Genomic DNA, 61,100 nt, shown 5'->3' on the forward strand with positions numbered 1-61,100 from the left:
TAATCGTTAAATCAATGTGATATTTCTTCTCACAATAACAAAAACACATCATATCCTTAAAGAAACAACTATAATATTGTATAGAATATGATGTGTTACGTATGATGAATGTAAAACAGCTTGATAGACAACAAATGGCCTTTTCTGTAGAATCAATTATAGTCGTGGCCGCTGGTCTTTGTTGCTGTTAATTGAACTGTTCAGGTCTAAATGGAAAAGCCCTGTTTATCTCGGCCGGCAATTATTTACTGGGAAACTGATAGTTGCATTTCCTCATTATTGCATTTTCAAGCTTCTCACTCGCCACAATTTTCTCTTCATTTATGTTTGTGTGGGTAAAAAAGGCCAGAACGAATGGCACGACACTCCGGGAGAATGATAAAAGACACTCTTAATCTGCGCCTCGCCACAGCAAATGACTTATGTTAATGTGCAATAAAGTATCTTTAAATGTGCAATAAAGTATCTTTAAGCTGAATCTTGAGATGAATACAAACTTAACTGTGACAAACATCTACCACAGATTAAGCGTTTATCACCGAGATGATCTGAGCCTGTAAGAGGAGACGCAAAATCAAATTCACTTAGCTGCTAAAAAACGGGAATAATCACTTGTTGTGAGTGTAAACCTGTTTTTAGCTTATTGTTATCATCATACGAGCGTTTGACATGTGATTTTGATAAGGAAAGGAAAAGGCTTGATACTCAATACTGATTAGAAGGAACATTGGTTCAAGGTCTACTTTGATATGCAAGGGAAAAAAATGATATCATCTTAACAATCAAACGTTTTATTTCAATGTATTTTGTGTGAGGTGAAAAGTCAGAAACGCCTCAGTCACAGGTAGACACATAGCACTGAAAACCAAGTAAACCAAACTCTTTAAACATTGAAAACCAGTTAAGGGACTTCTTGGATTGTGTGGTAACGGAACAGGAGGTATCGTCCTTCAAAGATTTTAATAATAGATCCAACGCACCAGAAACAAGCCTAACCTTTTTTCTATGTAGAGATTCTTCCATTAGTTTGAAGTCATATGTTTTAGTGATTGCTTATTGGGATGATGTAATTTAAATATTTAAACAAGTAACGAGTCAATTCATGTTTCAGAGACAGACAACAAGAATTCATTCATTTTCTCCTCACAATGCATGAGTTGGTTGGGTGAAAGGCACCATGAGTATTCAGGAGAATCTAATGTAGTGGCGCCCTCTGGTGGAAATGTAACGTAACTATTGCAGTGCCAATTTGGAGTTGATAAATAATAAGAACAATGTTTTGAATCAACGTGGAAAAAATTGTACATCGACTAAACCGGGGGTTCTCAAACCAGGGACCCCTTAACGGTGTGAGAATACCACAAGGGCCCCCAGTCATTCTCCACAATGTCATCACAATAAAATTCAGAAGTTCAAACATGTTTATAACCAAATTTGAATGAAATACACTGTTTTCATAGTCCTTATTCTATTCATGTTGTTGTTTCCATTAAAAATAGTGTATGTTAGGATTGTATATCATAAGAAATTATAGTATTCAAGAAATCATCATCAGAATTTTTGGGGGACCCCAACACATGGCCCAGACCCCACTTTTGAAAACCATTGGTCTAAACAACGGTTTGATCCAATTACCACAAGCTCATTCACAATATGAGATGAGTCTTAAATACACTGTACAGTTGTAGTTGCCACAGGGGGGCACTGGATGTTCTCCTGTGCTTTTGACACTGATAAATCAACATTTGAACAGGCTCCAGCTCTTTTAAATAGTACCAGTGTTATACACATAACCCCAAAGGCTCCAAAACACATTCTAAATTCGTGCACATATAAGACATACAAAACAACTGATCCATGTAGGAAACTGACTTAATAAAGGAAAATTAACCCATTGAGTTCATGGTGTGTCTGCAATTGACCTGGGAGAGAGACACCAGTCTCTGTCGGATGTGGTTGTTCTCTACCAGCATCCGAGAGATGTTCTTCAAAACAGCCATCTTGATCTGTAGACACAGGAACATGTCACCAATTAAACTTTGAGTTTCAGTTAATAAACATAAATCAGATACACTGAATAAGTTTGAAATTCAACTGCTTGTAGTATGTGCCCGTCTGAATAATAACACTTTTATTAATTAAAACATGTGTTTCTTTGTTTAAATGGGGCATACATTAAAGTGTATGAACTTTTGGATGCTATCCTTCTTCTGGTTCTGTTTCAAACACTGTAGATGCTGCTCCATTGATGATTGCACCTGGTAGGCATGCTTATAGGGCATGTTATAGACATGCTTATAGGGCATGTAATAGACATGCTTATAGGGCATGTAATAGACATGCTTATAGGGCATGTAATAGACATGCTTATAGGGCATGCTATGGACATACTTATAGGGCATGTTATAGACATGCTTATAGGGCATGTAATAGACATGCTTATAGGGCATGTTATAGACATGCTTATAGGGCATGTTATAGACATGCTTATAGGGCATGTAATAGACATGCATATAGGGCATGTAATAGACATGCTTATAGGGCGGCATGTAATAGACATGCTTATAGGGCATGCTATGGACATACTTATAGGGCATGTTATAGGCATGCTTATAGGGCATGTAATAGACATGCTTATAGGGCATGCTATGGACATACTTATAGGGCATGTTATAGGCATGCTTATAGGGCATGTTATAGGCATGCTTATAGGGCATGTTATAGACATGCTTATAGGGCATGTAATAGACATGCTTATAGGGCATGTTATAGACATGCTTATAGGGCATGTAATAGACATGCTTATAGGGCATGTTATAGACATGCTTATAGGGCATGTAATAGACATGCATATAGGGCATGTAATAGACATGCTTATAGGGCGGCATGTAATAGACATGCTTATAGGGCATGCTATGGACATACTTATAGGGCATGTTATAGGCATGCTTATAGGGCATGTAATAGACATGCTTATAGGGCATGCTATGGACATACTTATAGGGCATGTTATAGGCATGCTTATAGGGCATGCTATGGACATGCTTATAGGGCATGTTATAGGCATGCTTATAGGGCATGTAATAGGCATGCTTATAGGGCATGCAATGGACATGCTTATAGGGCATGTTATAGGCATGCTTATAGGGCATGTAATAGACATGCTTATAGGGCATGCTATGGACATGCTTATAGGGCATGTAATAGGCATGCTTATAGGGCATGTAATAGACATGCTTATAGGGCATGCTATGGACATGCTTATAGGGCATGTAATAGGCATGCTTATTGGGCATGTTATAGGCATACTTATAGGGCATGTAATAGGCATGCTTATAGGGCATGCTATGGACATGCTTATAGGGCATGTAATAGGCATGCTTATAGGGCATGTTATAGGTATGTTATGGGCATGCTTATAGGGCATGTAATAGACATGCTTATAGGGCATGTTATAGGCATGTTATAGACATGCTTATAGGGCATGTTATAGGCATGCTTATAGGGCATGCAATGGGCATGCTTATAGGGCATGTTATAGGGCATAAGGTGCATAAGGTGCCAGGGTCTCAGGGGTTTGGTAGTTTTTCCTCACAGAAGGATTTAAGCCAGGACAGGGGATGCTGGAACAGTTATCCTATTGCTAAATCCCTGTGAACATTGTTTAATCTGTTTCTCTATTTCATTGTCGCCCATGAGGCAACTGCTGCTGTGATTTTGGGTATTACAAAAAAAAGAGAATTGAAAATGCATTTCGTTTTTAAACTTCTTTCTTCAGCATTATAGCTGGCAAATCCTGACAAAATAAATTAACCACGGTATATTTCATATATTTAAAAATGCATGTTAATTTAAAAATCAAAATGAGCACAAAACCTACCTTTTCTTTGTCACTTTTGGGTTGTGTGTCTCCCTGGCTGAAGATAAAAGCATCTTTCTGTGCACATTGTGAACCAGGAGCTTCAATACCTGCCATACCAAGCATTGAAAAAGAAAGGTTTGAAACAGAAGGAACATGCGTAATTGGTAAAGGTTTGTCCAGAGTATCACTGACTTATTATGCTAATGCTTATGCTAATAATAGGATTAAGATGCGATAATACATTAGCGTGAATCACGTTACTTTGAGACTCTTCTCTCTGGCTGGCTGCAGGAGTTCTCTTCTTACAAACTTTGTGTTTTAAAACCCACTTCGGTCCCGTGACTTTGCCCTTTTGCGTCTCGTTCGCGGCTGTGGCTAGTTTGACCGTTAGCATTAGCCCGGGCCTCCGTTTGGGAGCCGGAGTTCGCTCCAAAGACACAAAAGAACAGCTCAGAGAGTCATCCTTTTGCCTTTTTCTGGAGCTGATCCGAGAGTCAAACCCTGGCACAAACATACTCCTCTTCAGCGGCATCTTCAGCTCAGTTTAGACACAGATTTACGGCTTGTTATTATTTGATCTCTGAACGTGAACTGCGCTTGACCCCGGACGTGACCCGATGATGAGCCACAGCCACGCGCCTCTCTTAAGTTGCCCTATTGGTGCAGATCATGTGACTAATAACTACATCGCTTTGAGCCAATTACCCTAATCATATTTATATTTGATGACACTGAACAGCTTTTCTCAAAGGCCACACACAGCCAGGCGTTTGTTCCCGTTGACAGAATTGTATATAACCTATAAGAAGAAATACAAAAATGTTCTGAACTACGCCTTAGTGTCTTTGTTGGAGGGTTTGAGTGCTTTCAGTTTCAGTAAGCCAAGAGCCCAGTGAGGCTTGAAGTCTGGTCCTATAAATAATCTACCTCTGACCTGATTCAGCATAACCCTCCAGATGTGCCTGAAATGGGATGTGAACAAATGGCAAAAAAATACTGCAGCCTCTTTGGACGGATACTAGAAAGAACATGTGTTTTTTTCTGCCATTACACCTGATATTACAGTTATTAAGTTAGGAGTCCTATAGTTAGGCATCAAGCAGGACTTATCTGGATGTTTGCCAGATATAATCTTACAAAAATGCTGTGGAATTATGCGTTTGCACCCTCTAGAGGCTTTCTCCTGCAACTTCCCCATTAAAGAGAAGCACTGGACAATAGTTATGCATTTGAAGATCTATTGTAATTTGTTTTTTTTACAGTTTAATGCAAACCTGAAACGTAAAAATATAGTCACATGATCCATATTTCTTCCTCACAGCTGTTTTATTCATTCAACATCTCACATTACAAATACTTCAAATGTATGCATACAGTTACAAACAGTTGGCAGCAAATGAATAAATGACATTAGATCTTTGTTTTACTTCAATACTACAAACCAACTATAAAACTGACGTCTTGTATCTTTCAGTAAATTAATCAGGAAGAAAATATAAAAAGTCCAACTTGCGTATAAATGTGAAATGACTGAATGAAAAAGTCTAAATTATGTCAGGTAAAAAAAGTTAATAAATATAACCTTCCCATATAATTAAAAACTATTGGAATTTTGCAATCAAGTAATACTAACAGACATAATTTTTTTCATCTGAAAACATTGAGCACAATACAGCAATTAGAAAAACTAGACACAAGTTAAACACACCACCCAAAAATATAACAAAATCTGATCAAAATAATAGTTATACATTTCAATTGAAAATATAGCAAACGCTAAATACATTATCGACCTAGTATATACAATGTTTTCAATCACAGTAGCATGGTAGTAGCAAAAGTAAATAAGCACAAAACTAATGTTTAAAAATAAATTCAGGTATAAATTACTTTTTTCTTGCAGACATCAGCATGAACAATAGGAAATTAATGTGTAATGAATGTAAATGACTGCATGGTTTATAGGGATTAAATGACATACACTGCAGAGACTTGTATCTGGAAAGAATAAGTATTGCACATAATGGCTCAAAGTTATAACTTGCAACATTAAATCACATTCAGGTTATGTCCCAAAGCATGCCACATCACAAAGGGGTCAAGTGATCAAGTCTCCTCACCTACGTCCTACTGAGTGTCCTCTATATTACAATACAAAACGCATCCAAAGTGTTGTCACGGTGTAGATTGCATAAACATCATGTCTGTGTGAGGAAGGCAGACTCCATCATTTAAAGAGAGGCTACAAGAGATCTCAAAGAGAGATAAGGAAACCAATGTCAGTAAGGAAAAGGAGATCTAGTGCATTACATTAGGTCCTGCATTAACACTAGCCATGTTATTTCTGTATTACGTTATGCATGCCAAGAATAAGTAGAACTTACAGGCAGTCCCAGAAAGAGGATCTAAATATTAAAGAGCCGATACTCACTCCGGTGGTTTAAGGGATTCACATTGACCAAAGCCAAAACATTTACCCTACATATAACCTCATCGACTACACTTACGCAAATATCAGAATATATTTTCAAGACTATCAAAACCAGTTTAGAAAGGTTTTGTCATGCCATAGGATTCTGTTCATTAGGACAGAGAAAATCCACATATAACTGGCTAAGAGCAGCCTTTTTTATTCTACAGAATCACACCAATGCACCAGACATGTTTCAGATTTACCAGCACTTAAATATATAAAAGCTAATTGAAAATTATATTAATATCATTCATTTTTCTTTTTCTTTTAAATTAAGTTTACCATAAATGCAGATCTCTTAGTAACAAAGGTACAAAATTATTTTTCACCAAGTGAAAAAAAATGAGGTATTGCAAAAGGAGTTCTCCCATCTGTGAAAAATGTGCCTAAAATGACTATTGAAAAAAATATTTAGAAAAGTAGTGCATAATAAATGTATATATGTTCATGACAAAATAATCAGCTATAAAACACTGTACAAAAATCAGCAGGCCATGTATAAAATAATATCTTTATCTCTGTGACAGCAAATTCTAGCTACTACCAAATCCAACCACAACACTTGTGATAGAAGCTCCAGTCTGGTAGAGCGTGCAGTGGTACACCATGAGGACAGCTCAGGGAAACTGGACTGTGCGTTCCCATTAGTTTGTACTACATTAGCATGTTAGCTTCCAGTGCTAATATCCCTGACAATATAAAGTGAACAAATACTACTGCCAATACCTGAACCCTGAGGGCGGTCTTGTTTTTAGCTGAAATTTAAAAACCAAAACTTCAAAAAACTTCAGCAGTCCTCCATAATGACAAGAGGCCTCACTATTGTCTCACAACCTCAGATCTGCTTTAGTCAAATCTTTGGTTTGCCCTTTTCTGGTTACAATGTGTCTTTTTGAACCAAGACCTAAAAGCGCTAAGCCAGCATATTAAATCTGTGCCAGACTGAGGGGAGAATTTAGTGACGTGGCCAGATGCTATACAAAAGGCTGCTTATAAACTCAACCCTTCTGCCATTTTAAATGATGCTCCATTTCTTCTCTAACAAATTACACTTCAACCTTTGGTAAATGGTACAGTCGTTTTCTTCTCTTGCAAGCAAAAACACAAAATGCCCCTTCTTCATCTGAAATAGTCAGTGTACTGATTCAGGTATGATAAACCCTAATTAAATTTTATGTTTCTCTTGACAACAAATGCAAGCAGCTTTGCCAGCCAACATGAAAAGAAAAGTCAAGTTAGAAAACATCTAAATCCAATGCATCAATATGCTCATGCTCATCAAAAGTCCAAACATAAATGGGATTTCTCTCTTATTTAACATTTCTTCTTTAAGAAGGTCCAATTAAAATGAAAATAAAAAAATAAATTAAGTATTTTAACTTAAAAAGAAAAGTGCATTTTTTTTTTTTCATATCATAGCCCGTACCCATTTCCTATCTTTTTACTCCCCTTCTGCATCATGTCCCACCCCATCCCTCTCGCCTCAGTTCCAGCGGAAGGAGATGTGTCTGGGGCGGTCTCCTCCCTCCTTCACAAGCGGCTTGTGAAACTCTCGTCCGGCCCGGGAGTGGATGGCGGCCCAGCAGTACTCGCAGTAGTACTGCAGACACGTCACATTGGCGCAGAAGAAAGGAGCGAACTTCCCCCCACAGCGAGTGCCCTGGCACTCATCACACAGCTGGTCGTCCAGGACATATGGCTTCACTTCCACCTGGAACAGAAATTCAAATGTGTCTCGGGGGATAATTTGAGTTCAAAAATATTCTGTACCTCCTGTGCTCTACAAAAGTAAGTAATGAGCATTTAGGCTCTGATGAATCATGTGACGGCTCAATGTAAATACTCACCCGTTTATCTATCTCCCCATGCTGCAGTTGAACAAATCGGGCACTAATGGCTGCTATGTAGCTCTGCTGATTGGAGAAGGCCACTCGCCCCGCCCCTTTGGGATACTTCAGTTCAGGGTCTGTGTCAATCCCAGCATAACACACTCCACCATACAAACGATCCATGATCATGGCCAGCTCCACTGGAAAAGACCATCAATGTCAGAGACCAAAACTAGTTCCGACTATCTCAAAGACAATGCATTTATGACCAACCTGCACGTAAAGGGCGAGGAACACCCCCAACAAAAATAGTTTTCCTTGGATCCAAAGGTTGGGAGCCATCCATGACAAAGTCACTGTCGTTGAGATTCCAGGGCCTTATTTGCACCTGTCATTCAGAAAAAGTTGTGTTTGGTGTAATTTCAAAAAGAACAATTTAACAAAAGAACACAGACTCACAGGCTTGTCTTTGATGGTCGGGCTGGAGACACAAAGGTAGAGTTTGCCATCCTCCTGAATACAGGCATCAATCAGAGCCTGAACAGAGCTCTCGTCTTGGAAAAGCAGGAATGCATATCCTTCAAAAAAGACACAAAATGTACAGTTTGGGAAGATATTAAAATTGCCTAATCTTAACAGCCTTATCTGCTTCACACAACACTATTGAGCTCACCTTTTGGTGGAAAATAGGATTTACTTTCTGCCTTGTGAGGCCAGTCCACAAATAAATGACCAAATCGACGGAAACTAGCAGTGATCTCATCTGGAAACCGAAAGGAAGCAAAGTTATACAGCGACTTAATTATAAAATACTTAAATTATCCAAATAATTCCAACCATGAAAGTTAGGGTCCTTAGTGGCTTTACCTTCATCTATGTCTGGAGGGAGTCCTCCAACAAACACCTTGCGGGAATATCGTTCTACGCGTTCCCCATTGAGATGTGGAAAACAGTGGGCTGATCCCAGTCCACCGAGTCCCTGGTCTCCGGACTCATCATCTCCAAAAGCGCGCTCATCCTCCATCGGGAACAGTGAAGAATGCCCTGCAGTGAAAAATGTAAATGACTGCACTGCTCTTTATCGGAAGTCAACAAGGATTCTGCATTTCATTACAATGAACTGATATGAATCATTCAAAATATACAAGAGGAAACAAAAAAAGCCACAATTTAAACTTTACACTCTTTGTTGTGAAGTAAATAAAAGGTCTAAACAAGCAACTTAGGTCAGTCCAATTTGAGACAATTACTGGACAACATACAACCACACATTTGAAAATAATAAGACACAAAAATTATTACCTCGTCGTCTGCCATAATTTCTTGCTGCATGTAAAACAACAAAACACTATTGAAATATGGAAAATGAGCAAGAACAACATGACACTAATTTGCTTCAGACATCATATCTGCTGTAATGCCCAAAGCTAGTATAAAGTATCTATAGGCATGTCACATACCATTCATAGGAAGAGGTCCATCTCCACCCTGGTGAGAGAAGTTATAGCGACCTACATGAGAAACACATAAGAATATTAGTGAAAAATAACAAAAAATTAGAAATAAATTAAAACATTGCATTAAGTGCTTGGAATAATGTTTAGACAACATTTAAAAAGGGCAGCTTAGTAGGGCAGCAATAATAAGGTCCAAATCATGCAGACCACCCAGAAAATATACAACCCTACAGCCCAAAAGCATATGGAGGTTTTCCAGAAATGTGATCAAGATTGAACAAAACTGATATAAAAAGGTGTTAACAGAATAAGCCAGTTGGGCAACCTCAACAGACATTTAGCTACATTTAAAAGCCTTAAAACTATGCAATGTGTACATGAGCTTATTATGTTGGAGATGACACAGTTCTAATGTTGATGCAAAGGAGTTTTTGGTCCGACAGCGGTAGGATTGTCCCAGTGTTAACATGGCAGTCACAGTCTGGAACATAGTAAACGGCCATTCCAACCGGTTTAAGCACACAGTGACTCCTGCATTCTATTACGCAGCAAATGTGGTGTGAAAGCGCAGTCCGTGTTGAGAGTAAAAGCCTTTCGAATTTCATCAGCGCTTGATGCTTGAATCTTGTACATTTGCATGAATTGGCGCTGCAGAGCAGTCCATAAGCAACATGCATCTGACAAGGCAAATTGGATCGACTTTATATCAGCGAAACACTTCTGGCTCTGCACAGCAGGTAAAGCCTCTGTCTGCTGCGTGCAGTGTTTTATCCGTCGCCAACAGTGTGCCTCGCCCTCACAGTGCATGTGGCCACAGGTGAAAAAAAAAAACACTGCACACAGCACCAGTGAAGTGAGTGTGAAAGTGAATATCAAATAAAAAAGCACACAATTAAACATTTGGTATTTCCCCTGCCATTTTAGAAGCATGCCAAATTCCATTTCTGGCATTAGATTAAAAAAAAATGGCCTGCCAGCATTATTAATGTGTAATGTTCGTAAAACAAATGCCTGCAAATCCTTTTATTTACATACAGTAAGCAATGAGTAAGCCAGTTTCCACCTCGCCATTGTTGGTATGGGAACTAACCTTTCAGGGAATCCTGTTCAGCCCTCATAATGTCAATCAGGGAGTTCTCCAGAGACTGCATACTGAAACCATCAAAGGAGCGTGTTCTCTCCTGCAAAAGAAAAGTAGAGAGCACATTAGCCTCCCCACGTACAACGTCAACATCTGAAGCAGCATGGGTACGGTTGTTTTGCCCTTGGGCCAGACACTTCTCCCACCTTACCTCCAGAGTCTATGTATGCTACTGTGTGAGAAATGTGAAACAAAAGCCCACAGAACCTATAAATACTAGGTCACTACTGATAACTTCAATAATGCATTTGTTTCTTTATTTATTTCAAGCACATGATAAAAGACATTCTACACCAGGAATGGGTATTGCCAAATTGCCATTTTTCATCATGAATAAGTCACCTTTTTATACATAGCGCACTAGTCAACAGATAATTAAGTGTTCATTCATAATTAATTTATATTGATAGGACATTTTGAGAACAGCTCTGTTCATCCCTTTACAACAGAGCACCTTGGAATATGTGGTCTTCGGGAATATTGAACACCCAGATTCTGCAACACATTTAAGCCAAAAAGACAGAGCCATTTTGTCACGTAAAGAAGCACCATTTTTTTCTCTAGTTGAGCACCTGTGTCAAAATGTACAGATTTTGGGTACCCGAGTACTGACGAAGGCCTCAGCGTTTTATTCTTGCTATAAAAAGAAATCTGGAAACCAATCCAGCCTTTTAGCCTACAGTAACCATTTGCATAACAAATCTGTTCAGTGTGTACAGTTCTTACACAGCAGCTCAAAGCACAAGACTAAATAAGGACAAGAGGAAAATCATGTGATCGGCTCAGATGATAAGGCTCGAGATAAGGCCACAGACATGAGCACTCTCAATGCAGTTCAATTCATTCATTTAGTCAACTCCTCTGTCACATATCCTGTTTTGCTCAGTGGCTCATTAGTGGGATTGGATACAGATAAGTGTGTTAAATAGGATTAGTATCGTTTTGCTCCATGAGAATGGGCAACTTATTTTCCAATTGCTTCATGTAAGTAAACAACAGTCCATTTTAATGAATACTAGCAACATTGTGCATTTAGACTAGCAGTTTTACCCACCTGAAAAGGATAGATGTTGTCACTGCGGTTCATGTTGTCCTCCACCCAGCCCTTGTGACTGAAGCTGGAGTTATTTCTGGGGAATTTCTGAGAAGGAACCTAAAAACAGTTAGGTTTTTTCATGACTATCCATCATTAAAAGGGTATAATGAAAGATATTTTAATGTCAGGCAGTAAAATCAGTCATAAACCCCACAGAGCAATAACTGTAGTTCTCAAAAGAACAATTAAAACACATATTTTTTAATTTATGGAGGACAATATGATTTTAGTGATGACACATTTTACTTTTTTAGTTCATAAAAGGGTACAATGGTCGACTATGCGTTCATTACAGATTTGAAAACCATTTAATATCATACCATCATACTATATCAAGACAGAAGATACATTTTACATTCAGTTTCAATAGAAATTGATCTAAGATTTTTGAGGTTTGCTGTTGACTAATGATTAATATGACTAAGTCCATATTCCTAAATGTATCCAAAGAAATCCCTTTTTGATCAGAGAACAATTGGTCAACCAATAGTAATTTTGCTTGCCATACCCCACCATTGAAAAATCATATGTTTTTCAATATATAAATATATTTAGTATTATCTTTCTCCATACCTGGTTGTTGGTGAAAGACTTCTTCAGTGGCGAGATTGAGTTAAGGCCAGCCATTCCTCCGCTGACACCTCTGCGGTACTCACGGACGCCCTGCGTGCCACCCCACCCTCCGTACCCACCAGGACTCCAGGAGGTGGACGTGGGGGTTGAGGGGCTCTGGTAGCTTCCCCAAGGTGATGGAGGTTTGCTCTGAGTGGGATTGAGGTGTGGCAGCTGCGTGAACGCCCCAGTGCGATGGGGGTGAGGGGGAAAGGATGGAGGGTGGGGACTGGCAGGAGAGCGGCGGTGCTGCTGCGGGATGCCCTGGCCATGAGGGTGGTAGTGCTGGGGGTGTGGGGTAGGAGGTGCGGGGTGATGTTGGGAGACGGGCCCCAACTGTGAGAAACTACCACCTGCGCCAAAGCTTGGGCCTGCATGGTGCGAGAAGTTTTGAAACAGGAGGGGAGGACCGTTTGCGTTGGAGCCTGGAGGACCAAAGAATCCTCCAACATCTTCCCCGACCACAGGAGACTGTGATGGGACGGCAGGGGACCAGTTATTAAAGCTGGTGAGGGAGGAGGATGAAGAGGTGGACTGTGCACAGGTTGTGACCATTCCCAAACTCTCCTGATAGTCAAATCCACCTAAGACTGGGGAGTCCATTCTGAGCTTCTCTTTGCCTGCACTGCTCTCCAGTGACCCCTTCTCTAATGAGCCCTCCTCAGGCAGTGCCCCCTCCAGCTCCCCTAGGGGTCCACTGGGCTCCTGTTGCCCAGACGGGCTGCTAGGCTGAGCTTGGGTCTGAGACTTCTCCTGAATGTCCTGCAGCTCCAAAGGCTTGGACTTGTCTGACTCCAGAATCTCATCTTGCATGTTACTGTGTTGGGCTACGGCGGGGAATAGCCAGGCACTGCCCCCATTGGTGGAGCAGGTGTTATTTACGAAGGAAGGGGGGCTTGGAGGGTTCGATGAGTGGTGAGGGTTCTGGGGTTGCAGGTGAGGCGGGATTCTTACAGGAAAACCAGATTTGTTACCGCTGCCGTTCTTCACCAGGACTCCAAACCCGTAGTCCCCCATTTAGGACGCCCAGTAAATTTTCAAGTGTCTTTTTGGCTTTCACCTTCTTTTGCCCTGGATGTGCAGAAAGAAAAAGTAAAATCAAGCAGGTAGACATGATGACATTGAACAATATGAATGTAGCTACATCTCAAGCTGCTGAGGCCATTTAAAAGCACAAACGCAGTAATGCGACTGGGCTGCACCCTCCCTAGTCTTGTGATGCAATCAGTGAGATTAAATCATTCACTCGCCAAGCCATGGGAGGCCTGGATGAAATACAACACGGACAGCAAGAAGGGCCATACAGCCATGGACCACAACCAGCACAACCGAGGCAGAGAGCGAACAGCTTGTCCTGGTAAAGCTGACGTCTCCAAAGGTCGTTAAAAGGCAGCTAGCAGCAGCAAGCTAACAGCTGCTTCGCCACCTTCCATGTGCCCTATTAGTCATGCACAGAGCAACACTCAATTATAATCTGCGCATTACATTTACGCGTACAGGGAACACGCTGTGCCCAAACTGCACCTACCAACGTATCTCCCTTGCCGAGCAAAATCCTCCTCGCACAAGACCTTTTACGTGCAGGAAAATGCGGATGACGTCTCCTGTTCATCTGAATCTAGGGTAGTTCCTTTTCCCCCAAGCCGCTAGCCGCTAACATAATAGCCGAAAGAGCCGCAGAGACGTAGCATATGTAGCGCACATCGAGGCGCAACAAACGCGTCCGCCGCCTTCGCACTCCGCTACGGTTTCTGTCTGCAAACACGGTTCAGCCCGAGGCGAAGGACAGCGGAATCTTCCGGGACATGACAAGTTCGGCGTGTGGCTCTTTAAACGACCTCCGTCCGTTTCGCGTCCTGCGTACTCAATGTCACACAGCCCCACGGACCTATGTCATCGCCTCGACGCGTCAAGCGGCAGCCGCGGCGCACGCACGTCGGCCCGAAAACATGCGTTAACGTGCACGGCTCAGTCGCGCGTGTGTGTGTGTGTGTGTGTCTACCTTCAATTCGGCGTCATGACCTTATCGTTTTGATGTTGCCATTATTTCAGCGTTTTTTTCTTTTCTGCATTTCCTAGGCAGCCGGTGTTAATGGTCTCCCCTCTCTTCTAGATGACAGCTGGGCCAGTCGGGACACACTTCCGTCTACAAACGACGCCCACGCAGTCGCTCGCAGCCAATGTGCGTCAGGATTTCCCTCCGTGACCCCACCCACGCACCGGGACGTCCGCGATCTGATTGGGCCATTGGAGTGTGCATTACGCCCACCCGGACTCCTTCTCAATGAACGCACTTGACTTGCACTTAAGACGCTCTCCTCCCAAATAAGGACGCCTTTTAATTCATAGGAGGAGTTGTGATGAATGTTAAATGAATGATTAAAAGAAGTGGCCTATATCTGGGAGAGACCCACAGTCCAGATGTGGGTCAAAAGGTGTGAAAACCTTACTCCACTGTCGTGATACCACGTCGCTATTTTAACAAGGAAGGCACAATTTGAGACGACAATTAGGTTGGATTTGGAACAATTGACTATTAGCTGAACTAAAAACTGAAAAAGCCTTAGGTCTAGAAAGCCACAAATCTCACAAAGTCATGTTTGAACTGGTGTGACATGGCATAATGCAAAATGGAAGTAAATTAAACCTCAAGGCAACCCCACAAACTAAACCAGTTCTACGTCAAGATTATATCTCTAAAACCTTACACTTCAAACCAAAAAATGGGATAAGTCTGCTTTAGGATTAAATCATGATAGGTTGAATAAATAGAAGCACCCACACAGGCTTAAACAGTTTCCGCATTGTGTGTGGTGTTTTGCAAAGAGTTGGGCCATGTTCTCTGTAATCCCAGAAGTGATTAAAATGATTTGACTAAACAAATGGATTTCTTCTTTCAGCTATGACGGTGCAGTAGCCCTGGGTTGTAGCGTGTTGACACGCCTCATTGTACATGATTTAATTAATCGGTTACTGCCACAGCATTACACAACAATCCCTTTCAAATAATCTATTTATAATCTATAGTCTATTTTCAGACCACAATCCTACTGAAAGCGTGATTTATTTCATTCTGAGTTAGAGGTGTGCTTAGCTCTGTTTGCTAACACAGCATGTTCTGAAGTAAATGAATATCCATAACCTAAACCTAATTTAATTTGGTGAGGTCATCTTTCTTCTAGTCACCATAATGGCATTAGGCAACAAGGTACACTGTTAATTCTAATAGCCTACAGTAGCACATTTAATTGTATTCAGAGCACGTTCCTCTGTTTGGAAGAATATTATGCTTTGAGTATCTAAAATATTTATTGTGATGCACAGTGGCAAGACTCCTGCCAAGGTAACGGGACCCAAGCACATGCCACAAACTGTGTCTTCTTACCAGCCAAAGACTCAGAGACTCTCACTTGCCCAGAGTGAATGAAGTTGTGTGAATGATTGTGTCAGTATCTATTACTTTGTGTTAGCTCCTTGGTTAAACATTCAAACGGCAAATAATATAAAGTCAGCGTGCTCTTTGTGCAGGTCAAAACAAATGCAGTATATGGTTGCCGTAAGGGACACAACTCATGCCAATTACCAACGTAAAGAGACGTAGAATCAGGACATTGAATAACACAATTGATGTACACAACCTCATACCGAAGGTCCCCCCCTAGACCCATGAAGGTAATCAGTAAAAAATAAACAATATATAAGAAATCACAATTACTGTTACTGTTACTTGTATAAACTGCATTATTGTTAGCCAAAGATAGTCATTTAATTAGAATAAAATCTGTTTGCAACTGGATACTTCTAAAGATAAACTATTACTACTTACTATGCTTCACGTTTATGATTTGTTTTCCCCCAAAATGCAGACCAACCGTTTGCTGAACTGTGTCATGTCGCAGCAGATACACCTCAACCTCTCATGCGCTGCAGGGCCTGTTGAAGTGGTTTAACAAGACACAACTGAGCCACTTGTTTCTCATTATAAAGGATTTTTTTTCTAACAACATACATGAGGCGACGTCAAAGGTGAAGAGTTAGAAGAGGTGTGTAAGAAGAGTATATAATAATTTTAGAAGGACAGTCTATGTAACTCTATGGGAAATTTACCCTTTATGAAACGAATATATGCAAAAGATCCACAAATCTTGAATGAACCTCATAATTATTTGCCCCTCAAACTTGCCGTTGTTAACGTGTGACTTGGAGTCCTTTTAGCTGACATCAATCGCTTCTTTGGTGTTGAATTATTGTTGAATGTATTTATTCTGACAGAGAGGATTCAGAATTTTGTGCATGTTTTCATTTCATGTGGCCCAGTGAATACATATTAACCATAAACCAGGTCAACAAATTATGACCCCCCTCCTGCTCAATGTTAAACCATTGGGATACAAATATTGTTTGGGCATTTTGAGACAGTATATAAAAACATGCAGCTCTTATTTGTCTTGAAGTGGCCCATTTTTATTTATATTTTACTTGAGAAGATCACGAAAGGGTTTAAATTTTGAGGACATTAGATTATTCAAAAGATGACTCAAACTTGACTTGATATGGCAATGATCCTAAAAAAACTAAGAAAATACGGTACACGGTAAACTAATATTATACTAATACGTATATTCAACCTAAACCTTTTCCTCTTTTCCAGAGCTGGACCTCCATATACACAAACTATATGTAGTGCCCCGCCCCCGCTGTGACTGGCCCCGCTGCCCGGGTCCTGATCTTATTTGTTGGGGCTATTGATGTTTTCAGCTTCACTGATGTGCTTTCTGATGTAAAAGATACAGATACATTTAGGGCAGATGATGACAGCTGTGTATCATGTTGTGGCAAGTGAATACTCAAGTTAAGCCCGGGTAGCAAAAGAGGGCCCCTGTGCCAACGTTTGCGTAGGACCGGCCAGCCTTCTTTGTACTCCAAATGGTTCAGGCATAACGTATTAGAAAATCAGCCGTAATAATAATTACAAAAAAACTTCAAATGTGGCAAAAACAGCTGATTAAAAATAAAATCAGGATAACCTTTGTTCAAACAAGGGTATGATGATGTGATATTTCTGCATATTTGTGGTTAAAACTCAACTATTAAAGGTTTGTTTTGGCACTTTTATGTTGGATTGTCAAAATATCTTCTGTATATTGATGAAGGGGATACCTCATGATAAAAATGTGGATGTGGTGTACGTACTGCATGTGTCCTCGTGACCTATTGGGAATCGCTCGTGTGCCACTTGACACATCTTGGGCTGCTCTTAAATCATTCATTCTGCAACTTCAGCGGCCGGTCATTAATTCATTAGTTCAGTGGAAGACAGAGCCTCCTCTGCGAGCAAGCTCAGGTTTCTCTGCTTCCCCTTTGCACTGCGGCCTCCTGCCTCCATATTATAAAGCTGCGTTGTCATGCCGACTGTGTGTCAGCTCGGAGATTTCAGGACTGACCAGATGTCCATTGTTTGGTCAAAAGGTCATGCCTTTTTTTCTGATTAATGGATTTTTGTGGCCACCCGAGTATGACAGGACATAATTTATAAGCCTGAACATTGTTTTACCAGTAGAATATGCTGTAAAAATGCAGGTTATTTATGAGTGGGTTTATGAATATATAGAGAACATACATTTAAAGACTTGAAGACTTTTTTTTGTCTTTGTATTTCTACTCTTACGGGATACTGTACTGTAAAAAACAAAAGTATTCTATTAGGGCCGTGATCAACTAAAGAAATACTTTGACTAAGGGCGTTCCCTGTGCATTTGATTAGTCGACTAAATGGGAAAACAAAATAAAAAACAAAAAAAGTACTCATGCATTTTATTGAATCTAGAAAGGCAGAATAAATTCCCATTTCAGTCCCAGCTAACCATGTATTCTCCTTTCTGCTGTGGTCCATAAAATAATTAGTGAACAAATAGAAATGTTGGTCGATTAAGAAGCCATTGATCGTTTAATCAACTAAACCACTAAATGCTTACAGCACTAGATTCTAAGTTTTATAATATTGGCCTTGAGTGAGCCGTGAGTGTGCTATTCATAGGCTATGATAACAATAATATTATATCACTAAAATATATTGTGTAAGTAAGTAAGTCAAGTTTTATTTATAAAGCACATTTAAAAATTCCACAATGGGCCAAAGTGCTGTACAAAGGCAATATAAAATACTGGTACAATAAAATAAGGTAAAATAACGCTATTTAAATGTAAAAATATTTCAAATAATCAGCGATTGAGCTACAGTGAAAAAACAGATTAAACAATGTTCATAGGGATTTGGTAATGTCCCAGCGTCCTGTGTCCTCAAAGGACGCAAGCTCCCCTGTCCTCAGACCCTCCTTCTCGGCCAGGAAAAACTACCAAACCTTTTTTGTAAAAAGTAGAAACCTGGAGGAGTTCCACAGTGAAGGAGAGATCGCAAGATAAACAGTGGAGCTGGACCCACTCAAGAGGAGAACCAGTTCTTCCAGGTTGCTTGGCAGCTCCTACTGTGCTTTTAGAGACTCTTGGGACCACCAGAAGGCCAGCATTTTGAGAGCGAAGAGCTCTGTTTGAATGATATGGAACTATAGCAGGATGGGCCATGTCATTTATGGCTTTATGTGTCAGTAAGCCAGTGAAGAGACTTGAGCACCGGTGTTATGTGCTCTCTTCTTTTAGTTCCTGTTTGTAATCTTGCTGGAGCATTTTGAACCAGTTGAAAGCTTTTTATAGAGCTTTAAAGGACACACTGCAAGCAGCAGTTGTTCAGAATTGCTTTTAGGCAAGATTTTTCGAATTTTAGCTATATTGCGCAGATGGAAATAGGTTGTTTTACAGGCTTGATTTACAAAAAAAAAAAAATGTTTCTTACAGTAGAACTGGAGGCTACACTAACATTGTCCAGCGTGACTATCTGCTCAGATAAAGCGTCTCTGAGACGTTTAGGGCAGAGTACAATGACCTCAGTTTTTTCAGGGTTAAGAGGCAGATGATTAAGTGCAATGGTAAAGGTGTAAACGTTTTTTTATATCCTTTACACTAGTACTAAGTCTGTCTACCTGATCTGTCTGATCTGGTTTCAGATAAATACACTTTATAACTTAAACTAAGTTATTGTCCTGTAGATGGCGACAAAGCTGTTTAACTCTTTCAAGGATTTTAGAGACAAAAGGAAGATTTGAAATAGGTCTGTAGTTTACCAATAGGACAGTATCAAGATAAGGCTTTTCCAAAAGCGGTTTAGTGACCACATGTTTGAAGGACGATTGAACATAACAACTTTCTAATGAAGTATTTATCATATTAATAATATAATCTATATATAGGGGGAGAATTTCTTTGAGGAGTCTGCTTGGAATCGGGTCTAGGACACAAGTTGACGATTTAGATCAACTTGATCAACAGCAGTGAATCTTTCTAGTGTTACTGATGGATTTATATGGGACACTAGTTTTACAGTTTGGGCTTGTTCAGGGCGAATAGAGGGAGTCGTTTCATCCAACTTATCTCTGATTGTTTTTATTTTATTGTTAAAAAATAGAAGGAAATCATCAGAGCTGAGAGTAGCTGGGATTGAGGTCTCTACTGCGCTGTGACATTTTGTTAGAAATCTAGTGTTGTTTTTGTTGACTTTGTACCATGGGGAGGTGCGTTTTGGCCTAATGGCCTTCTGTTTTTTAACAGAGCTGCAACATCAAGTTCAGACTTCAGATAATTCAAGTCGACAAATTGGTCACTTACACTGGGACTAAAGCTGTTCTCAGCAGGATCACATGACATGTCATTGAATATTGGCTCTATTATTTCTTTGAACTTTGAGACAGATTTTTCATTATAACTTTATATTTTGGGGCTGGATAACCTTTAAGAATAAACTAAAAGGTAATTAGGAAATGATCTGACAATATAGGGTTATAGAAATATAGGAAGACTATTCCAGAGTCTGGGACCTGCTACTGCAAAAGTGCAATCCCCTCTGGTTTTAAACCATGACTTCGGAACATCCCAGGTCATCAGATTTGCTGATCTCAATGCTCTACAGGGAACATGGATAGACAAACGCTCTGAAAGATAAGGAGGAGCCAGCCCATTCAAACATTTGAAACCATCAACAATATCTTAAAATCAATCCTGAAGCTGACAGGTAGCCAGTGCAAAGAGGCAAGAACATGTGCCTGTGATTGTGCATTGTTTTGAACATATAATGTCCATTGGAAATAACTTTTTTGTAATATGATAGTGAATAAATGCAAAATGCAAAATTAAGCTATCCTCTTGGTAGTTCTAATCCCTGACACCCAGCACAGCTAAAGTTAAAAGTATTTTTGGTGTGGAATGTCTTATTTAGGGCTCATCAATCATATGTAAACAAGGATGTTGAAACTATGGAATCACTGTAATAAATGGAGCTTCAGCCTCTCCATGTTGGCTGAACAAACAATAAGATTTTAATCCTCAGCAAACAGCACAGCACAAAAAAACCCGGCCACTTCTCTCCAGAGCTTCTTGTCTCTATCTAGTGGCCACTCCGAGTTACTACAGACTGTGCAGTAGAAGAATTTTCAGAAAAGAAAAAACTAGAGGACAGTTTCCAGTCTACTAGTCTAGTCCAAGTATATAATCCAAGCATATTTTCCATTACTGGGCAACTATTAGACTTGATTGTCATTTCATTTTAGCTTTTAAAAGTGCACCATGTATTTTTCTTTTGCAGGGCACGTGGTTGTCTCCACAGATGTTATGTCTGTAACTTGAAAGTTTCAATTTATACATGGAGACAAGCAGTTACGGGCCTAGTTACAGGTCAGATCTGTGGAGATGTAAACCCACTCAGAACAAAGATATTTTAAGCAATAAACTGATTTGTAATTGAGGTACCACATTATGCATCAAAGATACCGGAAAGTATGTTTGATTCATAATGTGGAACATTCCAGGCACAGTTATAACATCTCTATGGAGACTAGCAGATTGAGTAGTGGTATCAGTCTCTGTGGGCACAGTCAAATGTTTAGTGAGGCTGACTAGGACAGGACAGCTCATAAAATCTGACCCCAGCTTGGGCAGCACGTCTCATGCTGCGACAGTCCGTCCTTGAAACTTTACACATACAGCCCCATATTTTAGTGTCAAGAGGAGGCTGCAGTCGGACAGCTGAAACCAGGGTGTCTTTTAACCTGTGTGTTCACCTGAGACGCTTCACTGTCTCCACTGTCGAACCAGCTCCGGGACAGTTTCAACACACAGGCACTAGAGTTGATGAATCCACTTTGTATAGTAATTGTTTGGCTTATGACAAAGGGAAGACTTACTTGGAATTATTATATTTTGTTTTCAGACATATGCCCCTTTCCCTTGCTTATTTAAATGTGCAATCATGTGTAATCAATGTTTGTCCAATTCATGCGATTGTTTCAGTATAGATCCTTGTTTGAGTATCTAGGTTTGATAGTTATAGTATCAATTAGTATACGAGTATCAGTTTTCTTGACAATCCTATAGAGAAAACATTTGCACAAAATCGAGACAAAATATTTTAATGGTAACAAGATGACATGAGTTAAAAGTACCTAAAGGATGCCCATGATCTAATATATGTTGTGACAATGGAACTGTAACAATGAGGGAGGGTTGTTAGTTTATTGTCCTCTGAAAACACAGAGAAAAGCAATTCAAGCCACTACATTATTACAAAAAGCCATATCAATGACAAATAGACCCTACATACATACAGTACATTCTCATTAGGATTAGCTTATGTTTTATGCCGGGATGTCACAAGAATCCCAGCTTTCAAAAAAGAATTAAAAAAGACAAAACAAAAAGCCTCACTGATGATTGCACCCCTCTCAGCTTATAATACTTGACATTGAAGCCAAATGTCTTAAAACATTCCACTGTAAACCAGGAAATAAGCAATTACAAAAAAGAAAAAAAAAGAACTGAAATAATTTTGCCTTTTCAACTTTCCATACGGTGTGTTCAGACACTTCACAGCTAAAGTTTGTGACTGGCCTGACATTTCAGAGAATATTAAAGGGGTCTAACATGGTATAAATTGTCACTACAACTTGCTGCGCTCCCCTGAGTTTGGCGCTGCAGGCTTTTGGCGTGGGCCCAGAGGAATTCTCTAGTGGCCTCTGTAAATACAACATTTAGAATAACAGCAGCCAAGCGCCAAGAGTGGACTTAACCCAATTCCTGGGTACTTGCTGGTTGTGTTTCTATTGAGGTGAGTTACCAAAAAGTTAAAAAGCTGGTTAAAAACATATTTTGGAGCCCTCAAACAACCAGAAATAGCTGGGTTTTAGATCAGAACAATCCATGGGCCTATAATGCTTAAAAGAAATGGGGGGCAGGTAAAATGAATATTTATGGGAAGATTTTTGGAGTAGTTTAAGTGAGATCATACACCTAAACACTTTAATAATGATCAGTGTTTGTTTATTTAAATTGCAGCTATTTCACCAAAATACAAAATAATCAATATGGGAAAGTGCCTCCTGCCCCCCATTTGCAGGTGTGACATAAATCACATTCAAGAATTGAAAAAAACAAAAACAATGACTGGGTTTCAGGTTTTTCTCCTGAATCCCATGCCTAGGTAGCAAGAATGTCAGGAGCTGAACTAAAAGCACATAGGGATAGTGGACTGATCCAAATCCTAAAAGTATGATTGTGTACATTGTGCTTAAAAGGTGGTGATAATATCTAAACCTGCAGCAGTCCTACACAGCTGACAATCATCAAAGTGCAATATCTAAGACTTTTGTGGCTCAACATTAATGAAGAAAAAAATAAAAATAGCTTTACAATGGTTAAACAGCTTTAAAACCTTCTTGTAACACAGTATCGTCCATTCACAGAGAAGCGGTCACTGTGGACAATAACAGATTTTAGGCACATTGATTTAGAGCTGAGTATCAAGTCTTGTGCTATTATTAGAGACAGCTGATGCCTGAATCCACCAAAAGTAAGAGTATATTTAAAAAGACCAATTACTGTTTTGGGGTGACATGCCTCTGCCTGAAGCTCTGTTTGCAGAATGGGATTGATGCAATACATATCCTATGTCCTCCAATCCAACAGTAAGACTTGACTGCAGACAACATTTCACAAAGCCAATGAGCACCCATTATTTACTAAAATATCATGGAGACTGTTTAGACTGATATTACATTTCAGCCTCTTTAGAATGGACTAAGACTTTTCTTGAAGTTTTTTGGCATGGAAGCCATCATCATGCACTACATTTCATATGTGCCAGAACTGGACTTGAAACCTGTATGATTTGTCATTATTATCAAGTAACTAGAAAACACATTCCCACTTTGAAATAACATTTTGTATGTAACATACACATCAATGTGTGATGGGTGCAATACTGTGAGGAGACAACATACAGCACACCATATATTATGTCAAATATCAGAATTGCATATTGTACTATATTTATACATGCAGATATAAATATAGATTTTCCTATGTACATTTTGATATTTTAACATCGCATAAAGAATTAAATAAATACAATACAAATATATTCAAATCTTACAGTGAGTATGATTTGATAAACGCTGTATTAGAGCCAAAATAGTTTAAAATAATCATGCTATTAACAGTTATTCTTCTTTTAATAAAAATCGTGGACAATAGTCTGGCATAACAGCTAAACCACAATTACCCTGCAAGTTTACCGAGTGGCGCGCTGGAATGACTGGAGAGGGCGGAATAGGAACAGGAAAAGTCGGGCTTCCTTCTGCTTAGTCTCTGTGTGTCGTGTATGTAAATGTGTTAATAAGTGTTGCTTATTTTTCCCAAAAAAAGTTCTGTTTTGTTTTCACCTCCTGATGTCAGTGGTCTCTGCGACTTCCTGCTCAGCCACTAGCTCCGCCTCCTGGCCGTGGCGCCGGGGCCCTTGACGATTGCGAGGGTGTGTGCTGAACCCCAATTTACTGGGCTTGTCCTTAGTGTCGCCTTGTTTGGGGGGCTTTGGGGGCTCTGGTTCTGGGTGGGGCGGCGTTGCAGTGCGGCGATGCTCGGTGGTTGCTCCGGCTGGAGATGGCGCCATAGAAGAGCATAGGCTGAGGCTGTCACATAGAGCGCCCCAGTTCTGCTCACACTGTAGTCGAACGCTACGAGTTAATGCTTCTTTCACCTCCTCCCCACAGCCCAGAAGGATGTTCACCAGCTCCACATAGGGACTAAACACACAAAACAGTAAATCAGATGTTCAGACTTTGGGAGAAACAGTAAATTAAAAAGAGAATCCATGCAATGACCATACATGGAAGAAAGTTAAACAAGAGCTGAACAAAGTGAGAACAAGCCTTTACAAGATGTTCTTTCAGAGTAATCAAAGGTAGAAAAATGGATGAGCGATGTGCCAAAAAAATCACCATAAATTGTAATCATAATCATAATTTCAATGTTATCACAATTAAAGGATGTGCAGTAACACTTCATCTACATTTAGGTAGGTGAAGTCTGTATGCACGGACTGTCTAGCACTCTCACCTCACAGCAAGAAGGTTGCAGGTTCGACTCCTGGGCCAGAGTCGGGTCAGAGTTTCCCCAGAGGCATTGAAGGATGGGTCAAATGCAGAGCTAATCCAATCTAAATCATACATTTTTTTCTGAAAGTCCACTATTCACTGGGAGTAGTTAAGTCCACACATCAAGGACCCATAGGCTGACCTGTGATGATGATTGGGTGAGGTATATTGTCCATGTTAGAGTATTATAGCTGTAGCAGTAAACAGACGAGCACTGACGATATGACACTTTCACCAAAATAGTCAGGGATGAGATAACAATCCAATTTGTAAAGTCATATTGTCCAGCCCTGAAGGATAAGATTGCTTCTTAGTGAATAAGAAGTAGAAAATATCCAAACAATAACTCAAAACAATTATTAATGTAAAAATCTAACCCTTGTGTCTGGGAAATGCCCAGACACAAAATCATGGCCTATTGACAAAATTGCAAAGCAAATATATACAAAGGATAGTTACTTCAGAATGAATCAAGTAGAAGTACAACGTTACCCCAAATACCACCACAACATCTGGTATCCAAATGCAACTCACCCTTTGGGAAACAGGTCCTGGAAGTGGATCATCTCCACCATGACGGCCACGTTCTCCTTAGCAGCGGAGCACAGGTTGTGTTTGATGTAGCATTCTCTCTGCAGCTGAAACACCATCTCCTTTATGGACACACACTTCCGACTGATGCAGCTGAACTTGTGCCGTAGTCCGTGGGCCATACATTTGAGAGCGTCTTTGATGAAGGACTTTCCCTGAACAAAAATATAGACACAAAAATAACATTACAACTTCAACGTCACAAGTTGTAAAAACTCGTTGTGGCAGTCCCAAGCCTGGATAAAGAAAAGAAAGTATTGTGTAAGATAGGGCATCTGACAGAAAAAGAAAATGGACAAACTCAGCGTACAGTCATTACATGTTGGACGGTCTTTTCCGTGCACTCTCCAGAAAAAAATGCAAAAGAAAGACAAAAATCAACTTATATTCAACTAAAAAGGGTCACAAGCATTATTTGTGCCAGTCTTCAGCCAGGATAAATGGAGTGGGTTTGTGCATCTGGGGTTTAAAAAAAATCACTACACTCTGCAAAGTTGTAGTTGTTACAGACCCAAAACGTGTTGAAAACAAACTTTGTTCATAAAATATTGTTAAAGCGTCAGTGTGGTATGTGATATGACAGTGTGACCATGCTTTTTAATGGGGTCATTAAAACGGGTGAGAATAGCACTCAACTGTGTCATTCTTCTGGTTGGCGCAATATGCCAAAATGTGAGTTCCTATATGTGACCCTATAGACATATTAAGACCCCAGTCAGGCCTGGCTTGGCACTGCTGCACTCTCCACTGTGTATGAAAAAGGAGCTGACAGGGCGCCACGCCAGCTGGCTTCTCCTGACCCCCAATCCCAACTGTACATGCACCGTCTACTGAGGGGGAAGTAGGCGTCCCAAGAGAGGAAAATGGATTACAAGTTTATGTATGACTGCAAATCTGCAAAACCTTCCACCACTCGAGGTCGTGCTGAAGAATGAAGAAAAAAAACAAAACCCATCAGATTAAAAAAATGTGTTCTTGAGTGCAGTGAAGCAGCGACGAGCCGGAGGAATGTGTCCTCTCCTGCGGTAGAAAAAAGAAAAACACACAAGAGTCGTATGTATACCTGAGAGTCGAATTTGCCAGCATTGTGAAGGAACGTCATGCAGATTTCCTGAAGACCCCGAATCTCACAGGAGTTATTCTCGAAGCACTCGAACACACCGCAGCCCACATCCCCTGCATTCACCAGGCAATGCTGGATCTCAGCTGTAGGAAACAAATAAAGAAACGCAGGTTAAAAAGAGGGACCACGCTGTTGACTGCACAGCCGAGACAGGAGCGTGTTGCCATCCACACCCCCCCCACCACCCCGCGTCTGCTGCACCACGCCACATAGCTCCTATGGCTCTCATGCAAGTGGCCATTTGTTATCCACATACATTTTGGCGACGTATTTGCTTCTGCCTGATGAAGCTGAACAGTGCGGCAACTAAGGGAACCACCACAAAGATATTACTGTGTCATTCTGCAGCAAAGTCCATCTGCACTGGCTGGCAACGAGATGGTGCATTGCAGATAGAGCACTTGTGAAAGAAACATTAGCACAGTTATAAAGTCAGCAGGCATCAACAAGTGGCTTGTGTGACATTTATTGGCTTTCATCATCAGAATTCAACGGGCTGGAAGGGTAACATGGTTTTAGCATAATCACGCTTCATTTAGATTTAGAAGTAAATGCATAATGCTATGTTGTGCACATGGCAATCTGGCCCCAGGCTGCTCCTCTCAGTCTACTTAAGCCATGGCAGTCACAAGCAGAACAAATGAGTGGGGACATAAATTACTTGAAGAAAGTAAAGTAACCTCAAATTGCTGTCTAAGACTATAAGTTACATATAATTAGACGTTACGAGATTACCAGCAAGAGAGTCGTTACAGAAACAAATGTTGCGGAATAAATGCGATCGTTTGACGGCCCCTTTATTCCCAGTTTAATATGGAAAAATGCGCGCCACGCCAAGAAGTCATATGGAGTTAGAGTTTGGCAGCGAAAAGCCAAACTGTTGACCTAAGTAAAACATAATTACACGCGTGATTTGTCTCGGAACTGATAAGTGATGGGTCAAGACCACAGCAATGACGACTGGCATAAAAAAAAGTTATGAGAAACCTTGTCAACAAAGGTATCTCTGTTTGGAGGTGATGTTGGGAGCGTGGCTGGGTCCGGGAAGAAGGGGAAGAGTTGGGATTTGTAGGAGTTGAACTTAAGTGCGCAGGAAAAGTGAGCCGCTGTCAGAAGTGCTTGGATCGTACGAGCCTCAGCCGCAACGTGCATTGAATTACACCGTGGTGTTACCAGCCCCTATGCTGTGAAACCCGCCTTAGAAAATAATAATAATGATAATAAGACTGTGCGTGCGTGTGGATAACAATTATGTGCTCAGGTTTGACGCAGGTTGTGGCTATGACGCTCGAGACTATAAGTGCGCTAAAATATAATAATTCCCGTTCAGCTTTATGGCATAATAAGGACAGGTTCACAAAGTAGATATTATGCTTCGGGCTTTGCTCCACTAACCTGTTTAAACAAAACCACCTTCAATTAGACCTTGATTTCTCCATAATCTTACCTATTACGCACACGCCCTCCAGGCGCGCGCACACCTCGTATACATTACCTATTACCTTGTCCCATTCTATTAATAGTTTACTAACATATTCGATTTCTATCCGAGTGTATTTACAAGAGATCTCATGTCCAAGTCATCATAAGGGCAGTCAAAAAAATACTCACATAAAGCGTCCTCACCCCTCCAGAGAACACGTGTCCACGAACAAACCCCAATAGCGCCGATCGTGCGCGCAACCCCCCCCCAAAAAAAAAAAATCACATTCCCCGCAGCTCACGCGCCGGGACTCACCTGTGTTGTGCAAAGACAGGCGCCCTTTCTGGCTCGCTGGCTTCTCGGGGGGGATATCGTGACTGTGAGCGTCCGTATTATCCGAGCGCACCACTTGCTCCAGCACGGACAGAATCAGCAGCAGCGCCACGGCCACTTTGGCAAACATTGCGTCTTTCGGCTGCCCGCACGGTCCCCAGCGAAGATCCCCGCGTCTGCCTCTGCGTGCGGTGCGGTGCTGAGCCGGGAGCGGGTGCGTGTGTGCGTGTGTGTGTGCGTGTGTGCGTCTGTCTTTAGGGCCAGCTGCGGGACTGACGAGTGGAGTGTGCACAAGCTGTGGAGGGATGCTGCCTATATTTCTCACCGAGCCCTGGGTGTCAATTTGGATGAAGGAGTTAAGCAGGTGTTGTCGGCCGGGGCTCCGCGGCCAATCAGAGACGCGGACATCCACATCCAAGGTTTGGAGGGGAGTGTCCAGTGAAAGTCCCCGTTTTGCCATAAAAGTCGAGTCATACCCGCGTTCATGACTAAAGTTGACTTTGATGGTCGAGCTGTAAATGCGGTCTTTATTTTTTGCGAGTAACATTCTGACCTTAACCTTCTCCTCTACTTGGGTTGATGCATTCTTTCCGTGTCTTATCTTTTCATTGTTCCATTTATTGCAGGGGGAAAAAATCAACTGAAGCATACAGCATACAGCCAATAGAGTCATTTTTAGTGCAGAAGTGCAGGTCGTAGAATTTCTGCACAAAATGCCCATAACAACATGTGACGGGAAAAGGAAATATTGTGCAAAAAACTGCCACCCTTTCAACAATGTTCAATCAAACCAGCAAACATATGAATGGGCTCACTTCAAGCTATACATTTAGTTATGTTGGTGGAGTAGGGTGCATTTAGTTAATATCAGTCTACTCAATCCTCCATCGAATCATGGACTGGGGACAAGGAAAAGGCTTCTATTTTTCTATTTGGAAATGTGTTGCCCTGATTTGTGATATATTTAGATGACTCTCCATTGGTTGCTTTAGGAAGCTATAACTTAAAGCTTTTTCATACCTGCATCATATTGACATGATCAAATCTGCTACAATCATAAGTGTATGGACACAGGGAACGGAAAAATGATCACAGCTGTCCCTCAGGTAAAGACTATTGCAGGTTATTACTGGTCATTTCGTCTTGAAGTGCTGGTTGTCTTAATATGCTAATTTAAACATAGACTCATGAAGCAGGGAGGCGGTCAGCAGCAGTTGTGTAACCTCTAGGGGGCCTAGGGATACTTACGGTCCCTGTCTATTCTATTTACACCTTACAGAAAAGAAATTAAATAAAATATATCTAATATATATCTCTGGACTTCTGCGGAAATGCATGTTATGAGGTCAGGTACTGAACTGATGGATTTTTTTGTTTTTTTTGTTTAGCCAACCAAACACCTGCACAACAACAAAGCTATGGTTGGACTTTTATGCATCCATGTTAAAAGACACGGAATAAGACAATATTTAGTGGTATTAACTGTACTTTTTACTAGAAGAAGAAAAACATGTTTTAGACCAAGGCTATATTCAGACCATCAATGAAATTAGCCCAGAGCAGGAGTTGGCTTTGTACACTAACCAAAATGACGACCACTTGAAGCTCTATACTTATTATCTCATGACTGCAGTATCTATCATTTTGATTGAGGGTTGAGTCTGTGGGGTGGATCTGAATGTGCCTCCACAGCTGAGAAACGGGAAATGGCCAAGAGATAAAACCTCACATCTATAGGCTATAACTGTGGTGCACTTATTTTGTCTTGAAAAAAGGATAATCTGCGTCTTGTAACCTATCGTTTACGTCAAATGTTGCATTCTGCGTTGTTTGCATCGCTCGTCCTGCCTGTTGCTCTTCTCCATTAAAAGTTGTTCCAGCCTCTGCACCGCAGACAGGCTGACCAATGCGTAAAGGGAAATTGCAATGCAGCAGTAGTTTTTTAAAGTCCAGTGGATTTGTAAACGATTCTCTGGGAAAAGGAGTAGCGGACATGGCACGCGTCTGGGCACAAATGGCAGCGTCGTGGTGGGGTGAGTGCCTATACCACAGACCGGAATCTCCAGCACAAATTCGTGTCTGTTTAAAAGCTAAAGCTGGGAACACACCCTCAATTTGAGCCAATCAGGGACCGGCAATACGCCGGCGCGTCACGCTGCATGCTTCTGGTGCTGCGTTCCTACTGGAAATATGCAGGTATGTGGTCAGGCCAGGGCAACACATATTCCTACAGCAGTGAAATGTTGGTCCTACATGAAAACACTGATGTGGAGTGGTAGAAATCCACCGAAGACACCAAGACAACAGGCAGATAACATGCAGACATTATTAGCCTCATTATTATTCAAGACAATTTACTGCACCACCCACAATATTACAATGATCGTCATCACAGCATTCTGAATATTTATTCTAATATTTAATATTTATAATATTTAGACATGTCGTCTAAATGGATTTAAATCTACATCAAGTGCCATTATTTCATATTTTATCTGTTGCATTTTAATGTCTTTAGTGAAACTGTCCAAAGAAATGGCATGCTTTGACAGTGATGACACTCATTGATTTTGACTGGTGTTTTGTAAACATACCAAGACCAGACATGTGTTCTGAGTTGGGACCCCAGGCAGGAGAACAAACAGTGGGACCACAACTGAGGGCTCTGCCGGGTGTGTGGCTTGGGGGTCACTTTTCTGAGAGGTGGGCTTCTGTGACAGCAATTAATGGCACTACTTTACAGACTCAGGAACATGTGGAGGTAATTCAGCATCGGAGACAATAAACAAAAGCTACAGGAGTGTGGCTACAGTCATTTGCACAAGGACATCATACTGTAAATTCTTGAGATGACTATCACAAGGAGCTAAATTTAAGGACATTTTGATGTTTGTGTAAAAATAATCATTTGAGTGGTAGATAGGAGTGCTGGATTGGCATGCCAACAGTGAGTTCCCGCTATCACTATATTTTGCCAAGACAAGAGTTATGTTGGAGGAGACATAGTAGGAAATGAGGAGGCCAAGTGCACAATGATTGGAATTTGGCAATGTTGTGAAATGGAAAACAAACAGCCCAAAGCAACATAACTAGTTAGCCAGAAAGCCTAGGCCCTATATAAAACATCAATTAAATCTTTACATGAGACAAATTGTACTGAGTAAAGAGCTATTGGTACTGACATGTGGTCTTCGTTTAATTTCATACAACATGTCTACTCAGCCATGCCCCGTTGCAGTCTCAGAGTGGAAGACGCATATGTGTCCCGTTTATATTGGGGTCGATGGAAACTGTTGTTCTTCAAACATATTGTCAACATTGTTTAAAAAGGCAGGCTCCATATAGCATCTGCAGCAAGATTTAAGGCTTACAGAGTAAACATAAAGACTGGTAGTGCAACATGAGACGAAGGGAGTGAGGAGCTGAGAAGAAGAAGCTGTGAAACATTGAATACCAAAGTCTTCGAGGAACCTGAAGATGATATCGCAGTGGCTATATTTGGCAGTGTTTAAGCTCCTGTGCACTAGATGTGTGTGTGGGCAAATTGCTGTCAGGTGTTAAACTTGTATCTCATAACTTCACCAGCAGGATGAAATTGCACTACGAGCCTGAAGCAAAGGGCTTTTTGAGAGGGTTTACAAGTCATTAACGTGAAACTTTTTTGTGTGCATAAAACTGTGAACATTAAAGGTTATTGCATGGAGCTGCAGGAGCCTTCTCTGTGCCATCTCTCCACTCTCTGCTCTGTAAACTCACCTGACTCGTGAAAAGAGAGGTTTTACGGCACGCTCAGCAGGCCAGCTTCGGGCTGTATTTCCACTCAGTGTGAAAACGCCTCAGTATTCACTCTCTTCATTCCTACAAAGTTCTATCACAGCCTTGGCTTGCTTATAAAGTTCTCTATCAGGCTGCAAGATTGAACACATTGAAAGGGAAATCACAATTTGAATGTTTGCAATTGTTGTAGTCAATTGTGAAATAAAAGAAAATATCTTGACTCTATCTTATTATTTACTCTAATACTTCTGCAAAAAATGTCTTTAAGATGCATGATTCTTGTCAAGTTGGTAGTGTCCATATACCATTTTGTCTCGTCAGATCTTGGGTTGGGATGGGAGACCACCGAGGGATTCCAGGTGCCACTGTGGGGCAGCAGCGTCTTTAGTGAAAACTGACACTTCACCCACCTTGCCTATAATGTGGTGTGTATGTGAATGAGTGATGGTGTTTGAAGAAGACAGCTCTGGTTACAGTTGTAACTTACTTCCCATAGTTGTGGAGTGAATTCATATTTTGTCTTATTATTTGAAGTCAGTCTTCTCTCAAATATGAATGCTCCATGTTGTGTTTAAAATGGGTGCTGTGAACATATGTCCAAACTTGACATATTGGTTTGGAAGGTACACTTTATTGTCCTGGCTTCTTGTGTTTGGTGGTAATTGGGGGTGGCACTGAATGCTTGCAATTTATCAATTGACTTATTTAAACATTTTATAATTCAGGAAATAATGCCATCGCCAGCCCCTTGCTTCAACAATGTGCTACAATAGAGTGCGTTCTGTAGGGGCTCGATTGCTATCACAAGAGAGATGTCCATAGAGGTGAGCTGCAGTTGCCAATGAGAGCCTTCACCTTGGCTGTTGGTGCTTGTGTGAAGGCAAAGGTGATGTCATCGTGGCTAGAGACACCGGGTTTGACGCTCTGATAGCTGGGCACGCTGGCACAAAGGAGAGCAGCTCCAAACACAAAGGCCCCATTTATTGAGAGTGAGACATGAGGCCAGAGGGCGCTGTGGGTGGCACATAGTGTCATAGCTGCTCAAAAGACCGGAGAGCAATTGACCATCTGATTCAAACTCTGGGCAAAAGGGCTTATTATGTAAGGTCAGTTAGGGCTTTCTCTTTCAGTGAAATGAGTTTGTTTCGGGTAACACTTTTATGTGATCACTCCCTTTGCCCTGTGTTTCCTTTTTCTCCCATCGTACGGGATCCAGAGATGCTATATTTATCGTGATGCAGAGTGCCAACAATTGTGCAACATAATATGATACACTTACCGCTCATTAGAGATGAAGGGTCCTTTGTGGTAGCCTGACAATCATTAAAACTTAGCCTCTGGTTTGGCTTGTTTACTCTGTGGTGATTACCAGGTGATTGTGCAGCCTGTGACCCACATTCATGATCAGGTCAGCCAAGACACAGAGGATAATTGACAATATTCAGAGAAGTGCACGTATAGAGAGTGTCAGAGTGTATACCCATTTGTTCCTGCCTCATTAGACTGTGTTAGGGACAAGACAAGCTGGCTCACATACATACGCTAGTGGGTAAACTACCAGAGCCCAATGCAACTCATATTGTATAGGATTATATCTGAAATAACATGAGCAGGAATCAAATTTATATTTTGATCTGCTGTGAATTGAAAAATAAATTTGGTTTTGTAATGAAATAGACATTTGGCCAGGGATGTAATGTCCACATGTAGCATCCAAAGTCTTTCACCTTTCCAAGTGAAGAGTGCCTCTCCAAGCAGTTCTATTTCATTTTATAAGGGCATCGTATACATTTTCTATGATCTACTTATAACCCTTTTCTATAACATTAGTAAGAAAGTAAAAGTGTTTCTGTTTTCTTTTTATAATGATGATTAGAAACAAAAAATGTTTAGACAGTAATTGTAATATAATTTTCGTCGGGGCAATACATATATCTAAATATATATATATAAAAACAAAAAAACTCTCATCTCACCCTCCGTGGGTGGTCCCCTTTCAAGCTCGGGAGCTTGAGGGTTCTGCGCAGTATCTTTGCTGTTCCTAGCGCTGCACTTTTCTGGACTAAGATCTCCGAGGTTCTTCCTGGGATCTGCTCAAGCCATTCCTCCAGTTTGGGGGTCACTGCCCCAAGTGCTCCGATCGCTACGGGCAGCACGATACCTTCATGCTACGGGCAGCACCGATACCTTCACGCTACGGGCAGCACCGATACCTTCACGCTACCTTCACCTATACCATCCATCCATCCATCCATTTTCTACCGCTTGTTCCCTTTCGGGGTCGCGGGTGACTGGAGCCTATCCCAGTGACTTTGGGCCTTAGGCGGGGTACATCCTGGACAGTGGCCAACTTGTCGCAGGGCCAATTCACCGATTCCTTCACGATATATATATATTTATATACAATTAGCCCCGGCTAAAATGTTGTGTGTGAAATGAGCTCATGAAACATTGTTGTCCCTTTGTCCCTTTTAAATAAACCTAAAAAAAAATAAAAAATGCTATAAGGATCAAGACTATTCTAAAAGGACCAGTTCTGTTATATTTACTTTCATTACTTTTCATTATAGTTTTACTATCAATTAGTACTTGGAGGTATTGCTTTTTTGACAGCCTGTGTGATTGATTAAATAAATAGTTGGTTTTAAGTATAACAGCAAAGAGTTGCAGTTGTAATAAAGTACTACATGCTTGGGAAGGGATGGGACTCAATTCTCTTGAGACAAGACAAGATTCTGACATAATTTATAATAAATCAATAGCATTGATAGCAGCACTGTTTTTTAAAAACTTTGTTATGATATCTTCTCAAATAAATCACTTTCAACAATTAATTCTTTGTTAGTGCCAAATGTAGACATGGGAAACAAATCTACTACTACGTTGTGCAGTATGCAGCGTTCAGCAGTTACGTCCAAATCCTCCAAAAAAAAAAAACTAAATAAAATTGCTTTTCTCATTAAATCACCCAGTGGCATTTGAACCTCCCCCATTAATCACAGGCTACAGCCACATTTGCCATACTTTCAGGTTTTGTTCCTAGGATTCAACATTAATGCCATGATAATAAACATGACTTCAGCACACTGTAAAAGTGCCTTCTTGGCCAACTCGGCGGCGGGGCGACTAATAGGTTGCATGCTTCCAATATCACATGGCTGGCTGGACATATTCAAATTTGGCAGAAAAGTTAAAATTCTGTCACAAACTCAACTGAACAAATGTGATGTCACCACTGTGAATCCATGTTTGTTTGTTTTAAGGCACTTACATAAGAGCAGAGATCATAAGAAACTCAGGGAGTGGGCAGTGGTGAAAAGACTCCCTCCAGTCTAATAGTGGTCCAAAATATATCCATAAAACATTGACAAGAAGAACATCTACTACATGGTAATTGGCTGTATATCATTTACAAAAAGCTTTATTTGCTTAGTGGTAAACGCTCCTGTAGTAGGGTGCATTCACAATCGGTCCTGGTTTGAGGCATAGTACAGTGTTGGTCCTGTCCTAGTCCCTGTCCTAGTCCTGATCTAGCCCATGTTTAAGTCCAGGCTTAGTCCCAGTTTTGATGTGATGTGCAAGTTTGAATGCACCCTTATGCTTATGTTAGAGTAAGCTCTTCCAAACTGGCAATTGTCCAGAATGACTCCCACCAAAAGCTTAAGTTTGTATAGATTTCAGGGGCATTAAAAAATATGATACATTAAACACCCTGATTTGGCTATTTTGTCTGGTCTAATCCTTGAATTTGAGTTAGATTATATAATATTTTATTATTCATAGCCTGGATTCCTTGTTACAAATAGCCTGATTTCCCGGTGACCTTGATTGAAAACATTTCTTTTTCTTTCCCAAGAGCCAAGTCAAGAAATGCTCAGTCATTTTTTGAGTGTGTAATTGGCCGGTGAGTGTGCAGACATACCTTGGATGGAGCAGGACTAAGCATTGGTGAACAGTAATAACACTGTAAAGTAGCTCATTACAAACGTGTTGTTGACATGGCCTGATTGGACCACATTGTTTCTTCACTGGCGCCTATGTTTACAGAGGACAACGTTCATTGGAAGTGGTAACAGTAATGGGCTTATGTAAACCTAACTCACCTGGTTTGGCATTGTGCTTCAAACATGCCAATGCCATGCCAATGCCTTAAGATAATAGAGAAACACAAGATCTCATTGTGCACCAAGGCATTTAAGCATGCTTGCCAAATAGTTTAACAGAAAGGAACCATTTCGTTACAAATAAAGTGCAAGATATATTTAGAATAGTTGAGGTTAATTAGGCAGCCCGTGAATTAGTGGTGGAGCCGAGATCAAACCAACATGTCACAGATGCTAGTGAACCTCAGGGCCATGAGGTTACAATTGGAGGATGTTCTGGGATATTTGTTGTTTACAATGTGCGTTCTACAGTTTGGGGTAATTGATTGCTGTGATGGTGTGTGTTGGAACATGTTGTATTTTTCCGTAGAGTCAGGGGCAAAGTGGGGGCTGGGACATGGAGCTGAAGATAAAAAGCCTCCCTGGACCTTCTTCCCAGGAATTCCCAGAATTCCATTTGCTAATTATGACACCCGTGGAGAATCAAGAGTGCAGCCATCGCCACCCACACTGACAGGAACACATGCTCCCGTGCTCATGTCCCTTACGATTCAAAAAAAAAAAAAAAAAGTGTGAGGCAAAAAAGACAAAGAACAAACTGACTGACCTATCTGTGTCATCGGACGTTTAAAGGTCTCCACAGCCAAAGCCCAAAAAATCAAGTCCTTTGCAGTTGACCCATCCTTCAATGCCACTGGGGCAACCTGTCAGGAGCAATGAGCGCCACAGCGCCCGGGGACCCATCTCCAGATCTTGAGCTCGGCGTGGTCAGGACCACCTTCACTGGAGGATTTTACCTACGGTGCATGGTTTGGTTTGCCCATCAACCCAATACTATTAGGTACCCCTGTACACAGGCAGAATGTGCAAACCCGACACTGGAATGCCCCCCCAGAGAGCGCAAAGTAAAGCAGGAGTCTTCTTGCTGTGAAACAGGAGTTCACTTTGACACTGTTCTGCCAACAGTTTATTGTGTCCAGGTTTAGAGTTTATGTCAAAATGGAATGAGACATTGAAATCCAGTTTCTTCCATGTCAATACACATTGTAGACAATGACAGACTTTCCAAACAATACTAAACTTGCCCAAGGACTGTGAACCATCTCTTAAAGTGGACAACAGACTCAATTGTTAAACTAAATATGAGACAGTTTGGTGCAGCCTTGAATTCTTCCTGCCTCATGCTGTTATACTAAACCACTGTGATTACACGCTGACAATGAAGCATGTGCCAATACTCTTAGATCCAGGCACATAATGACAAAAAGCAGAAATAATGCCTCATTCAGTGTTATAGAGGGGACACATGGGCCAATCTAAATCTATATGTTTCAATGCACACTCTAGGGGTATTTTTACGGAGCATACTGTAATTAATAATAGTGATGAACAGTTGGCTTAGAATATCAGTAAAAACTGATTTTAATGCACTCCACTCCTTTACTTGGTAAATACACAATGCAATTGTATAACCATTAAAAATTGTCCTTTGACCTGTCTCATGGAGGAATGCAGTTTCTGTATTTTCTGAAAAAAAAAAAAAAAATTAGTTCAGGGATTCAAGAAAGCACAGCAGATTGTGTTACTGACCGAAATAATTTACATAATATTTAGATAAATAGACAGTGGTGGAAGAAAATTCATCATTCCCCCAGTGAAACACGATTCATTTGCTGAGTTGATCAGGCTGAGCCAGAGTTTGAGACAGATTTCGGGTGTTGGTTGGCCTTGGGCGGTATTTTTTGAGCGATGGGCTGCCTGTGTTTGCTCTGTACATTATGTTCCTTGGGGAAATCTTGCTGATTAAGTGCTACTATTTTGACAATATGTCAACTCAGGGGAGCGAAGATGAATTTATGCTTGGCAGTTGTGTAAACAGCCTCTCTAACCAACGTGTTCCTCATCCAGAGAAATTGCACTGAAGGCTGTCTATTTTAGTGCCGCTGTTAAACTGTGAAACTGTAATGAATGGTTTTAATGAGGATGAAGATGAAGAATCAGATTTTTTTTCTTTCAACGTATTTCCTTTCTGAATAAACCCTCAGTGACAGGTCACAATCCGTACAACTCAAATGGGAACCAATTCTTGAAAGTCTGTATTTGCGGTATGAAGCCCCTGGCCAGACCACTCAGGGAGTTGCTATGTGGATACAAGAGCTCTTTATTGAAGATGGCACAAAGGCGTCCTTCTTAAGACCCATATGACCACTTTATAACATCTGTCATAAGCATTTGTGAGCGTGTGCTGACCAATACTTGTGGTTCTCATCACTGACTCTGCATAAGTAATGGAAGCCTATCAAATTATTTCTCACAGGAATTATTTTTCACAGGAAACTTTAAGACACAGAAAGCAAAATATACAGAATGGATAAATGTCCAACCAAAAGCAAAAGTATGAGTTGGATAACAATGTTCTATAAAAGCTCTGAGGAGGCTTTGGCCAAAACAGGAACCTAGTTATTGAAGCCAGGACAATTAGAGGGTATATGAGCTGCTGGCTGATCTTACTGTGTTACAAATATATTCAAATGCATCCAGGGCTACTTCCAAAATGTATTGGATTTCAGAAAAGATTCATTTTTGCAAAAATGTCCCCCAATCAGATTATTTCACCCTACAATTTACCAGTGGATTGATTTTAGAGGGTCACATTAAATCTATAATATAGCAATCGAAATACAAACTGTTTCCAAATGCTGATTTGATTTTTTTTTTTTCTTGAAAACTAAACTACACCTGAAAAAACAGCTCTCCACCTTCCACCAGATATGAAAAGATCAAGATCGGGAGTCGATACCCCCTGCGAGGCTCACACATGGTGGGTCAGACAATTTACTTTAAGCGTGAACCTTCTGAAGAAGCAGGTCACCTCTTAAAAGTAATACACACACATTTTTATAAAAGGTACATTCACGCTTGCCCTGGTTTGGTTCTGGTTTAAAACCAGTACAGTCCTGCTGTGTCTTAGTTTAGTCCCAGTTTAGTCTCTAGTTTTAATTCTATTTTTTATTTATTTTGTGTGCAATTGTGAACCCATAATCAAACTAATGATTAAAGCCCTGTGATATGATTTTCATATTTGTTTTGCATAGTAGTCACCCACCCAAACAACCAACAAACTTTGTCAATACTCTGTTTTCTTGTCTTGTCTTACCCTAACTTGACAGGCACATTTAAAGCAATCTTGAAATCCATTGATTACAAACGTAAACTTAAATGCGTTCAACATCATTTCAGTGACCACTGTCCACCAGTAGCAATACACTGTGCATGTACATTATACATAACAAGCATGCATATTAGTCTTTGACACAGTATTTTGTCCCAGAAGGACTTGAGTAGTGACTGTGCTCTTTTCTATTTTGGTCTGGTTGATGCAGTAACATTGCTATGCTGCTTCCACAACGGCCCCTGACAAACAACAGTCATAATTCACAGCACCATTTCAGCGCCATGTGATAAAATAAAAAAAAGCTGCATTTAAGCATTTAAGTTGTTGGACATTTATACAGTGAGGATTTGTTGTTTTTGCCGATGTCTTTCAGGTCAAGGATCTGAAAGTTCTGGTTGTGTCCCAGCTGAGAATAAGTGCAAGGGACCAATGCAGTTAACCAACTCAGTGAACCCAGCAAGACCATTTTTCATCATTAGTTTGTGCTGAAAATCACAACGAGAGAGAGAAACAACAGCATTTTATCCACCCCCAAATTATCTGTTGATCCCTTAAACTTACATTTTCCATCTCTGAATGTTTTTCATTTAGTACATTATTCTGTGGTGTTGATTCAAGACAAGGCCTCAGTCCAAACAGGTCTACACGTTTTTTGTGGTCTATGAATTACAAGTGCAATCAAACCAGATGATTAAAATATGAGTGATGTGATGCACATTGTTAGCTCTCATATTGTCTCATAGCATGAGGGTTATGGGTTCAAAACCATGTGTTCTATCAACCTTAATGATACAAATAATAATAATAATAATAATAATAATAATAATAATACTAGTGCAAAAGTAAACACTTAATCTAATCTGACCCTGAAATAAAGTGAAAAGTTTTCATGTGGATCATTCTCCTTATCTGCAATAAATTCTGTTATGGTTCTCTACACCATTCCAAATGCCCTTCACTTTATGTAAATATATGTATTTTTATTATTTTAGTTTGCTTGGATTATTCCCACTGGGACATTGTGCAGCCTGCATATGTTTTCCTACAGAGCTTAAAGTGCTGATATTGTGTGATGGACGCATTCATTGACCTTGTTTGGATATTATTCAAACACAAATAGCATCTTGACTCCGAGGACAAGAACTATAAACATCTGAAGCACTTGTGTAACTATTTGATGCTGGCATGTAAAGCTTGTGCAATGTCTTCCTCATGACTTAATTCAGTTTTGCTATTTTAAATACACAAGCAGATTTGTGAAGCAACATGTAACATTATTTTATTTGAGAAAACATGTAAAACGTATTCTGTGATAATGCAAGTTATTATAGTTACACTAAATGTTAGCACCATTTTTTTACTCAAAAGGGCCCATATTTGTTCAGACATTTCCTCACTCCACACTCAGTCAGAGCACCGACCTTTGGGGGCAATAACTATCACTGTGTCACTGCAATCCCAATAAGCATTTTTGTCTCTCTACGAGACGGTCCAATACATACAATTTCTGGACTGAATAGTGTATTCTGTTCTGTTCAGTTTGTTTGTTCTCCCTGTGTAAATATGTACATTTCCTTCATGAAGATGCAGCAGCTCAGAAATAACCCTCCATCTGATCTACATAGTTTTGTTGTATCTATAATGACAAATAAAGTACTTAATTTAAGTAGTGATATCCTTTCCCTGGAAAGATTGCTGCTTCTGTGATTACTGAGAAGTTTGCTGGACCTGGAGTCTGTCACAGGCTGATCAGTGCAGTGGGGTTGGGGGGGCTGTAGAATTAGGTGGAGGGCAGACGATCGCTTCAGTGGTGCCTCTGTGGTTGTGGGGCTCCTGCGGTCGGACCGAGCTGAGCTGATTTGAGTTAGCTTCATCTCTCATGTCTGTGGGCTAGAGCTTCTGGTTAACAGTTAGTATCTCTGTGTGTGCCATGCAGCCCATCAGAAAAATGCATCTTCGTTCTATGGTTTGCAAACCACTAATACTGGAAACGTAAGAGGTTAGAGCCATGTCTTCAGTCCAGACACACACTTTTGTCCATGTCCTTGAAAGAAGGCCGGAAAGATTGTTGGTTATGTAAGGAATGAAAAGCTATTTATCAAGGCCAGAAAAAAGTATTGGCCAAATATTTATGCTTGGCTTCTTTCATTTCATAGTTTATTGTATTTTGACTTGACCTGAGTCAGTACCAAAATAACAATGTCATCAATGTTTTACAAGTAATTTACAAATGTATCTCTTGATCCATCTGACGTCACCCGACCATAACCATAATCCTTGCCTTAGCCGGTTATTATATAGATTATTTAGGTAGTTGCAGAAAAGTAATCATCATCATCCAATTTTCTGGCTTCAGTTTCAAGCTCATCATTTTTGTCTGATAAAGTTGCTGCATGTGCCATTTTCTGGTCGGTTTGGGGTTCGAGGAGTTGGCCCGAGGAGATGAGGATGTAGCAGACGTGCACAGTTGTGGGAAGTATGTGATAATTATTGTGTTCAGGACTGCCATCTGTCAACTCTCCCCTTCCAGATATTTACTGGACCCACATTCTTCCTGTCGGGTTTGTAGATGCACTTCGTACCTTCCTTGAGCACACAACACGATCCATATGGTGTGTGCTGCCCTGGGCCATCTTCATTTATAATAACAGCTCATTGTCCAATTGATTCCCCACACCCCCCTAATCCACGCTCTTGTTTTTTTTCATAGTTTACAAGTGCACGGTACAGTTTGTCTTTTGGGGTTATTTAAATTTTTGGGAGACACAGTTATTTGTGGAGTATACAAATATAACTGGGCTATTTATGTGTTGTGTGTTAGATTCCAAACATTCTCGCAGTAATGATGTGAAGGCATATTAGTTTGGCCGTGCTGGAGACACGGCTCTCCTACTGCTTTCCATTACGAAACTAAAGCCTTTCTGGTATTGGATTACATATTATCCCAGAGATTTTTCAAGTGGCTGTCACAGTAGGTACAGTCTGGAATGTTTTGTATTGTTTGTATTTATTTTTGCAGGAATCTTTGTTAATTTATACACATGAAGATAGATGATAAACAATGATGACTTTGGTCACTTCAGGGTCCAACGTGTCAAACTGTTTGAAGATAATGATGAACAGGAAAGAGCTAGTTTAATTTGAGCTCTTTTTGGGATCAGCATCTTACGCTTTCAGTGCCGCAATCATGGCATTTTGCTTTACATTTTACATACACGTGTAGCATTTTACTTACTGGTTAGAAGAATTGAATTTAAAACATTTACATGGTGGAAACAAGAGAGGGCAGCCAAAAATTGGGACATAGTTAGATGGTACCGCTAATCCATATCATCATCTGCATCACATTTTCTACTAACCCTAAACACACTAGCTCTCCTCAAAATGTCTAAATACTTTCTTCTAAGCCTTTTTGATCAAACAAGAGCCTTTCCTCCACATTATAAAATACAAAGTACACAATCTTTCATCATATTGGATGTCTCAGCCAAAAGTAAACTTTCTCTAAGCAATGATATGTGATACTAATGCCACTGGCTGTAGCTTGTCAGCAACTTGTTTCTGTATTTAGCCTGGTAGATATTAGGTTCATTTGGCAATGCATCATAGAACATAACACAATGTTTATGATTTCACATGCCAACTGCTGATCAGCACTGCAAATTCTCCGTACCAATTGGTTATTATCTGTAATGGTTCCCACAATCTGGAATAAAGTTCATGCAAAAAACAAAACGACTGCTCAGTAACGTCGTTAATGTTACCACCTTTAGAATGGCCAATCTTTTCTGATCTAAGCAGGGTTGGTTGTAAGCAGGTGGTTAGTACTGGATGGGAAACTGCTAGGAATTCCAGGTGCCTTGTGTGGAGGTAGTTTTTGAGTGATGGTTAGTGATTGGTATTGCAATGTAAAGTGCTTTGGGTGTCACGATTTTCAAAACGGCAAATATTACATAAAGGGCCTGCTTATAATCCTGTTAGCTAACATTGATTACTTACATGCAACGCAGTCCTAAATGCATTGGCATAGAGTCAATAATAATATGATGCTGGGATAAACCTTAGAGGGGGTACACAGAGTACAACAGACAGGCCACTTTGGTCTCGCACTATAATTTCAACAAAGTGATGTCAGACCTATATGAGTTGTTTCTTGGCTCTGCTCCAGACAGGTTGGTCAGTAAACGCGGCGTGGGATCTCCTGATGTCGTACATTTGAGGCAGTGGTCTTGGCCGTCATAGTGAGACCCTCAAAGGAGTCGGTGTTGTTGTAGGAAGGGCCCCAAGCCACGGTACTAGCTGCTATTCCCCACGACAAACCAGCGTACTTCAGTTGTGGCTTCTCCGCACACAAGAGTGAAGTGGAGCAGACTAATATTTTATAGACCTGTTAAAACAGTGCTATAAACAGGGACTTGACTGAGCAGCACATGGGGTGCTGTCCTGTAGACCAATAACTCAAATGGCCAATGATTTTTGTGCTTGTGTGTGTCATCGAATGCAGAATCTTCGACCTCCATCTGTGAAATGAGCTGAGCTGCTTCTACGGCCTTGGCAGGAAGCCCCAATTTTTGTACAATGACAACTTTACAGAGATGGTAGTTTTTTCCTTGAAAGTCAATGTTTCTCACGGCCATAAAACTTAATTTGTTGGCTTATCCTCCAACTTACAAGCCCACTCTCTCAAAATCACACTTACTTCAAACTAACTGATGATATACAGTTCCCTGAAAGCTTTACAGTGGATTCTTCCCAGAATTTTTGTTCCTAGAAAACCGGTAGCAAAATTGGAAGAATGTATCCAAAGCCTAAATGTAGACCAAATGATTTCCACACAAGCCAGCTTTCTGTATAGACATCAAAACCAAAACACCAGGAGCGAATGATTTACAGGGATCAATGTGTGATATGAGAGAGAGATCAGAGCAATAAAGCTGCCAATCCCAGCTACAGTCAGCGTTGAGGCTAAACCCGTTACCTGGTAAGTGTTAAAGTACTCAAATTACTTTTTTAGAGTAACGAGGAACCTAACTCGTAAGTTTTGTGCACCGATGTAATCTAGTACACATTACTCTTCAAATCAGTAATGCATTAGTTTCGGTTTGGTCTCATTTCCTCACTGCAATTCCAGAGCCAGGTTTGTTACCCAGCCGGAGAGTAGAGAGAGAGAGCCGTGGCACCAAACACTTGTCTCTGCATGTGTATGTTTCTGCATGTGTATGTCTCTGCATGTGTATGTCTCTGCATGTGTATGTTTCTGCATGTGTATGTTTCTGCATGTGTATGTCTCTGCATGTGTATGTTTCTGCATGTGTATGTTTCTGCATGTGTATGTCTCTGCATGTGTATGTTTCTGCATGTGTATGTTTCTGCATGTGTATGTCTCTGCATGTGTATGTTTCTGCATGTGTATGTCTCTGCATGTGTATGTCTCTGCATGTGTATGTCTCTGCATGTGTATGTCTCTGCATGTGTATGTTTCTGCATGTGTATGTTTCTGCATGTGTATGTCTCTGCATGTGTATGTTTCTGCATGTGTATGTCTCTGCATGTGTATGTTTCTGCATGTGTATGTCTCTGCATGTGTATGTTTCTGCATGTGTATGTCTCTGCATGTGTATGTCTCTGCATGTGTATGTCTCTGCATGTGTATGTCTCTGCATGTGTATGTTTCTGCATGTGTATGTTTCTGCATGTGTATGTCTCTGCATGTGTATGTTTCTGCATGTGTATGTTTCTGCATGTGTATGTTTCTGCATGTGTATGTTTCTGCATGTGTATGTCTCTGCATGTGTATGTTTCTGCATGTGTATGTCTCTGCATGTGTATGTTTCTGCATGTGTATGTCTCTGCATGTGTATGTTTCTGCATGTGTATGTTTCTGCATGTGTATGTCTCTGCATGTGTATGTCTCTGCATGTGTATGTCTCTGCATGTGTATGTTTCTGCATGTGTATGTCTCTGCATGTGTATGTTTCTGCATGTGTATGCTTCTGCATGTGTATGTTTCTGCATGTGTATGTCTCTGCATGTGTATGTTTCTGCATGTGTATGTCTCTGCATGTGTATGTTTCTGCATGTGTATGTTTCTGCATGTGTATGTCTCTGCATGTGTATGTTTCTGCATGTGTATGTCTCTGCATGTGTATGTTTCTGCATGTGTATGTTTCTGCATGCGCATTTTGAAATTAGTGACTCTCTCATGTCGAAGAGAAATAAACGTTCAGATGCACGTCTTGAAAAACTCCTTCTCCTTCATTATAATCACTCTTTTGTGGCTGAGGAGTAGATGTAAGGTAACAGCAATGTGGTGAGTTTGATTTAAATAAACGACAGGCCTAAAACAAGTGAGTTGTTGTGCGTTAGTGCCCTTGTCAATCCACTAATTTTGTTTTAACGATAGTTTTCATTGCTTAAAGGCGGTATGGACGATTTTTCGGCGATTTGAGAACGCAGGCGGAAGTGCGCATGCGCACTCCCCCGTGCGGACCGATACAACACACACGTGCGTTTGTTTATTAGCGCAACGGAGCACATCGCATCGCTCGTCTCCCGTAGATTTCTGTCCACTTCTGCGTCAACTCGAACTGTCTTTCTCCGTCTTCATTTTGCCCCGTACACTGAGGGAACTATATTATGATAGATCCATGCGCTTAGGCACGCGGAAAGGTGGGGACGAGCCTGACGCGGCTGCAGGTGAGCGATAGGTGCGTTTTATGATTGATACGTGGCAAGAGTACTCTAATGCGTTACTTTTATAACAAAGTAGCACAGTTAGTTTTCCAGGGGCAATAACAAGGTAACTTTACGAGTAACTTTTAAAAGTAACGCTACCCCACACAAGCTACAGCAGAGTGCAAATGAACGAAACAAAATGGTAGATTATCCGAATTTGTAATGTTTGGCACACATTTGGAAAAAAATGGTTTTATTTTCACGGTCTCCCAGTGGCAAGTCCTGGGTTGAACTCCTGGCGGGCTAGGAGCGTTTCAATGTGTCTTTGCATCGTCTGGGTAAGTTTTCATCGAGATCCCGCCACTGTAGTTTCCTCAAACAACCTTAAACATACACAATGGGTAAAATCTAAGAATGACCCCAGATTGCATTTGCAAGATGGGTCATGTACAGGATAAATTTCCCTATGGGAACTATAAAAAAAAAAAACCTTTAATTTTATTGAGGTCATTTTTTTTCTTTTTTTTTTTTTTTTTACAGAATCCTAGCACTTATTGTGCTACTATCCTTCTCATGTTGTAATACATGGAGCCACAGTAACACAATTCAGCTTAAGGCATCTCAATAGTACTTGTATTTATAAATTATGAAACCCCTTGTCTAAAGCAGGAAGGATGGGAGTTAGCAAAATGTTGAAATGTATGCAGTTTCCTATTTTCTACAGCTATCGGTGCCAATGAAAAGCCTTTTTACATTTAAATATGCTCTGCGGGAAGGCCCAGGGGTAAGGTTGCCTGGAACATACATGCCAGTTGAGCTGCTAATTTGCACAATCTCCCTTATTTCACGCTTAGTGTCATGTCCAATAAAGATAAAAGGCCAAAAGAAAAAAGGGAATGTGCACATTAACCAGCCATTTAAACAAACAAACTAAATACATTTAAGAAATTGAATGAGTAAAAGTACCAGTACCACCCATACATGAGAAGCCACACACAGATTTGATTTTGTGCAATTGTTTTTCATTATTCAGCCTTAATAAAGTGGCTGATGCATCTTGTCTATACACACATGCCGCAGATAAATGGAGATGAGTGGTGCGAGTGCCTGAGGTTTGCAGCGCGGCTGTTATATGAGTAAATGATTAATCCACATACTTGGAGGCTGTCTCCTGTCCACAGAGGCACACTCAGAGCTCCACAGCTGGGACCAATTTTCATGCCCCTACTGCGTCCCGATCCAGCGCCATGTGTAGGAATGGTGGCTTATAGCTGAAGCAATTCCTTCCTCCTGGGCCCAGGTTATTCTTGGCCTTTTCGGACACTTTATTTTTAGTTACGCCTGCTTTCTCTGGATCATTGAAGGAGCGTTGATGAAGCAAAACTAAACATCTATTTAACTTTAATGAATTTGGGTTCTGAGTATTTGTCAGAATCTCCAACATGACAAAACAGTTCAATTTTAGTGGGTTTATTTTCATTTTGTAGACAGAGAATGCAATGTAACAATCTGCACATTGGTTTACCGAGGCGCATACTGCTTTAAATGTATCTATAAGTATGAACAAATAGCTAATGCAACAAAAAATGGCAATGGGTGAATGAAGAATATGGCAAACTAGTCAGCTCAATCCTTAAAATAAGAAAAGAAAAGCATATTTTTGAATTGCTTCTACTCTACGTGCTGAACACATCAATAAATTGTCGCACAGCTATTGAGGAGTAATGCTTCACCTGCAGATCTGGCTTTTGTTCTCACTTGTGCGTGCTAGACTCAGGTTTAATGGGTGTCCTGAACCGAAGAATCTGTGCCGTATTAAAGCTGTAAACAAAAACACACACCCAACTGCACTCTCAGATAAAGCTTGATTCGATCTTCTTTAAAGGCACTTAAGGACAGACCATAAGAGGAGGTCTGGCCTAGAGCATTTTGAAGATACTTAAGTGAAGATGAGGATAAGAGTGTAAGTCGTACTACCAATCAAGTTTGTTGTACGACTGTCTTTTCCACATGTATTCTGCAGATAAACAAGTACATTCTCTAGCTGGTGCAACTTCAAATCATCGGAAATTCTCACACTTCAATCTTTGTTTCATCAGACCAGAGATTTTTGTTTCTCATGGTCTGAGTGTCCTTATTAAGGTGCCTTTTTTGCAAACTCCAGGTGGGCTGTCATGTGCCTTTTTACTGAGGAGTGGCTTCTGTCTGGCCACTCTACCATGCAGGCCTGATTGGTGGAGTGCTGCAGAGAAGGGTGTTCTTCTGGAAGGTTCTCAACTCTCCACAAAGACACACTGGAGATCTGTCAGAGTGACCATCTGTTATCTGTGGGAGCGTATACAGAAACTTTGTGGACTTCAATCAAGCATCTCAAGGATGATCAGTGGGAAAAGGATGTAAGGATGTACCTGAGCTCAATTTTGTGTGCCATGGCCAATGCTGTGAATACTTACGTTTTTAATTAGATTGCCAAGTATTCAAACAACTTTCTTCACATTGTCACGAGGTATTATTTATAGAATTTGGAGGGAAATAATTAAACTAATCAATTTTGAATGAGGTTGTACGACAATAAAATATGGAAAGAGTTAATACTTTCCAGATGCACAGAGTGGTTTGGACAGCATTTCTGAGTACTTGTTGTTATGTCCAGTTAAAGACACTGTAATTTTTCTGACTCTCGCACTGGATCTATATTGTCTTTCTAATATCCTTCGCTATACAATACTTTTCAAGGTGTGTTATGGGACATTTTGAGAGCACTTGAGTGTACTTTTCAAAACGCTAAAAACGGCATGACATATACAAAATGGGAATAGTGTGAACATTCAGACCAATTTAGTCTGAACAAGCCAAAAGATGTCCAAAATATGCACATGGACTCTTTTATGTTAAACTATGATTTTGTAATGTTATACAGTGCTTGATACTCAAGAATGAACACTACTGAAAAACAATACTTCAGTGCAACAGCCTTGGCCAGATATTTTATTTTTACTCCCTTTTGACTAATACAGGTAATTCAAAAGGTTTCTGTAAATATTGTCAAGTGAGTTTATGAGTTTAATATTATTCTCATAAAGATACTTGGTGTAACTTAATACAAACTCCTGAGGTAAAGCATAAAATATTCACCATTGTAAGCTTGTTAACATTACACAGACCTGGTGAAATTTCACTATAATTCACATAGTGGTAATATTGTTGGAGGTCTCAGTAAAGATTCACCTCGGAACCAAGAGAAGCAATTGACATTTTTGCCCTGATTGTAGAATGATGGACTAGCTTCATACTGTACTTTATTATTGAATATACAGGTAGATTACAAAAGTAAAAAGGGTAGACTAGAGCCAGTTTGAGCAGTGAAAGAGAAAGGCTTGTTACATTGTCAGTTTGGCTGGTGTTTTAACAGTTATTTATACACGTATTCAGATCAATAACCTAGGCACTAGCAATGCTTGGTATATAAAAGAGTATCAGGGTCCACACATAGATTTTGACAATAAAAAGCTATGGTAATTATACGAGACAGAACAATCAAACCAAATCTCTTTCTCCTCATGAAGAGCTTCTTCCTTGAAAGAACCATGTTCTCCCATTTGGGTTGTATTGGTCTTGATATTGGTGAGTCAGCACATGCACGGGTAAGTGTGTGTACAGAGGGATACAGAGGGCGAAGAAGCCTCCAGGGTCACTCAAAGTAGCAGATAACTGCTGTGGCAGATGAGCTGCTATTGGCTATTTTCTGACCGCAGCATTTCCATAGGATGTTTACTGTAAATAACTTCTGAGAAGTTAAATGTCAAAACCAATAAAAACAGACAATTTGATTGATACAATGTTTTAATAGCTTGGAAGGTGCATACAGCCTCTGATAACAACCTTTCAGCTACATTGATTGTAATGACTAAGACAGAAGAAAGGATCCCACAATTAGGCATTACCTACAGATTTGAAGTTGTTGTGTTTCTATCCCTGTGGTTGCTTCATGTTTATGAAAGGGTGTCGTGCCTTTTGACAGATGCTGCATTAAAAGCTAATTAGAGCTTTAAATCATTGCACCTCACTGTGACAGCAGCGGGCCTCTCAGGACATTGTGAGTGTTTGTGAGTTTGAAGGTTGCTTGTTTTGCAGCCAGGACTTTTTACTTGTTCCTCTGTCGGGCCAAGCACAACACTGGCTCAGCAGCAGCATACCCGCAAAGAGTGACCAGCCAACGGCAAAGAAATCTCTAAAAATCAAATGTAGTGTAAGGTTATAAAGGTTACTCCCTCACCTCTGCCCTACAGTTGCTCCACAACACACAGAAAATGTGGGTACCGGTACATTTTTAGGCATTACTGAGCCTCACTAAATTTAGTTGTTCTAGGTTTTTGAGAATAGTTAAAAACAGAAGAGTTCATCTGAGGCCATGATTTAGAAGGAACTGAACTATGACCTATAAACTTGTCCCCAAAACAAAGTGTTTAAAAGCATTATCCCACATGATTAAACTAAAAGGGGGCATTTGTGGCAGCAGTAACTACTCTTCCCGTCCTTCCAAGCATTTTCTTCTATTTAAAGTTACACATTTCTTAGAAAAGCTCAAACCAAAATCCCCAAACCCAATAGTTCACATACAATTCCCATGAAAATTACAGTGAGTCCACATCAACAAATGTGGAGCACACAATGTGTAGCAATAAAAGTGGTATTAGAATCAATGTTAGTGTTAGTATGTAACATTTAGGTGGAAAACCTTAATATAGGTGGATTTATAATCTTCAATCAATAACAAAGGCCTTACCAAAGCTACAAAATGTAACTTTCCAGGTAGAGGGTCTGTCATATGCTTGTCTCCGTGGAAAAAGTATTGCTTTGCTTGGGATGTTCCACAGTATAGCATTAAACATATCTATCTTCCATTTATTCAATTAGAAAAACATGCATTATTTTTGTCAGCAGGCTCTCCACAGAACTGACCTGTAACCTGGTCTGGTGACATAAATGACTCTCATACAAATGGAGATTGATAAGACTAATGCAACACTGTGAAACATGGGCCAATCAATAGTATCTCCATATAGACAAGAACGTGGCAGACCTTTAAAAACAAAAACCCAAGGTAAACCTGACAAAATGAATGAGCTTGACAAGAGCATAAAAGCATATTTGGCATAATTTGCTTGATCTGGTGTAATCAGAAGAGAGATATCTTTTCACAGAAATAATTTGTAAACTCCACATAGATGGGCCCCACAAACGGATACGTTTTGGCATTTTAAACCTTTCACTAAATTTGTATTGCTTCAGTCACAATGGTGAGGAACAGTAAATCATTCTCTGATAAATGTTCCATCTGTTTGTAATCATACTGTATCTAAATGTGTGTTTCTAGGGCATCTCCTAATATATACAATTAAGCTAGACGTCTAGGTTTCACCTCTCACTGAGCCCTGGCACCAACAGCAAATCACATCACTGACATTAAGAATTATTTCAACTGAAGACTATAAATCCTTCCTGTATGTTATAATGACATCTGTGCATTTTTCTGGTCAAACTTGAAATATTTGACTGAGAGTGGAATGAAGCCCGATGTATATTATTTCTCAGATCAAGTTTTTCCACCATCCATCAGGACGAATCTGGGGTACACCATATGGAACGTTCCATTAGTTTGGAGCAAAGGGGGGTAAATCATCCCCTCGTGCTCCGGACCAGCCCGCGCACTGTCCGGCATTAAGGAATGTGTTGTGATGAGTGATTAAGTGTCTATATTTGGGCTAGAAAGAAACAGTGATCTAAAAATGCAGTTGGCAGCAGCTTCACAAATCCCACATCAGGCCCAGGGTAACCCATAATCACCACTTTCATTTTTCAGTGTTGTTTATTCCAGAGTTTTGGGTTACAATTAAGACCATTTGCATTGCAATTACTGTGTTAAAAATAATAAAAGAAATTCAGCGTACCTTAAATACCTGTATCTTGAGAAATTATTCAAGGCATGCAAATTATAATGTTTGGACGATGTCTGTAGTGAGAAGTTGTAGACAATATATGTGTGTGTTTTTGGACTGATCACACAATCAGAGCCAAAACATGGTTAAGATTTGCGACTGACCATCACAGAGTAATTTGAGCTGTGAGCGTGTATAATAATCATGATTTACAGCAAGGATTAGTTTTTTCAACAGCTTTAACACAAGCAAACTATGTCTGGGCCAAAAAGTGGATTCCAGTGTCAGTAATCCACCCACGCTTCACCCAGACAACTACCGACACATGCTGCACACACCACTTTCTCCAATTTACCGATAAAAATTACAACATTCTTTCAGCCTCTGTCCTCAGTCCACTGTCTGTCCAGAGATGTCCTTTGATGCTCCTGAAAATAATGAAACGCAGAGAACAAACTTTAGCACATTCTCTCATCCTTGGCTTGAGACAAAAAGCAGCAAGGCAGCGGTAGCACAGACATTCGAGTGTTAAATCATAAGCTGGTGCCCTGAACCCTGTAACAAATCTGGGCTGCACACATTGAAGTCGCAATTTGGCAATTAATCATGTGACATGATTTCTTCAACAAACAACAAAATATCAAAATATCTTATTCTGTATTAAACCTGGTAATCCTGTAGTTTAAACTTTGTCAAACATGTATTACATTAGCTGGTTATATTTAATTTGTCTTTCAAATATTAATGGTAAATGGTAACATTTATACAGCGCTTTTCTAACTTCAAGGCACTCAAAGTACTTCAAGGAACTATTCACCCATTCACACACACATTCATACACCAGTGCACGCAGACACTGCCCAAGGACACACCTGCAGTATTTACCTGAGGCAGCTGGGATCGTACCACCAACCTGTGGATCTGACCACTCTATCAAACATGTTAATGTCAAGAGCACCGACCTTCAGATAAGTAGACGAGCACTTTACCGCTGAGCTACTGCCACCATAATGCACATGGACAGTTTCAAATGTCTCTTAATTGTGTAAATGTTTTCATTATTTATGTCATTTTTCCCTTTGGCCCAGGTCACCCTTGAACGAGACGTTTTGATCTCTGTGGGTTTTAACTGGGCTAAATTAAGGTTAATAAATAAATAAATAAAAAGTCCTTCCATTGAAACATAAATGTCAAATGAATTGAAATCAAAATGATCTGCAGTTTTATAAAAATCACAATACTTTCTTGCAATTGTATATTTTCTAAAACAGTTCAACCACATTGGTATCGTCCATTTGTGTACGGTACTTTATTAAAAAAAACATTTGGAAATAATTTTACACTTTTTTTACCCGATAATATAGTCATGTTTTGCATGTTGTAAACAATTTGAGGATCTTCAGTCATTTTAAGTGTCTTGCGCCTCTTGAACTTTGCCACTCTTTTAATCACTACGATCCAGTGACACTTGAATGCCCACATGTGTTTCTTCACTGCGGAGCTCTGTTATTTGTTAACTGTAGACATTTGGCACCAGGACCACGGTGTCGGCGCAGATATCCCTCTTTCAAGTATTTGATCAAATTGTTGTGGAATCTTATTTAGACTGTGACACATGTGCTGTTAAGAATTTGAAATAGCAAGTCCATAAAAGTTGTGCGTCACGTCCCACGCAAAGCTGTCTTTATAAGCACAAGGTCTGGACGTGCCGTGCAGGGCTGAGCTGGCAGTGCACGGAAAGCTCTTGTCTCACACCAGGCTCTGTTCTGCAGCCCCACATCCACTAATTAACCCTGATATACAGCCCGATGTGCGCTGATTGGAAGCAGGCTCATCTAACTCGGGACAGGGTCTAGTTGCAGCGCTCAGGAATGCCACAGGGTGTCATTTTGTTTCCAGGCGCTGCTCTCAGGTCTGTTCCGTGGCCCCCGAACACATTTCCTTGGTAGTGATTTAGAAAAGGGCACGCTGAGATTGATCTGGGCGATTATGCACCGACTCGTTGATGGTGCTCGGGGATGTGGAGGGTTGTGCGGCTCACGAGCAGCTGTCCATGTGGTGACAGCTTCGGCTTCACACAAAAATGAGAGGCATGCAGCAGACGCCGGCACCGGGCCAACCATGCCAGTCCCCTTTCTCTCCCCGGGCTGGCCATGCTGCTTTAGTGCCATGCTAGAGGAATGATAACACAAACATCACACCTCTCTTCTACTCCTTTTATGGATGTCATCAGCATAACATTAATTAAAGGGCTTGTGTTATGCTAAACAGAACTTTCTGAGCTTTTAAGCGTGTCGTGTTGGGTTATGTCTCAAAACGCTTGGCACATGTCAACACATTGTAATTTCTGGAGCTCCTTTGTGTCACGTTTGCCAGATTTGTTCATGTCAGTGTTTAGCAGTTTCCCCATACCTACCTAAGTTTTTAGTTTCACACAAACAATGCTAATACAAAAACGACTACAAATACAATTCTTGGGGTACTGTTCAAAAAATAATCAAATGTATCATGCATATTTATGTTTATGTTCTATCCATTTTGTAAAGATTTGTCCTTGTGCCGTAGAAAATAAGTCAATCTTTCCATACATTCAATATATATGTATATATATTTTCCATAATCTCTAGCCATTGGTTCTAACAAGGTGGGTCACTTTTAAATCAGTTCCTTGTAATCATTTTCCTCAATATTTCATCTGGATTGTCCACAACCCTTTTGTTCACTTTTTTATATTGTTTTGGCTCATTTTTATGGACGCTCTGCCATGTTGCCAGTAATATAAACACATGTTTACGCTTGATTCTGAGCCCAATTAACACAATTCCATGACACAATAATGTATATCGTACAAATATCAGCGCTACAGTGTCCACATGAAGCCTAAAGAGTATCACAAGTCAAGTCCTTATGAGCTGAGGCATGGACATGTCTCTATATCTCAGAGTTTCATCCATCAAACATATAATCAGCTAATCAGCTTTGTTTGAAATCAACAAAGTCAATGGCCCGGCAGACTGCGTTTTATGGCACAGCCCAGGCTCTCCACTCCTCGTATTCATTAAGAGGAACATTGGGGACACATTAAGATGGTTAGACAATTACCCCAAGTGCTGTTTTTATTGGAAGAACACTAACGCATTTGGAAAATGCTACAGTCTATAATCAGGATACAGGCCAATATCTTTGCAAATTGTGTTCATTGTGGTCAAGTACTTTCTTAGTTGTTGTGTCCATTTTGAACATACAAAGCTGGTCGTTCGCTCACAAGCTGATCTGGAAGCGTAACGAACCCAGTGACTTACAATTACTCAGAGCTCAGACCAAATGGTCCTCAGAGTAATTTTGCAGCTGGATGTAGCTCTATTATAGATTAAAAAAAAACACTTGTGTCAATGAATTAATGGTAGATCATTGACCAAATAATCCTGCAGCTCCAGGTGAAAGACAGACTGTTTGGTTTTGGAGCACGCCAGCACTGAAGGAACAGGACGTCATTTTCCCAACATTTGTCTTTGTAATGGCATGGAATTTTAAAATGGGGATCTACAATTTGTACAAAGCAGTTCCAATAACAAAGGCGATTTGACTTGTCTTCAACTCACCCAACCAGGTTTTCCCCCTAGTTGAATTAACAGAGGGAGATCACTCAATGGCAGGCTGATTGTGAATTACTGTTAACGGTTTTGCCAAAACAAGAATACCGTATTATGAGCAACTAATTTCTGGTCTACTACCAGTCACTGGCAAGACCTGCTTTTGTAAGACGCTCCGCAGATATATAAATGTGATGGAATTGGACTAAACAATTCAATGGAAAGTTACTTTCTTTGCCAGCAGATCAAGACACTTGGCGAGGCAATAAGGAAAAACACTGTATACAACAACTAAAGATGGCATTGCATGTTAAGCTACACCAATGCCCAATGTATATAGAATTTACAATAAAGGGTTAAATATGAACTGTGAATGTAAAGCTAAATATACAAACATAAAGTAGACTTAAAGATTCTAGTGTTTACATTTGTGGTTCCCCTTTAAGCCTTGTTGTGGAGTGTACAATTAGATTTGAATATTGCTTTTATAGATATGAATCAGTTTTGAACCACAATCAAATTAATCTGATCTCATTGCTATAAATGAAAACGGCAGTCCAGAGGTGAGTCAAGAAGGGACAGGCAGGGAGAGGGAGCCATACACGTCCACACCATAAATTATATTTTCAACATATGTGTTTTCTTTTTTATATATAGTAATTGGAGTTAAAAGACATAGTGGACAGGCCAAGTCTGGCATTAAAATAAGATTTTTCAGTTAAACTTCATTAAAGTGTGCTTGAAAGAGAGCAGGCGCTGTAGCTAAATCACAGGACATACCAACCCCCATAATGAATCTCTCTCTGTCAGTGAGCTGTGCAGTTGTTTGAGTAGCTGCAGCAGAAGCCAGCCATAATGACGAGGTGCAACGTGCCAACCACACGGTGGGCGCTGTCTCACCACGGCCCCATGGGGCTCTGGCTGCGCCACATAGACACCCAACTGTTTGAATGTAATGGAAATGGGATTAGTAAATAGTGGAAAATGTAGTATTTTATGATCATTAATGTTGGCCTAAACACTGACGTGTACAAGCAAGTGTGTTAACAGATCATACAGGATATTCTAAATTCATTAAGTAATGCACATATGACCACAGAACCATTATGGGGTTATAGCCTGTCATGTGGGAATTTACTCGCTTAATTCCACTAGGGTTCACACTGAGATGTTTGCATCTCTAAACTCATTTATAACAGCAATTTGCATAAACACGTTGCATAGATTATGTGTTTACTGCTTAAAAGGTCTTATTGTAGACCCAATATAACAGTTTACAATATTAGTTGTGAATCATAATACAAAATATAGTTATTGTAATGGATATTATAGAAAACAGTTAGCGAGTTAGATTTAGTAAAACTTCTTCCAGATCAACAGTATCTCTAGCATCTTGTCTCAGTCTTTCATTTAATACCCCGTCTTCTCTGTGTTGACAGCTTTGCTCTGGTGAAAAAAGGGGCAGAATAACTGAGTGAAGAGGAAAAAAGAGGGCAAATAACAGCTTTTCGAATGTTTGGATTGTGAAACCAGAACATTAGTACAAACCATAATGGCTGGCCCAGAGAGCCCAGCGCCTCTCCAGACCTTCGCTCTCACAGGCAATGATGTAACTCAGCCATTTCTTATGAACCATTCGCTTGTTGCACTGCTCAAAGTCTATTTATACCTTCTTCAGCTACTCAAAATAAAGCAGCCTATGTTTGACTGATGCCATTTAGTACCCTGTTTGTTTAAGTTCTGGGATTTTTTTTTTTAAAGATTTTGTGGCCCGTTGGCATTATTAGACAGGAGAGGATAGTGTGAAATAGGGGATGAGAGAGAGGGGAGGACATGCAGTAAACTGTCGGAGTCGGGATTCAAACTCATGACACTCACAGCCAGGCATATGTGTGCTGTGCCTTAACCACTCGACCACCGGGCAGCACGAGAATAAGAAGTCATGAAGTAAAACTGTAGTAGTCCAATCAGCAGCAAGACTTTTAGAAACTCACATGCCCACAGGGGAAAAGTGATGCATAAAGTCCCATTGCTCTCAATAACTTTTAAGAGCAATGGGATTTGTAATGATATAAAACAAAACAAAACGTCCGGTTATGGCGGCACTTGGAGGCGCTCACGTGGCTGCTACAAAATGCTTTAAAATCATTGTTTGACCCACCTAATCCCAAAGAGAAAGAACAAGAGATGAATAAATAAGGAAGACACAAATCCAGTAACACTTCGGGACCCAAACAAACAAAGCTGACGGCCCACGGTCCCATTGGAAAACAGCCCGCATCACAAGCTAACGAGGCTAACATGGCTAGCAAACCTGACTTGGAGAGCCGCAGTGCTTCCCCGCTGGACAAATGGGGTCCCGCCGGCCCAGACGACTTCTCTGCATCAGAAGGGGAGAGAATAAAACTAATCATCAGATATGGCTCATGATGTCCGTGCAGCGTACCATGGAGTCTCTTAGAGCCGAGTTGTTAGTGTTGTTGTGGGCCAGAGTGACAACACTAGAGTCGGAGAACAATAATATGATAAATAAAGCTCCTGGCTTTGAAGTCCAGATCACGTCGTCTTAACCTTCGGCTTGTGGGGGTCCCAGAGGGGAAAGAAAGACAGGATACAGAAAGTTTTTTAGAGAAGATTATTCCTGAGCTCCTTGATGGCTCAGGAGTTGAAGTCCCTCCCATCATAATAGAAAGAGCACATCAACTGGGCAAACCAAGACTCGAGAGGTTTTGTTTTTTTGTGAGTTGACGACAAACTCGGAGACGAGGGGTTGGTACGAGGGAAGGGACCGGAGTCCGACCGGACAAAGCTGATAAACGACAAGGCCTGATAATGAGGTTTCTTAACGATAGTGTGAAGGAACGTGTCTTGAAGGCTGCAAGGGTAAAGGCCTCCAGGGGCAGGCGCGTCTTCTTTGCTCCAGATATTCCTTACAAGGTTCGTCAACAACGGCAAAAGTTCCACCACATCTGTGAGGAGCTCAGGAAGTGTAAACAGAGACATGGGTTCTCTTTCCCTGCGTCTTCAGGTGACTTTTGAAGGTAAAAAACATGTGCTCAGAACATCAGGAGAAGCAGAGGTGCTCCTAAGGAAGATGCAAAACACAGAGAACTAAACAACTAAACATGAGCAATGGAGTCACTAACGTGGGGTATGTGAGTTCGGTTTGTAGTCACATGGTGATACATTTCTTTTAATTTGAAGGGACTGATGATATTGACAGTATATATTTGTTTTTAACATCAGACTTTATGCCCCATGTTGGCTGTCTGCTTTAGTACATAAACATTGTGTTTAAATACATCTACTCATCAATGTACCAAATGTGGGAGATTGGATTTGTGGGAAATTGAACAATACATGCAGATGGGCAGCAGGGGGACGTGGTGAGCTAGAGGTCAAATATCCAGTTCCTTCTGGAGGAGTGCCAGGAGTAACTGGGGAGTTTTCTGGGGGGGCCTTCATTAGGATTTGACTTCCGCTTATTTGTTCCTATGGTTCTTATGTATGTTTGTTGGTTTCGACCAGAGAGATTAAAAACATTCAAGAGTTATCAACGGTACGATAAATACAATCAACCCATTGGCATCACAAGTGTTACAAGTATTATCCTTCAATGTGAATGGCATAATGAACACAATCAAACGAACAAACATTTTTACAAAAATTTAGAAATCAATAATTGACATCTTATCTTTACAAGAGACACATTTGAATGACATTGAACATCAAAAACTAATGAAATTCTGTTAAATATAAATAATCAAATCCTATTATTCATCATACAAAGGCAAAAGTTGCAATTGTTTGTTGGGAGTTTTTAATGTAGGATGAAGAGGGCAAATATGTACTGGTTAAAGGGAATATAAATGGAAAGTTGTTCACTCTTTTGACTGTGTATGCTCCACCAGGGAGTGATATTACTTTCTATGCTGATGTCATGGAATATAGGATTGTTTGACATATGGAGGGAAATGAACCCTAGGGCACACCAGTATACCCATGTTTCTAATCCGCACACTTTTTTGTTCTAATAAAGACTAATCTAAAACCATTGCCTAAGGCCCAAAGTTGCTGGGATAGGCTCCAGTCACCCAAACGGAAAAGCGGTAGAAAATGAATGAATGAAAAAAGAATAATTGAAGCAGATATGGGCACAATAGACCTAAGTGATTGTGCTCCTGTCTACAATTCTTTAGATTTGGAAGAAAGACAAGGAAATCACACTGTGGAGGTTCAATGCCGGCCTGCTTAATTACCCTTTCTTTATGGAAAAAATATTGAGCAACATTAAGACTTATCTGGGGGAAAATTATACTGGGGAAATTTCTCCGCCCAACCTTTAGGATGCTTCCAAAGCAGTCTGGAGAGGACAAAATATAGCCATAGCCTCCAAAAAAAAAGAGAAAAAGGTAAAAGATCTGCAAGAAAAACATGTACTTGTTGGAGGATATCCATGCAAAAAAGGGGTGTCCTGAAATGCTACAAGAAATTAAAAAGATGAAATGAGAAATGTATTAACTGACTTCACAGAAAATAGTTTAAAAATGCTCTTTACCAGACAAAGATGTTATGAGAGTGGATCAAAATTTTCTAAATTACTATCTTGGAAGCTTAAAAAAACAACAAGCTGAAAAAAACTAATTTTGAAATACGGGACAGGAAAAATTATGTTCATGTGCAATTACTGTCATACTCATACGCAATAATGTCACATTCATGTGCATATAACTGATGTAAATAAGAGTGTTTACTTTACCACTATTATTAGTATTATTTTGTCTTATGCTAGCAATTTTTATTTTATTTTATCTTTTTATTTTTCCCTCTATTCCTTAGTAAGAAAATGAGAGATTCTGTCTATAGGAGTTTTGTTTATAAGAGTTTTTCTATTGAGAGTGTTTTTTAAAGCTTCCAATAAGTTATCTGTTCTTTTCCTCTGTATCTACTTGCGTTGCAACCCAGAAATTTCCCCATGTGTGGACAAATAAAGGCATATCTTATCTTATCTTAACAGGACTTTTATAGGTATTTACAAATAAGTAGTTATTATAACCAAGACATTTAAAATTATGATGATCATCATCAGCATTTAATCTGAACTTTCAAGGAGATTAACATCTAAATTATACAAAAGTATTAACAATCTAGGCAGTCACTCTAATGCTTACATTAAGGGTAAGGGAGGCTGACTTTGTTCTGGTTGATGAAGAAAGGGAAAGTATATGTACATCTCACAGGAGAACCACAGGATCACATGTTTGGAGGGAATTCTGTTGGGAAAGTGTGTCTTATTTCTTTATAACTCCGTGGCAAAATGCCCATTACTCACAGGGAAATGCAGACTGTTGGAGAGGATGTGGCA

General features: G+C 40.3%; 2 protein-coding genes across 6 annotated transcripts; both read right to left on the minus strand.

Moving 5' to 3' along the window:
• Positions 1-5,169: 5,169 nt before the first annotated feature.
• On the minus strand, positions 5,170-14,617 carry LOC140354630 (cytoplasmic polyadenylation element-binding protein 4-like). Of its 5 annotated transcripts, none has more exons than XM_072439752.1 (12): positions 14,473-14,617; positions 12,432-13,541; positions 11,817-11,903; positions 10,712-10,802; positions 9,625-9,675; positions 9,467-9,490; positions 9,032-9,208; positions 8,838-8,927; positions 8,624-8,742; positions 8,438-8,552; positions 8,183-8,364; positions 5,170-8,046 (listed from the first exon to the last, which is right to left on the minus strand). In XM_072439752.1, exons 2-12 carry the CDS (start codon positions 13,485-13,487, stop codon positions 7,819-7,821), a joined length of 2,220 nt encoding a protein of 739 aa, XP_072295853.1. In that variant the 5' UTR covers positions 13,488-13,541; positions 14,473-14,617; the 3' UTR covers positions 5,170-7,818. The 5 variants fall into 5 exon arrangements, with proteins under 5 accessions (XP_072295853.1, XP_072295851.1, XP_072295852.1 ...); XM_072439750.1 differs by having other exon boundaries at positions 11,817-11,915; XM_072439751.1 differs by lacking the exon at positions 14,473-14,617 and adding an exon at positions 13,999-14,261 and having other exon boundaries at positions 11,817-11,915.
• Positions 14,618-21,971: 7,354 nt separating this feature from the next.
• Positions 21,972-28,630, minus strand: stc2a (stanniocalcin 2a). The gene is made up of 4 exons (XM_072439755.1): positions 28,456-28,630; positions 26,658-26,800; positions 25,538-25,749; positions 21,972-24,652 (listed from the first exon to the last, which is right to left on the minus strand). The coding sequence occupies exons 1-4, from the start codon at positions 28,601-28,603 to the stop codon at positions 24,289-24,291; spliced, it is 867 nt and encodes a 288-aa protein (XP_072295856.1). The 5' UTR covers positions 28,604-28,630; the 3' UTR covers positions 21,972-24,288.
• Between the last annotated feature and the right edge of the window lie 32,470 nt (positions 28,631-61,100).

The sequence above is a fragment of the Eucyclogobius newberryi genome, unplaced genomic scaffold (assembly GCF_026437365.1).
Source record: "Eucyclogobius newberryi isolate DKJ021-1_F unplaced genomic scaffold, fEucNew1.0.hap1 SCAF_11, whole genome shotgun sequence".
Taxonomy (NCBI): domain Eukaryota; kingdom Metazoa; phylum Chordata; class Actinopteri; order Gobiiformes; family Gobiidae; genus Eucyclogobius; species Eucyclogobius newberryi.

Coding starts and splice junctions, on each gene's coding strand:
- LOC140354630 (XM_072439750.1), bottom strand. CDS start 13,487: ATGGGGGACTACGGGTTTGGAGTCCTGGTGAAGAACGGCAGCGGTAAC. Junction 11,916..12,431: donor AGTCTTTCACCAACAACCAG/GTATGGAGAAAG, acceptor AACTGTTTTTAG/GTTCCTTCTCAGAAATTCCC. Junction 9,676..10,711: donor TGAACAGGATTCCCTGAAAG/GTTAGTTCCCAT, acceptor TTTCTCATGTAG/GTCGCTATAACTTCTCTCAC.
- stc2a (XM_072439755.1), bottom strand. CDS start 28,603: ATGTTTGCCAAAGTGGCCGTGGCGCTGCTGCTGATTCTGTCCGTGCTG. Junction 26,801..28,455: donor CCTGTCTTTGCACAACACAG/GTGAGTCCCGGC, acceptor TGTTTCCTACAG/CTGAGATCCAGCATTGCCTG. Junction 24,653..25,537: donor CAGGACCTGTTTCCCAAAGG/GTGAGTTGCATT, acceptor TTGTGTGTTTAG/TCCCTATGTGGAGCTGGTGA.